Source organism: Neltuma alba, unplaced genomic scaffold (assembly GCF_004799145.2).
Source record: "Neltuma alba isolate B1F8T4 unplaced genomic scaffold, ASM479914v2 tig00010187_pilon, whole genome shotgun sequence".
Taxonomy (NCBI): Eukaryota; Viridiplantae; Streptophyta; class Magnoliopsida; order Fabales; family Fabaceae; genus Neltuma; species Neltuma alba.
Genome location: NW_021635127.1, coordinates 65,824 through 136,812, shown reverse-complemented (window position 1 = coordinate 136,812; position 70,989 = coordinate 65,824). Strand labels below are relative to the sequence as shown.

Genomic DNA, 70,989 nt, shown 5'->3' with positions numbered 1-70,989 from the left:
AAAAAGTCACATTATTCATAATTCATGAATAGTATGGAGTAGATTAGAGTTTTCATACCAACATATGAAATATTGAAATTTATAAATACACTTGTTCATATATGCTCTAAATAATGCGACAAGTTTATTAAAGTTTCATGTAATGCAAATGGGACTAAAATTTAACTTGTGTGTGTGTGTTCACATGAAAAATTAATAAAAAGAAAACAAATATCCCAGCCTTTAGGTCCTCAATCTCTAATAGTGGTTTCTTTTGTTGATTCATCATCTTGAGCTAAAGGCTGTCACATACTAAAGTCTCAAAGAAAGGAGCAATAAAATAGATTTAGCAACATAAGATTTAACAGAAGAAGAAAAATGGGGTGACTAGAGAACCAATTCTGGTATAATACCCATCTGGTTGTTTATGTAAGATATATTTAATTAATTTGATTAGATTAAGAAAGTTAGGTGAGTAAGTTAATTATAATAAATATGACTTTTTTTGCCTAAAATATCTTGATCATTTTTCTTAATCCTCTCTCTTTCTTTCCTACTTGATTATAGTTGAGCGAATAAGAATAATTTGAAAAAATTAATAAATATAAGAAATATGTGTTATATTTAGGACCAAGATTGACTTCACAATTAAGTCCTAAAAGATCGTAGGAGTATTAGTTTTGCTTATGTTTGTTGTAGGAAAAGAGGGATATCTATCACACCTCCTTCATTACCCCATTATATAACAATTGGAACCATTCAGAACCATTATACAAGTCTTAAGTATGAGAAAATTTCAAATTTTCAACTTAGGTTTTGAGTTACTATTCATGATTCACAGCATTTTAGCCAATTTTAAAAATTCATAACTAATTGTAGAAAAATCAAAACGAAGTGGTTCCAAGTTCTATAAAAATATCTTTGACATGCTCTTCAAAGAAAAATACTCATTGGTATCTAGATCTTATGCATCAATCCCAGATTTCGTTCAAATTGATATTGTTCATTTGATCATTTTCTAGTTTTTCAGGATTTATGCCCAACTTTGGAAGGGCATATCTTTCTGTACAAAACTCTAAATTTAGTGAATTACCACTTGTTTTAAAGCTAAAAATGAGATCTATGAGCATGTCAAATTTTAGATCCATATGCATCCAATTGCTCAAAATCACATTGGTCAAACTTTGCTATCAAAAAGTCAACTTTTATCCCTTTTCTCATACCATCCTTGCCTTTTCTTTTTCTTTTCTTTCATCTGGCTTTTCTCAACCATATGGCATGTACTCACACATAATATTTGGTCAATTACTCACATGTACTTATCCTTAAACATTGACATAATAATTCAATATGGTTTACAACCATACATAACAACATATAATTACAAAATACTGTTTCAATAACAGAAACTTCCTCATCCTTCAAGTAAATCCCTCTCCTTTCTCCTTGCCCTTAGTGACATCACCTGAGATTTCTATTACTATTTATATATTGAGGGGGGTGAGATTTCATTGAAATCTCAGTAGCAATGAATTACAGTCATCATATAAATTAAGCGAGTATAATGTGACATGTTATCAAACATCAGAACATCCTCAAATCACATAAAATCATATTTTGCATCATACCAAAAGAGGAACATCAACACTTTCACATTGATATGTTTCTATGCATTCGGCCAAAGCACAACCAAATATCAAAAAGTCAACCATTATCACCACATAATTTCTCAATTCAAGCAATCAACATAATCACATTAAACAAGCAAGATAAACAATCAAATTATAATTCAATGCTATCTCTTAATCCTTGATGCAATTTGGCCTCCTTAAGGGAATTATACTCTCCTTGAATTTCCTCCACAAAACCTATCAATTCAAGTGTAAACATATTCTAATTCATCAATAATTCAAGCATAAATACCAATGCTTGACATTATAATTATTCCCTCTTTGTTTCCATCAATCTCTTGGTCTATTCCTATACAATTTTTTATGTAGAATCTAAATATCTAATCAAAATCCCACTCCTTCCCTTTCATTTAAGCTTGGCCGAATAGGTCTATATTTTTCAAAAATTTCATTTTTGATTCCAATGATTTCAAACACTTCCTTTTAGTATATTCCTACACAAGAACACATTTTAAACTCATTGGAATCATCAAAACACATCAAAAGAAACTCCTACCTCAAGATAGCATAGTGACCAAATTGATGTGTCTTAAAGCCTCGGTTGATTTCCTTCCAAAAATCAATTCATACACCACTTAAACATGCTTATTCCACATCATATTTAAGGTTTCTATTCTTCCCTAAAGCATAAGCATGTTAACTGAATTTATGGCAACAAAACACCTCTAAAACCTCCAAAATAATTCAATTTCCTAACCAAAACAAGCTTTAATCTTAACCAAACCAAAGCTCAAACATACCTTCATGAATCCTTGATTAAATCTTGATTATTTCTTGTCCAAAAACACTTATCAAATTCAGTCCAGCTCCAACAATGAAATGGGCAGCACCTCCCCTTATTTTACCTATTTTTGGCTATTTTGAGGGGGTATTTATAGAGAAATAATCTGGCCTATCCCCTTGATCAATGGCCAAAATTTAGCCAGAAAAAGTGGCCATGTGGCTGCGATCAAAGCCTCAAATTCTCAGATCGTGCCAAGTGTCCTGTCTCCAAGATTGTCCTACTAATATTTATGCAAAAATTGAATTTTATTAATATTTAATGAAGGGTCCAGATTATTCATGAAATTAGGCTTAATTCAGGCTCAATTTAGGTACCACACATGGTTTAGGATGTCCCAAAAAGATAGCTCATAAACCAAATCAAAATCCTAAACCATTTCGAAACTTTATCGGTTACTATTCACTAGTAACATTCCATAATTTTTCTAGATATCAAAAAATTCATTTCTCTTCTTGATATTTATAAGAACATGATTTATAAATTTTTAGAATTTTTTTCCACCTCTAGATATTTATTTTAAATTTTTCCCGATTAGGCCTCTATCAGTATAATTGAGGGAAAATAAATTCTTTAAAATTAATTCCGAGACTCCCAAGACCTAAAAATAATTTTATAAATTCAAAAAAATATTTAAATTATTTTTTTTATTTTTTAGGAATTATTGAGGCCTCTAGCTATTTAAAATAATTATTTTTTCTCAATTTTTTGCTGTTTTCCCAAAAAGCCTCCATATTCGGGAAATTCTATAAAATTTCCTTTTTCCATAATTTTCACCTTTAGGGCCTTCATCGAGGTTTCAAAATCTCTAATTCACCAATTTTTTTATTTTTAGAAAATTTTCTAGAATTTTTCTCAATTTCCCATTTTGCCCTTCCTAGACCGATAATTACGAAAATATCAGCCTAGACCTTATCGGGGTTTCATATCAAAAGTTATTTTATCTCCCCGTCTAGTTTCTACACTGGCCCTCAACCAAATTTTTATCCCTCATGTCAATGGTAAATTCAGCAAGATGTGACATTTCCTCCCCCCTTAAATAAATTTCGTCCTTAAAATTTCCAGGTCAAACCTCTATTCTTATCTTTAATGAGAGGTTAACTGGGGAGCATCTCCCTACTTGTACTCCACTTGACCTCTTCAACTTCTCGTTATATCTCATTGCCAAATTCCAATCCTAGGATTCATACTCACATAGTTCTCTCTTTCTTACTTTTTGTCATTTATACGAGCATGGCCTTTATTTCTATGTATTTTATCATTACTACTCACATTCTTCCTGTACTTTAGGCCCATTCTCTCATAATAATGCTATAACAATATATCTATTTTCATGGTATTTTACTATACCATGGCATTTCAAGTTCTTTCAATACTGCCTTTACCAGGTGTTTTCGGTAAACTCTGCCTTTCTCTTCTTTACCTTAAGGGCCTATTATCTTTCTTTTACGTTCTCATTTCACTTATAACTTGCCTGAATACGTAACCTTTAGGACTTATAGTCTGTGGTTTCCTTAATCCTTGCTTTCCTCACTTTCCTTTGTTGACTAGAATAGAATTGAGCTCGGCCTATTCAAAAATAATAGCGTTTGTGAAAAAGTCAAGGGTACTCACTCTGTATTAAGCAACCAACCTGAGGAGGTTTCCTCATCTTAGACTCATCCATGGTCATCTCATTCTCCCACTCCAAAGAGATACTACCCTCATGGCTCAGTAACCTTCCTTTAGACTTGGTCTATTGTGATCTTGAGAGCTACCAGTGGACTTAGTTAGAGAATAAGTCGCCTGTCCTCAATTGGTGACTTAACCGATCATTCCCCAAAACTAATCACATATGCCAGTATTGCCTTCTTAAGCCCTACTCAAATCTTTCTGTCAACTCTAGGGTCATTTATCTTTCCGGTCTTTCCTTTCTTTTTCTCTTAACTTTTAGCTACCTCAGGCCATTTTTCCTTTCATTGCACCTTAATAATTTTCCAGGCTATTGGCTTATGTCCACGGCCTTCTGGGCTTGTCATCATATCCATGCCAATCTGCTATATCTTATGATTTTCTTTCTTATCTTACATAGAGAGGTCTCGTAAAATCATTTCTATCATCTTCTCAGGTATTTCCTCCTTTCATCACTCTTGACCTACTTCGCTCTCATTAGGGTAAGGTTAACTCCATCATAACTATTTCCCTTCCTTCCTTTTAGAGAATAGCTCGCTTTCAGTAGAGTGGCATCAACTCTGCATCGGAGAATCACCTCCCAATTTGAGAGATATCCTTACAACGTTTACTTGAGGTTTAAATTGCCATTCAGTCTCCTTACCAAGGTATAGACTCCTACTTCTATTGGGCCCACCACATACTTAGTCATTTCATTAGGGTCATACAATAAGGAGCCTTTAAATTCGACTTGTCTTTAGCACTACTTCCACCACACTTCTTATTTTGGGTTCCAGTGAAAGTTTATTAATTAATCTCTCTTGGGAACCTTCCCAGATGTCCCCTTATCGATAGTATTTTCTCTATCTCCACTATTACTTCTGCCTACACCAAGAGTTATCATATACCTTTAACAATCCTTTCTCAATGATTTCTCTATTTGGGCCTCACCAGTGAAATTCAATCTTACCTTTAGGCAAGAGACAAATTCCTTAGGAGGAGAAAGTTTAAGTTTCAAATTTGCGCAGTTAAGGAGAACACCATAAAATTAAAATCAATTCAGGCCAATTTTCAAACCAATATCATACGATGGTATGTATAGCGGATCAAAAATAGCACAATAATAAATACACTAGACAATATACTTTAAACACACTAGAGCTCACTGTTCTAGTGTTAGTGAAAATTACACAATAATATTTCCTAATAAAGTCCGTTTGCCAATCATACCCATTCGATATAAATCAATAACTAACGCCTGAATCAAATATTGCACCCTATGCAGTTATTCATATGGATCAAGTCTCAAGTCACCTTGGGCGACCCACTAACTTCCATCTACCCCTAAGGCAACACTCCCTCGTAAAGTGTCCCAGTTTTCTAAGATGAAGGTATAACTTCTGATCTGTTATGTATCACCAGTCTCCGTAGCTTCTCCCATAATTTTCATAAATCTATGCTTATCTAACAATCTTCACTTCTCCTCGGTGCATGCCCTTTTCGAGCTCTCACTAAAACTAAAAGCTCCCTCGGTCATCATCTTTGCTTGAGATTTATCAACCCTCAAGATTGTCTTGATATGATCATAACAACTCTTAACTACTCTTGGTGATTCGGCAGGCTTTCACCATTTTATTGAATTTCCAATTCATCTCGGGGATACCTTCTCAGTTCTAGTCTTAAGCCCGTAATCATCTTCTCAATGAACCACCGTTCATCCTTCGCTTACTTATAATAAGGAGTTTAGTTTCCTTCTCACCCCATATTGATCTCAAGGGAATACTTCTGGAAGAATTAACCCTTGAAGGTTCCCAAGTAACTGGGGTCACAGCAACCCAGCTGACTATTTTTGAGTTCTTCTATCTCCTATCTATTTCTCCTTTTTAACTCGTAAATTACCATATGCACGTTGGTCTTAGCAGAGCAATCCATCATTCTAAAGATTTCCTCTAGCCGGGTAGTCTAATCTCTGACCATTCGCCAATCCAGTGTGCCCTTAAATACTCGTGGATTACACTTACCAAAGTATATAATCCACTATTGCAACTTATTCACTTCCCTTGTAGACCTTGCCTATTAAAAAGTATGCGTGTTAAAAAAAAAAAAAAAGGGTAAAGGCATGCTAGTTACTTTCATTTACCCCGTTATGATTTATTTCTATTCATAGCCTTTTCATTTTATTTTGTGCACCTGGTTTTTGAGCTCTTTTATTTACTCATTTTGTCCGCCTCCTATATTCATCTATTTGGATATTTTATCATTATTTCTAACCTACGAAATTAACTATTACCATAGCCTTTTCACTTTATTTTGTGCACCTGGTTTCAGTACTGTCCATTTTTTAATACCCATATCTCCAAAGCAAGAAAACAATAACCAGAAATGACACATATTAGCAGATTTTATAATAAGATTATTTTTTTTCATCTGATCTTTTTATTAAAGAGAGGAAAAAATATAAAACTTGATTATACTCCCTTACCTCCAGTCCTAATTATAAGATATTATTTGTAGAAAGTAAATAAAGTCTTATAATTAAGATCGGAGGTAATATATATATATATGTAATTAAATATATCTCCAAATCTATGCTTGACGCACGTACGGGAGAATATATTTGGGAAAATGGCAATTAGGTCCCAGTCAAGAGAATTAAATATAAAAAGGTCCCTTGAAATCATAAAATTATTTTAAAGTCCCAAAATTTTTTTGCATTAAATTTTATTTGTTTACTTACGAAATTACCCTTCTTCTTTTTTTTTTTTAAGTTTGCATTGACAACTAAAAGAGCAGTGATTGACAACTCAGGGTGCAAGGATTGACAACTATCGCGACTGTTTTGATAACTTATAGTGTGATATACTGAGAAAATGTGTTGTCAAACCAGCTGCGATAGTTGTCAATCCTTGCACCCTGAGTTGTCAACCACTGCTCTTTTAGTTGTCAATACAAAGTTAAAAAAAAAAAAGGGTAATTTGGTAATTAAACAAATAAAATTTATTGCAAAAAGGTCCCTTGGGACTTCAGAATAATTTCATTATTTCAAAGGACCTTTTTGCATTTAATTCCCTTGAGTGGGACCTAATTGCAATTCTCCCAATATATTTTGCCTTTTTTTGAGGGAGATCAGGACATTGTGGGGCCAAAACGATAGTTGATAATATAAAATCCCTTTTAGTAACACAAAAGTTATTTAAACATTTATATTTGTCAACAAAATAATTTTTTGATACAAAAAAATAATTTTAATACATATATTTTCAAATTTTTAATATGTAATAAAATTTATTAATTTTCATTATATTATTAAATTTTATAATTTTAATTTTTTACTGCATAATGAAACTTATTTACTTAGATTTTTTTAAATAGCTAAACACTATATTAAATAAATATTTTTTCATCATATAATATAAATTACCTAATTTTGAGATACTGCAAAAATCATTTAAATTTATAATTTCAAAGTTTGAAATAAAAATTTTGTTAGAAACATTTATAAATATTTAATCTATTATATATTTATTTAAAGAATTAATCAAATTTTCATTCAAGGTTTTTATGTCTAAATTAAATAAATAAATTAATTGTCTATCCAAATATGATAAAAACACTAAACAAATAACTATTTGTAAAAATAAGAAATAAAAGTAAGCAAAAAATTGTAAATTCCTCAAAACCTTTTAGCCAAAATTTAGGGATTCTGTGTTATGAAGGGTAAATTAGTAAATAGAAATATCTAAATATAAATTTTAATTAAAAAATATCTTTTGAAAATATTCTCAATGTTTGGATTTAAGTGTATGTTTTCAAAATTAAAAAGAGGTTGGTATAATTAGAGTAAAATGTAAGGAAAGTCATTGTATTTTACTCAATAATTTTTCCCCATTCATTTTCTCAACACCAAAAGTGAAAGTCACCCCTCTAAAACTAAAAGGATCAGAACTCCTGTAGAAAATTTGCTAAGTAATGACAGCTATCTTGTTTTTTTTTTCCCCACCAACCCAATTTGTTTTCCTTCCCAACAATTTGTTTTTTTATGTAGTCATTGTAATAATAGTAATTCTAGCTAATAAACTTAATTAATAAGAATATTTTAGAAAAAAATACCTATTTAATACAAATAATTAATTTAACTAGTTTTCTTAATCTATTTAAATTAGTCAACGGATTCTTATATTAAAAATTGGAAGTAATATAAAATATCTATTAATAATTGTGAAGCTCGACCCATGGATAGGAATGTATTTTGCCTTGTGTAGGGAGACTTGGACATTGTGGGACTTTAACGAGAAAGACTTTACTTGACTCATAACTTTATAATGTAATAACCATAAAGCTTATGTTCAAATAAATTTTCCCCTTCATTTTTTCTTTACCACAAAAGTCAAAGTCTCCCCTCTAAAACTAAAAAGATCAAAGCTTTTGTGGAAAATTTGCTAAGTAATGGCAACTATCTTGTTTTCCCCCCACCAACCCAATCCGTTTTCACCCCCATTAATTTATTTTAATTTTTATAGACAAATATTTAAAACTTTGACATATCACTATAAATTAAACAACAAGCTTAAGTCACTACAAAAAACAAGCTATTAGCGATGGAAATTAGCGACGGAAATTCCGTCGCTAAATCGATTTGCGACGGAATTCCTTTGGTAAAGTATTAGCGACGGAATTAGCGACGGAAAATGTTCTGCCACAAACAGCCTCGTCACTAATTGGTTTAGCGACAGACATTGTGTTCCGTCGCTAATTTGGCAACGGATTTTCCGTTGCTAATTTTGTGACGGATTTGTGACAGATTTTTGGTTGCAAATTAGTGACGGAATTTTTCATCACTAAATGCGGTACTTTGTGACAGAATATTCCATCGCAAATTCTGTGGAAAATAAAGTAGGATTAGTGATAGAATATTCCGTTGCAAAATACCGCATTTAGTGACGGAAAATTCCGTTGCTAACTTGCTATATTTTGCGACGGAATTTTCCGTCGCTAACTCACACACATTTGCGATAGAATTTGCGACAGAAATTCCGTCGCAAATTAGGTACAAATTTTTCTTCTTCAATTTTTATGCTTATTTTTTGATTTGCAACAAAATTTTGTCAGTTATTTTTTTAAATGGGTTTTTTTTATAAATTGTTTAGAAAGAAATAAATTTCATGATAATAAGTAAAGTTTATAAACTACAAGTAGTTCAATTTTTTTTATAAGAAACAATTTGGAATTTAAAAATAATCCCATACAATAAAATGTCATAAATTTAAGAACATTAAGGTTAAAAACAAGATTCCATTTAACAGAGTTTGAATGATGCATTATAAATCAGAATATATATTCTGCATATTCAAAATTAAATAAATGAATAAAAACTAAATCAATAAGAACTAAATCTTCTTTAGAAATTAACAGAATTATAATCTAATCTAAATGAAAAATAAAGGAAAAATTAATTTGGAGGTCCTCGTAGTTATATTCAGTTTTGAATCAGATCCTTGAACTTTTTTTCCTTTTTATTGGATCCTTTAACTTTGTGCTGTTAACTCTGTTAGTCCCTACCGTTAAATAATGACATACACTGTTAAAATTTTCGTTACATCTACACCTTCGCTGTCATTCTCCCAACCTTCCCACCTCTTCCTAGTATCTCTGCTTTTGTCTTGTCAGCAGTTAGATTCTGACATCCTTCTCTCGCACAACTCTTGAAAAACAAACCAGGCTCCCAAAAAATATGCACTAAAATCCCACAAGAATCGTTCATCACCGATCTGTGAGTAAGAGTAAGACAACCCCCAACCTTCTCTCTCTTTCCCCTCTGGGCTCTGGCTCTGTATTGGCTCTTTGTATAATCTAAGAAAAATATTACTCTTCAAGAAACCCCATTTTGAAGTCTTCAAATGATCTCCCATGATCTCATTATCTCTATTTCCTCTTTTTATTTCTTTTTCCTAGCTCTTTCGGACTCCCACCTTCCCATCGTCAAGATTGTCTTGATAATGTACTTGTATAACACGGTGGCGGAGGAATACCAGTTGGGAAGTTTGTGTGAGGAAAATGGATAAGTGTGAGAGATGAAGAAATATATCAAATAAACAAATGGGGGATGCAGCTGAAATTTTGAGGTTTTCATGTGTTTAATGAACCAATTTCATACAGACTCGCATCATCAAAGACGTGAGCCTTCTTGCTATTGCAGAGACGGGATATGGTCGAAGAAGTGGGAGAAAACAGTGAGGTTGGGAATGGTGGGGAATGGGAAGATAACAAAAATTTTTAACAGTGTTTATCTTTATTTAACAGTAGGGACTAATGAATCTAACAGCACAAAATTAAAGGATTCAAAAAAGAAAAAAAGTACTTGATTCAAAATTGAACAAAATTGTAAGGACCTCAAATTAATTTTCCCAAAAATAAATAAGAAGTTAATGCAATCAATCAAACTGAAAACTAAGTAACAAATGCAATGTCACAACCATAATTTATGCATCATCTTCATCTTCATCCATATAAGAATCTTCCTCACTATCTTTTGTTTCTTCATCATCTTGAAGTTCCTCTTCTTCTTCTTGATCATCATCATCATCATCATCATCTTCTTCTTCTTCTTCTTCTTCTTCTTCATTATCATCATCATCATAAACCATGTTATCAATCAACATGTCTACTTCTTCATAGTGAATTTCAAAGTCTCTTTCATTATTTAATTCATCATTATGAACAATTATTGGTAGTATGACTTCTAATCCATTTGCTTCAAATGCTTCTACGTTTGTTTCATTCTAAGAAAGAGGTGTGCAATAATAATATGTAAGAATTGGAGAAGACAAGTAACATATATGGCAAACAAATACACACACACATATATATGAATAAGCAAAGTTAAATGCAACATTTGTATATGAAGAAACTAACAAGTTTTATTTAAGGACAACTCCTACCAAAGACAAGACTTGCTAAACAATCATTAACAGATAGCTTTGAAGTACAAAAAAAAAACTGAAAAAGATTCTGAAAAATGTAAGAGATAGGAATGTATTGAGACTACCTACCAACAACAATCAAACAACATATATCAAGCTAGATAAAAAAAACAAAACATTATACGTCAACCCAACTAACAGTTAAATGGTCACCTTACTTGAATAGTTCTACAACTTGTGTTTGGGTTGCCACTAGACCTCTAGTTAACTCTATCAAAGGAGCTGCTACATCTCAAATTATTATAATCCAACCCTGCACACACAATCAGGTCAACAAATTAAAACCAGAAAAAAAAAAAGCATTCACCAAGCAACCAAGCATTTCAATAATTGGTAAATATAATATAAATCAAGCATAAGCAACCAAGCATTTCAATAATTGGTAACTCTATACATAGACAATATATACGTAAATCATAAGTCCCTTAATATTCTAAGCAACCAAGCATCTCATGTAATGACAGATTTTACATGTATTTGCCCAATTATGGCATTGCAAGAGTGATGTAAATCTGTCTAATAGTTGTGGAATGCTCAATCAGTAGGAAACTGTTTTGCTATTTCAGGTAATAATGCTCATAATGTTTGAGGCTGAAATTATAGACATTTTGGATAAGATGCTTGCAATCTTTTTAAGTTGTAATCTGCTAAGGGATTAACATCTCAGCTCTTGTTTATTTCCATTGGAATGATCAATGCATATAGTTGGGGCTAGGCCTGTAGTAATAACTCAAAATCAGATTCTAATCTGATAGGATCTTTGACCATCCTAATGAAATGACATCCTAACAATATAAAATTAATAATACAATCAGGAAAAAATTAGAAATCATTAAAGCTAATAAACCATAATAAATTAAAGAGCTAAAGTTTTAGTGTTGAAACTGCATGCATATTGAAAGAATTTTGTAAAAGTATAAGTTTGGTGTTGGAATTCAATTGATACATGTTAGTATCGATATACTGGTCCCCATGAGGTTCTCAATGAAGATTCCCCTACTTTAAGTATTTTTAATTTCTTTTAAATCATGATGAGTTTGATACATCATCTGCTTGCTAGATTAATAGTATTCCAGTATGTTTTGGCCATATCCAGGCAATACTCTTCATTTATATTTTACACTAACAAGCTCATCATAAGTTACCAAATGCCTTGAAGCATTGCAACTATCAGAGTGAAATCTATATCAGCTTTACATGAGGGGGAATTTTTTTAGTTAGGTAATTGAATCTATAATGCAAATAAACAAACTAGGATGCTTTACACATGATTAACTTGCAACATTCTCATTTCATGAGTTTTACGTCAAGAGCAACCAAATGCTTGTGCCATCACCATTACACAACACTCATCCACCGATTATGATGAACGTAATATGGAAGCAACAACACAATCAGATGTTTGTACTTTGATAGCTCGAAGAATGAGCTTTCTTACATAGAAGCCAATTCCAATAATACAACAATAAATATAAAACGAATAACCAAAAAAAGCAAATGAAAGCAAAAAGGCCCAATTTACATAAGTTACGAATAAGGGTTGGGAATTACAGACATTTGTATACAACAATAAATATAAAACGAATATAAAACTCCAATAAAAAAGCATATATATCAAAGACCAGTATACATTAAAGCTTGCCTAAATGTGTACCTCATTTTCCATCTCCCAGAATGAACTGCAGAGAATCCAATCAACCAAATGAAGTGCTAATCCTCTGCAATGTCACTAGTCAAGGCAGTACTAAAAGGCAGTCACTTAGTACCAGTAGAAATATTTTCAACAAAACTAGAAGGGAGATATGAACCTTGAAATAAAAATTAACCCACAAATAAAATGAAATCTAAAAGGGAATCTAAACCAGAAGATGAAAACAAGAAATAGAATGCCAAGAAGCTACCCAGTGACGAATCTGAACGCTGACGATGAAAATAGAGGAGGCTGACAGAACGGAATAGAATCTAAACTTTGAAGAGGAGACCGAAGAATGTGAATGGACACAACAACGCGAATGGAAGGCCGACACTCTGAGTCTCAAAACCTACACATTCAGGCGCGATTTGATCTAAGGAGGAGAAATGGAAGAAGAGTAGGAGTGGAGGATTGGAGGTGCCTTTGTTGGACTAGCAGACGATGGTGAAGGGGTTTCATCAGAGAAATAAACCCTTAGGCATTGAGGAAACCCTTAGAAGTGGTATGGCTCCTCCTCTTGCGATTCTTGTAATTTTTTAAAAGAAGGAAATTAGAAAAAAAATCCTAAAGAGAGCAAATTTGTGATATTTGTGGAGGGAAAATGAATTTTGCCTTTGCAAATGGAGGGAACATGCGAATATGTTGGAGGAGCAAGATTTTTCACACACATATAGATATAAAATCTAATTAAATGTTTCTTTAGTAAAAAATTATAAAATAAAATTGTTATTATAGAAAATATACTTAGCATTAAAATGATAAATTAATTATTAAAATTATTCCTTTTAATTATAATACCTCTCTCTCACATATATTATCTCACTTTTAATTATATCACATCTCTCTCACACACACTTTATCTTTCAATACCTTCCCTCTCAACTTTCCCTCCTTTTTTTTACCAGCAATTTTTGCCATCTAAGCATGTAATTAGAGAAAATTAATACATACCTCAAAACCTAAATAGTAATAATAATATAGAAATACTGTCCAATAATGTTAAACTAATATCATACATATATATATATAGTGATATAAATATAAGATATATCAAGAAATAAGCATTAAAAAGAATATAATAAAGTTAAAACAAAAAACATAAATATAAGACACTTCAATAATAAAGATTTAAACAGCAGTTTATTCGAAATATTTTTATCAAATTTAATACAAATATATTTGAAATATTTGACAATAAAATATAGATATATTTAAATATGAAATTTACAAATTAAATATAATCTACAGGATTATAATGATAGGGGCAGAATCTCTAACTTATATGTTACCAGGATGAAATTTTTTTTCTTAAGTAAAGTTGTCAAGCTTTTTATAATATTCTAATCAAATATTTTTAGATCTAATAAGATTTTTCTTATTATAGTCTTAGATCTACTCTATAATCTCTAATTTTCTTTTCTAATTATCATTTCTCAATTTCAGGATGACTAAAAAGAAATTCAAAATATTTATAATTATTGTTTTAGAAATTCAAGATATTGATTCTCTTTTTATACTTTACCATCCCTTTATTTATCTTAGATATTCTTATATATAATTTCATTATCAAATGAGCATTTACTATTACTCCAAGTTGCAAACGAAAATTAGGATATACACACACACTATAGATTATATTTAATAACATGGGTCATCAGTTGAGTAATTCAATCAAATAATGAAGCTAACCCAACATACTCGCTTTTGGATCTAAACTAACCTTGCCAAAACTTCTTTTAAACTTTCTTTTTTTCGAACAGATCAAATATATGCAAATTGAGCTAAATTGACCTCGTTATTAGGTTTCCAGCTTAACTCTATAGTTTATGGCGCCCTTATTATTCATTCAATGAAAATAAGTCAATAAATAATATTTCAATATGTTGTTAAACAAGTTATCAATTAGGTAAAAGTTCAACATGTCTTTACGTTTTCCACATATCTCATCATATCTAAAGAAACTTTTCACATATGTTATCATATCTAAAGACACTTATTTGACACTAATGTTGAAAGAAAGAGCAGCAATCTGACAAAAAAATTAATCATATTGTAACAAGAAAATAAAATCATATTACGAATTATATTCATATTTTTAATTTAAGTTCACAACCTCAAAAAAATATAATCAATTTCAAAAAAGTGTCTAATAAGGATATCAATTTTCTTCTATTTCCCAACAGAAAATATGTATAAATAATTAAACTATTATATTTTATATATATGTATAGATATATAAATTGTTAAAATACATGTCTAAATAATTACACTATTATATTATATAAATTTTTCAAATTTTATAATCATAATGTAGAATTTTGTGAATTTCATGTTAGCGATGGATTTTGTGATAGAATTTTGCGACGGAAACAAATTCTGTCAAAAAATCTGTCAAAAAATAGGAGTAGAAATTAGTGACGGAATTTAGCGACAGAATTAGCGACGAAATTTTGTAACAGAAATATTTCGTCGCAAAATTCCGTCGCTAAGCCTATTTACTAACGGAATTTGCAATGGAATATTTTCCGTTGCTAATAGACTATTTTTTTGTAGTGAGTATCAACACTCGGTGACAACTCGAAATATGTACGTATCAATATTTCTGGTCCATCCGCATGCAATTAATTCATAGTGAGACATAGAGATACTATAACTGTAAACTTGTTATAAAATTTATATTTTACATTGATGGGATTGGTTTTGATACTTTAAAATAAGTTGGCTTAATGTAAACATCTCAAGAAATTGTTAGGAAATAGTTAGTGAGTTATTATGAATCCTTTCCTGTGATGCCTTTTCTTTGCTCAAATTTCCTTCATTAAGCTCTTTAAGGGTCTCCCTTATAAAACCAATAATTGGACAAAGGTATTTAGTTTCCTGATGACAAGAACTATTTTTTTCCAATGATTTTTTTTCTTTTTTCTTGAATACATGTTGTTTCGTTTCTGGCATTATGGTCTCTGAAATTTTTTATTCTCCGTAAATATTTTCTTATAGTAGTTGAATGGTGCTTTCCAAGAAACTGCATCAATTTGAAATTAGAGCGTAGATGATAGTTAATCCCGAAGCCTAGGATGGACACTTTCGTCTGACATGTGGAAATTAAATTAGAGTGAAAATGGTGGTTCGTTATTGAATATTCACCATGGAGATTTGGCCACTCATTTTGAGGGACCAGATTATACTCTTCTTTGCCATTTTTCCCACCAAGTTTTCTGAATAGAGTGAAAGTCAGAGTTGAGAAAAGTCTAGGGATGATTTTTATATTTGCCGAAGAGGACGGGTGTGATCGACAAGAAACCATCATTCATAAGGGTAATTTATTTAAAATGAAATTTTAATTTACAAGTTGAAAATAAAAAAAATTTAAAATGTTGTTTCGTTCAAAATAACTAAGACACAATACTTAAACGACAAATTTGGTGCATAATTAATAGTCCAAATATCTTTTTCTCTTTATCATCTGTGTAAGCCATTTATATCAACATAATCCGTGAAGATGTGAGGAGAGAATGGCCTAAAAATACATTAAAATAATGAAAAGGTATTTTAATAATTCTACTTCAATTTCTGTGAAAAAATATTTGTGTATGTCTGTGTGATAAAATGTTTGGTTAGAAAAGACAATATTTTTGTCGAAGCAAAATAATAATATCTTACAAGAGCACTGTATCCAACATCAGCAAAATTCTCAATATTATGAACTCCGAGAAAATATTGTCATTTATTTTCATTGAAATAATATCTTCTGATGACTTTTCTTCATTGGAAAAACATACAAGTTATTAGTTAGTTATATTATTTTCGAAACTCTCTATATATAAAAGCCTATATATAGTTATGTTATTTTTTCTAATATTTTATAAAATGTCAAATTATGTGATTTAACTTATAGATTGTATTTTTAAGGATGCGTATGTAGTGATTTAAGTGATTGAATGATTTGAAATCAAGTTATTTATCTCAAGCCGGCCAAAAAAAATATTTATCTCAAAATGTTTCTTCTCGTATAATGTACATGTCGTTAATTCTAGACGTAGCTAAATCTTTCCCAACCGTCTATTAAGCTGTACAGTGAATAAATAATCATGATTATTTATCTATGGTCTGCATATCGAACGCACCTCAACTCACAATATCCCCAGTTACCAGGGGATCTGGATATAACATATGAGCATATATATTTTAATTGTTCATTTAAAAGTTGAATAGTTTAAATTTTATTCTAAATTATTCTCAATATTTTAATGTCTTTTTGTTTTGACACCAAATGTACAAATAAGCATAATTTTCACAAATTATGATTTATTTAAAGTTAATGTACAATATATATGTGTGTGTGTATTTATATCCTATGTAAAGGTAAGATTACTGCAGCTTCGTCGTCACTTAGTTTAGTCTAATATAATTTATGATGGCCGTGAAGCTTCTTGGAAAATCAGTGATGGAATATACTTTGCCTTTTTTAATTTATTTGAGGGATATTTCTACATTGAGTGGGGCAAAAAGAGGAAGACTTTAATTGACTCGTAATTTTATAGAGTAATATAACAACCATAACAATGAACTCTATAAAAATTCTACCATCAACTATTTATACCTCTCAAAATCTCATGAGCTGAGAACAATAAACAAAAAGAAACCACGGTTATCCAAGAACTGTGTGTTAATCCACTCTAGTTGTTTCACTTTTGAACTTATATTGAAGCTATTTTGTTGTTGTGATGGGCTGTTTGTTCAAATTTTGTTATGCATTATTGACATTGCTGTTGTTGCTACATACAAGGCTCAGTTTGGCCACTGATGGTGAAGCATTGAAGAAGTGCATCGAGAAGGAGAGGAAAGCTCTTCTGTTGTTCAAACAAGGCATCTACACTGACTCTAGTATACTATCCACATGGAGGGACGGAGATAATGAAGATTGTTCCAACTGGAAAGGAGTTCATTGTGGCAACCAAATAGGTCACATTCAAATCCTTGATCTCCACGGTTCAGGTCCACTTTATATGGCTGGTATCAGTAATATTACGTTGTTGAGTGAGTTGCATGATCTAAAACATTTGGATCTCAGTGACAATAATTTCTATCAAAGTGACATCCCTCAATCCATAGAGTCATTCACCAACTTAAGGTATCTCAACCTCTCTGATTTTGTTTTAGTTGGGCATATTCCCAATCAACTGGGAAAGCTTTCAAACTTACAATATGTTGATCGAAGTAACAATTACTTGGATAGAGCTATCCCTTGGCAACTTGGAAATCCTTCCAAGTTGCAGTACATTAATCTTGGAGGAAATTATCTTGTTGGAGTGATTCCTTATCAACTCAGGAATCTGTCCATGTTGCACACATTGCAGCTTGGTTAAAATATGAATCTCACAGTAGACGACAAAAACAATGGTGATGCAAAGTGGATATCAAAGCTCTCTTTATTAACAAATCTTGATTGAGTTATGTGAGTGATGTTGGTGATTCTTAGATGTGGCTACACATGATTGGTAAACTTGTGCCGAAACAAACAGAATTGAGACTGAGAGGATGTGGCATTTCTAATGCCTATAACCTTTTGTCTGCTTCTCACAACTATTCTTATTCTCTTGTCACCCTTGATCTCTCTTATAATAACTTGAACCCATCGCTGTTTCAATGGCCCTTCAACTTCAGCTCCAATCTTCAACAACTTTATTTGAGAAATTGCAATCTTTCATCTCATAATCTCTACTTTCTATCTTCTCATTTTCATTTTTCTTCCCTCATTGTTCTTGATCTCTCTTATAATAACTTGACATCAGTAATGACGTTGAACTTTGGCTCAAATCTTCAAGCACTTTATTTAAGCAATTGTAGCCTTACATCAAATAATCTTATCTTGACATCTTTCAATCCCAACCTTCTCCTATCCATCTTGATCTGTCTCAAAATCAGTTGACATCATCAACCATATTCTATTGGATTTCTAACTTCACCTTTAATCTTCATAAAGTGCACCTCAGTGATAACTTCCTTGGCAATTTCATTCCGGATGGTTTTGGAAACATAATGAAGTCTCTTGAAGTTTTTGATCTCTCCTATAATCATATCTAAGGTGAAGTCCCAACATTACTAAGGAATATATGCACATTGAACAGCTTAACACTAAGCTACAATAACTTTAGTGGGGACCTTCCAAGGTTCATTTCTAATATATCATGGTGCCATAGACATTCATTAAGAATTTTGGATTTAGGAGGAAATCGACTAACAGGCATGTTACCTAATCTTTTGAGTTTTTCCTTTTTGCAAGTTTTGGATCTCTTTGCTGACCAACTAGAAGGAAAAATACCTAAAAGCATGGGATTGATATCTCAATTGGACATTCTGTATTTGCATGGGAATAATTTAGGAGGCGTAATCACCAAATCACATTTCAAAAATCTTTCTAACTTGTTGGCCTTATCATTGTCTCACAATCCACTGAGCTAGGAAATCAGCACCAGTTGGATTCCTCCTTTTCAGTTACAAGTTATGGGTATGGCTTCTTGCATGATAGGTCCTAATTTTCCAACTTGGCTTCGTAATCAACATCAATTACTATATTTGGATATCTCTGATAGCACGCTTTCAAGTACTATGCTAGAATGGTTTTGGCCACTGTTAAAAAACATGTATTACATGAGCATCTCATTCAACAATTTTTCTGGTGAAATCTCAAATTTACCACTGATGTTCAATTATCGGCCAAGAATTATTTTGAATTCAAATAACTTTAAAGGTGCAATTCCATCATTTCTTTGGTAAGCATCAAAACTTCATCTTTCTAAAAATAAATTCTCAAATTTGATTCCACTTGTCTGTGGGCAAATTGAGGATGGATGCATTGTCATTTTAGACCTATCAAACAATCAATTAAAAGGGCACATACCTAATTGTTGGAGCCAACTAAATGTGTCGGAGTTTGTTGATTTGAGCAACAATAATTTATTAGGAGAAATCCCATCATCTTGAGGACTCCTTGTGAATATGGAGGCTTTGATTTTGAGCAATAATAGTTTGACTAGAGAACTTCTTTTCTCTTTGGTGAATTGTTCTAAGTTATTATTGTTGGATGTGTCAAAGAATAAGTTGTTTGGTCCAATACCTTCATGGATTGGGAAAAGCCTTAGGTAGTTAAGAAGCTCTAAGCTTGTGGATGAACCATTTAAATGATAGTTTACCTTTGCATCTTTGTCACTCAATGCAGATTTGGCTTTTGGATCTCTCTCATAATATGTTATCAAATGAAACTCCATATTGTCTTCAAAAGTTTATTGTTATGGGGCAAAAGGACGCCAACCTAATTGATAGTGGCCATACATATACAATCAATTGGACAACCTGTCTCAGTCTCAATGAATCTTTTGAATTCTATATAAGCTTAGCATGGAAAGGTGAGGATCAGGTGTTTAAGATGCCAACATTTTTCCTTAAAGGCATTGATCTCTCTAGTAATGCTTTAACAGGAAAAATACCAAACCAACTCGTTTCTTTGTTGGGATTGGTTTCCCTAAATTTATCAAGAAACCAGCTAAGTGGAGAGATACCTATGAAGATTGGCAATTTGGAATCTCTAGAATTTCTAGATTTGTCAAATAATAAGTTATTAGGCCCAATTCCTCCAAGCCTTGTTCATATTGATTGTCTTGGTGTATTAGACTTGTCAAACAATAGTCTCTCTAGAAAAATCCTGATAGGAACATAGTTGCAAAGCTTTAATGCTTCATGTTATGAAGGAAACCTTGATCTTTGTGTATTGTCACTGAACAAAAAGTGCCTAGAAGATAACATGTCGCCACCTTAAGAAGCTAATTAGGATGAAGAAAAAGATGCCTCATTGTTCTCTCGAGAATTTTACTTGAGCATGGGATTGGGATTTCCTGTTGGATTCTGGGCCTTTATGGGGCTGTTGCTTTTCAACCAAACTTGGAGACAAGCCTACTACAGGTTTGTGAACGCAGTAACATGTGAAGTCTATGTCATGGTTGTGGTTTATGTGCTTAAATACCTCACCATCAGAGACTAGCCACAAGGTAATGATTTATATTTTTCCTCTTGCTGTTCTTATAATAACCATGTGATAGGAAACTACTAGAGTTGATATGTTAATATAGACAAGCATTTTTAACTTATTACTGATGCTCAAATAAAAATCGTACTTGGACATTGTATAAATGTTTTTAAGCTATAACATTTAGGTTTTTGACTAATTTATGGGAAAACTAAGATAACAAAAATCAAGTAATCTTATCTATAGAATTACTTGGGAATGCTTAACACGCTACTCTGTTCCTTACAGGATCTGTTCCTCCTACAATTTGGCATCGGATGAAGTCATGATCCAAGTAATGATGCTTAGAGAGCCTTGTATTCTTTGTTTTAGGAAGCTTACAGAAAACAAAAATATAAAGTGGCATAGATAAACATAGCTTATAGATTGTGTTTAGTAATCTAAGTCTATGTTTGGATTGATTTGTATGTTATAATAATTACCGGCTATAATGAAAATCCCTTGCTTTGTGCCCGGGGCCTGGACATGGGACATTTTAATTTGAATAGGCACAAATGATCTTGTGCTTTCTCTCTTTCTTTTCGGTTGTTTTATTTTTTATATTTTAAATTATATCCAAGAATAAACTTATACTGTATTTCATAGGAATTTTATGATACATTACTATAGTTATAGAAACAGAAAAATATTTCTGTGACGTAATTACTTTTTCTTAAAAGATTTCTAGGTTAACGCATATAAAGAGATTACATTTTTTTGTTAACAAATCGCATGAGAGCCCATCATCATTAAAAGAAAAGGACTGAAAATAATTTATGTATTACTTATTTTATACTGTTTTCCCTTTCCGCCGACCCAGAAGAATTTTAATAAAAGAACTCAAACAAAAAGCAACCAAAAAGTGTCTAATATTTTTAAATATAAATCCATGGCTTTTAAATATAAATCCAAGGATTGTGGTCCTTTCTAGGGCCGTTGCTCTTCGACTGAACTTGGAGACAAGCCTACTAGAGGTTGTGAACACAGCAACAGAGAAAGTCCATGTCATGGTTGTAGTTTATGGGTTCATTTGGATTAGCGATTGGAAAAATAACTTATTATCAATTTGACTTTTGAAAAAGTGAAGTTGGGTAAAAGTTAAATTAGATAAGCTGAATTGTATTTAGATTGGAACTCAGAAAAGTTAGTTTGGAAAAATGATATTAGTAAAAAGTTGTCTGGATTATGATTGAGTAAAAATAAATTTGGTTATAAAATGACCCAAATAGGTATGAGTTTTAATAAATAATGAAACATGATTAAAAAAATAATTTCACATAATATAATGAAATTAAAATAATTTAATATGAAGAAGTCAAATTTAATGAGTGAATTAAATTTTAAAAATTTAAAAAAATCATAAAAATATTTTAAATATAAAGTGAAACATGAAAAAAAAAAATGAATTGAGATAATATAATGAAGGAGTGAAATTTAATGAGTGAATTAAATTTGAAAAATTTAGAGAAATCATAAGAAATATTTTAAATATAAAGTGAAATATGATAAAAAAAATAAATTGACATAATATAATAAATTTAAAATTAATTTAATATGAAAAAGTGAAATTTAACAAATGAATTCAATAACAGTCGTAGAGTTTGGGGTCTTCGAATATTTTTTAATAAAAATGTACAGAAGTTTAAAAAATAGCATAACTCAATGATGCGGATACCTACAGTTAAGTAAACGTAAAAATGGGCTCTAATTTTATAATATACATATTGATTTTTTTAAAAAAAAATAATAGTGCACCTAAATTATAATACGGAAATAAAGGGTCAGTTAATTAAATTTCTCTTATTACTATTTGTAGGGATACAAATGTTTGATAAAGGTATTGCGGTGAAGGCATTTTATAGAGATTTATTAAAATCAAATTTGCTAGAGGAAGGTCAACTAGATTTATTTACTCTTTGGCCCCTAATTAACATCGTATTTGCCATCCAAAGCTCATAACAAAAACCGAAAATTGAAAAATAAAAAAGAACAATTCAGAACAAATAAAGTTTCATGGGCGTCGTCCTTTCAGTCATCTTCTTTATCTTTGCCTCTGCACTTTTCTTCCTCATCTTCCTCTGAATCAAACGTGTTTTTCTCCATCCATTCTTCCCTTTCTGCACTATTGCTTCTTTTTTCGTTCGTTCCTTATTAGCCTCTGCAATTCAGTTTTTTCTTTTTTATCACACCGATCATATGCTTTTTTGAATCAACAATCTAAAAAAATTTACAGTCGTTGAGAGAGGCAACACACCAAGATCAATCAATATGATAAAGAGAAATTGAAATCGGTCATTGACGATAATTTCTTAGCAATTCATAAGAAAAACCCACAAAATCAAGAAAACTAAAAAAAAGAAACGGGGGGAGGAATGAAATGCAATTAAAGTGAATTGAAAAATTTCGTATGTACCCATGTTCGTTCATTTTCCAGTGATCAGGATCATCTGGGTCCGACAGAATCGGCATCCAGTCTTCTTCGATTGCCACGTGGTCGTGTAATAGCTCTTGATATCGTTTCAAAACCATTTCCTTGATGGCGCTAGGGATTTCCTCGGCGATCCTCAAAAAATATTCAAAGACCCCAAACATTTTTATTAAAAAATATTCAAAGACCCTAAACAAAGCTCACGGCGACCAGCGATGGAGCTTCTGGCAAGGAGGTGACGAAGCTCGTTGGGCTGTAGAAGGGATGAGTCGTGGGAAATGATAGCTCTGGTCAAGAAAATACGAAAGTGGATGAGGGAATAATGGCAGCGAAAAAAATAAAAAAGAAATGATTTCTGGCACACCACAGTCCAGAACAAACTCTTCAAATAAGCTCCTAAGAAGAGCTTATTTTGAAACGCTTAGTTACGCAGCTTATGAACCACAAGCCCAATTACACACAAGCCCTCCCGAACATGATATAATTTTTCAACCAGGCTTTTGTCTAAAATAAGTAGTTTATGGGCCACTTTAAACACTGCCAAATAGGGGTGTTCAAAGCCGGCCCGTCCCGGTCGGCCCGTTCCGGTCCCGGTTTTATTAGGACGGGACGGATCCGTCCCGAAATTTTTCGGGACGGGACAAACCAGGACGGGACAAAAAAGGGACCGGGACGGGACGGGACACGGGACGGGGTCGTCCCGTCCCGGTCCCTTTTTTTAAAAAAAAATTAATTTTTTTAACTTTTTATATAATATCATTTTTTTCATATTTTTTTAAGATTTGAGACTATTGTATAGAACTATGGATATATTTATTTAGAGTTTTTATATTTGTTAATTATTTGAGATTATTGATGATTAGATTTTTTAGCAAGTTTTATTGTGTTAAAAGCTTTTGTTTAGAGTTTTTAATAACTATTATATGTAATATTTTGAGCTTTTGTTTAAGAGTGCCCAAACAAATAAAAAAGATGTTTTTATAAGATTTAAGCTCAAAAAAATATAATTAAAAAAATCAGATTTTTTTAAAAAAAATTTAAAAAAATTAAAAAAAATTAAAAAAATATATATTTCGGGACGTCCCGGTCCCGTCCCGGATCGTCCCGTCCCGACCGGGACCGGACAACCTCGGGACGGGCCGGGACACGGGACAGAAAATCTGTCCCGTTACTGTTCATCGGGACGGAACCGGGACGGCCTGTCTCGGTCCCGATCCGTCTCGTGAACACCCCTACTGCCAAACAGGCACTACGTGGTTAAATGGCCTCACCAGCCACGAGGTAATGATTTATATCTTTCCTCTTGCTGCTCTTGCTTCCATTCAACTCTTACTTATAATAACCATGTGATAGTAAATTACTAGAGTCTATATATCAATGTAGACACACATTTTGTTCAAATAAAAGTCATAATTGGACACTGTATGGGTATTTTTAAGCTATAATATTTCAGGCTTTCGACTAACTTATAGGAAAATTAACATAATAACAATCAAATAATCTTATCTATGGAATTACTAGGAAATGCTTAATATGCTACTCTGTTTTTTCACAGGGCCTGTTCTCTTGTAGATCGGTATTGGATGAAGTTATGATATAAGTAATGATGGTTTGTTGCACAAATTTTGAAATATATTGTACTTCTAATGATCTTCACTTCTAGCATTTAATTGAACTGGTGATGTCTTAGTAATTGCCTTTTAAGTCTTATCTGTTGTGTACTAATTGAGGATATAAAAGTCATTGCTTTTTAAGTCTTATCTGTTGTGTACTAATTGAGGATATACAAAGCTTGATGCTTGTATGATTGCCCTGTTTACGAAGTTAATATATGTCGGCATAATTCAAAATATGATTCCAGCATATCTACCATTATAAGTTTTGAAATGATTTTTTTTTGTTTTGAATTATCCGTATGAAAAGATTATCTGTTGGCTTTTTATTGATATGATTAACTGAAGCTATTGATGAAACAGTTCTGCTGATGATCAATGCTGGTCAAAAAAACAAAAAGTTCTGCTGATCAAGAACAAAATCTGAAGTCCATAATTTCATGAAGTAGAACTTATACATTGATTTGATTGAATTATTGCAAAGCATTGAAGATAGATATTTGTTATTGTTGAACAAATTGGCGCATTCAAAGGAAGGTCTTGTCCTGCAGTCATGGGCTGCGATTGAAGCTATATACAGTATTTAACAAATTTTGAGGAACGAAGATAGAGGACAATGAAGTTAAATATTTCGAAGGCGTTGTGTTTTAATGTGTAGATTATTCTGCATGAGCTCTCTTTTGTAATTAAGATACCTCTTTCTCGGAACCAATTTCGGTACTCATTATTTCGATGAGTATTCTAAACTCATCAGATCTAGACTGTTCATATTTTATTTGGATGGTCCGGATTTGATTTCTTCATTATTTTTATTTGTTCAAAATAATTATTTTAATATACATAGAATCTAAAATAAAAATAATCTTTTAACTATCATTCTTTCAAAAAATAGATTTTTTATTTAAAAATAATTAATTAAAGATTTTAAATCTGAACTATTTAAATCAAATATAAATGGTACAGATCTAATGAGCCTAGAGTGCTCATAAGATAATGAGTAGTGAAACTAGTTCCCTCTTCCTCTTCCTCTGCTTAAACCATGTATCTGGGGAGGAAAGTTGTAAAACTTGGGATCTAGATATGTTGGAGGGTCTTGTATTCTATGCTTTAGGAAGCTTAGAAAAGACGGAAATAAAAAGTGGTAAACATAAACCTACCTAATATATTGTTTTTAGTAATCTGTGTCTATGTTTGGGTTGCTTTGTGTGTTATAATTATAATAAAAATCCCTTGCTTTGTGCTTAGGACATATTAATTTGAACGAGGATAAATGATCTTGTGTTTTCTCTCTTTCTTTTCAGCTGTTTTATTTCTTATATTTTAAATTGTATTCAAGAATAAACTTATACTGTATTTCATAGGAGTTTTATGATACATTACAATAGTTGTAAAAACAAAAAACTATTTTTGTGACGTAATTACTTTTTTCTAGATTTCTAGCTAGGTTAAGACATATCAAGAGATTACCTTTTTTTTTTCTCTCTCTCTCTGTTTTTTTTCCCCCAATCGCACGAGAGCCTATCATCATTAAAGGAAAAGTGATGAAAATGAGTTATTTATTACTTATTTTATGCTGTTTTCCATTTTCGTCGACCCAGAAGAATTTTAATAAGAGAACTCAAGCAAGAAGCAACCAAAAAGTGTATAATATTTTTAAACATAAATCTGTGCATGGCTGTTAGTTACCGTACTTATATTTTTGAGAAAGTTTTCGACATATTTTAATTTGAGGTTTTGTTTAATTTAGTAAAATTAGAGTGAAGAAAAAGCTATTGGCTGGGGGGAAGCATTATAGTTTAATCTCTTGGTCAAACTTAAAAATATTATTCTCATCATTGTTCCCTTCCCGATGATGATAAATAGAAAAAAAACAAACATGAAAATGTATAATTTTCTTCAGGTTATCTGCTGCTGCATCATAAATGATTGTCGTTGTAAACATTTCACATTATTCATAAACACCACACCTTTCGACTCCAAATTAATATTTTTTATTCAATATGTCGGCATTTTATTATTGATGGAAGATTGAAATCTTATCTTACCTTATAGTCACAATTAAAAAAGAAAGAAAAAGAAAAGTTTGTTTACGAATGTTGAAAATTGAAGGGAGTTGAGAATAATTGAATGATTTAACCACCGCAACTGGTAAATGAAGACGTTATGGGCTTACTGGATCTTAGAAGGATAGTTCTGGTTTTCTAGCTAATGGTCTTCGGCCCAATGGGTGTCAATTAGGCAACCCAGTAACAATTCAGTCCTTTAGAATATCCAATATGTATCTGACAAAAAGAATAAGAATGTCCAATTATGTAATTTCCTGTAATTTATAAGCACTTGAGAACTCAGGCTTCCATTAGGGTCTCTTTCAAAATGCCAAAAGTTGAGTGATTCATTTATTTTGAGTCACAATTAGATTCTTTTCCCCCTCTCATTCGACGAATAAAAGAGATAATATCTTGGAAAATGCTTAAAATTAGACTGATTTTTCTACTAATATCTTATGTTGATGACATAGAACAGTCTAATGAGATCTGCAGAGAGAGATTATATTGAATCGAAAGAATAAAAAGAAATTACAGAGCATGAGAGAAGTGTTATGATAAGGGTGAAATGTTGTATAGACCTTATAGTTTATATGCATTTATATTGTTTCTTTTCCAAACACTTGCACAAAATTATTGTCAAAATTGAAGTAGATCAATATATAAATAAGAGTAGATTGAAAAATTAAACCATAATATGGCGGTCCGAATTGCTACAGAAACTCCACATCTTTTCCAATATGCAAATTTCGTCTTTGTACCGCGCGGAATAATCTTTAATTAGTCTGCATAAAAGTTTGACTAATTAACGCAGGTTTAGTACATCTTGTACGTTGACACAAAAAAGAAGAAGAAGAAGAAGCAAATCTATCACTTTTTCAGGTTTATAGATTTTAATTAGGCTTTCGTTGCTTAGCCCAAACGAAACTCCGACACCAATAAAGTCGCTTTTGTCTTTATAACGTGTAATAAACTCTTGATTAGTCCTATCAAACAAAACTGGGCCATTAACGACTTGTTTGGATTAACATTTTTAAAAATAAATTTTATTTAACTGACTTTTGCAAATTGAAATTGAGATAAAAGTTTATTAATATAGTGTATTCTATGTTTAAATAGGTTTTTGCCCAAAAACAAATCAGTTGAACATAAACTAATTTGAATGACACAAAAAAAAAAATCAGAAATCAGAAAAAATTGCTTCAATTTTATGATTTTTTCCCCCCAAAAATATTTTTTTTTAAAAAAAAAAAGCTATCTGAAGCCTACATTTTTCATTCAATTCACTTTTTTTTTTCTTGTTCCAAATGATTTTTAAGCATTCCTAGTTAGAGTCCAAACACACATTAAAATGTTCAATAATACTGTTATCCTGTGACAGAGAAGTAATTATATTCCAAATACCACAGCTTTCCAAGTCTATAGTCAAGTCAACTCATATAGCATAACGCAAAATTATTGATATTAACGATCTTCGGCTTTTTTAAGTTTATGGACATTGTCATTACTAATATTACTTCAATGGAAATGTGAGTCTCTTTTTGCAGCAAGCAAACAGGTCATGTTCAAATTCTTAATCTTGGTAGTTCAGACTCACTTATTTTGAGAGGCACAATTAATATTACTTTATTAACAAATCTCGCCTTGAGTGAAGTGAGTGATGTTAGCAACTCTAAGATGTGGCCGCAGTCGATGATGTGACATTTCTTATGACCATAACCTTCCTCTGTCTGCTTCTCCTTCCAACCATTCTTCTTCTGTTGTCACCCTTAATCTCTTTGTTAATAACTTGAACGCATCATCATTTTAATGGCCCTTCAACTTCTGTTCCAACCTTCAACAGTTCTGTCAACAAAATTGCAACTTTTCATCCCATAATCTTCACTTTTTATCTTCTCATTTTTATTTTTCTTCTCTCATGACCTTGATCTCTTCTATAATAACTTCACGTCAGTAATGACCTTTAACTTTGGCTTGAATCTTCAAGAGCTTTATTTGATAGCCTTTCATCAAATAATCTTATCTTTACATCTTTCAATCCTAACCTTTCCTCTCTTGTCCATTTTTATCTCTATGATAATCATTTAACATCATCAATCATATTCTATTAGATTTCCATCCTCACCTTTCGATCTGCACCTCAGTGATAACTTGTTTAGTGGTTCCATTCCATACATTTCAGTTGTCACAATTTGCGCACATTCTAATATATTAAAACCAGATCCATTATTAGAAAGAATTGAGGTTGTAAGGATATCAAATTAGTTAAGGGAAAATTGCAATCAAATTCCAAAGAAAAAATTTAATTACTAAAAAATCTCAATAATAACCTAAACAACTTATAATGACTAGTTTCAGAGTAGAAACTGATAACTTTTAACTTGTTATTAAAATTAGCTTGTTGGTAGTTATTTTGCTTTCTTGAAACTTTATTATAATTTTCCCATTAATTAATTATCTACATGGCGCCTCGATTTACCCGCGAGCCTTTTTGCCACTGATCCTGGGACCATGCGAGGGAACAAGATCGTCGATCATACGTGAAATTTTGATTCCCCTCTAATGCGACTTGGTTGTTTCTAGGTAATAATTTCCCTTGTCAAAAAATTTGGCCATTTTGTGGGAAGCATCTTAGAATAATACTACTCCAATCTTTAACGAATTAATTTGATATTCAATTTTATCTTAAATAAAAGACTCCGATCTACTTTGGTTATTATATATTTTTTTTAAAAAAAAGTAGTTTTTATAATAGTCGCACATATTAAATAATTCTAATTAATACATATGATTAGTAAGGATATTTTAGGAAAGAAAAAAAATTATTTATTGCAAATAACTAAAATTTTTTAATCTATTTAAATTAGTCAACTAACTTTTATATTGATTAGGACCGGAAGTTATTATTAAAGTACAATGATGAGAACTCTCACATATGAAAGTATCAAAATAATGGACTGGGGCTAGCTACGGTTATTAACGTCAAATTTCTTTTTTCCCCCCAACAATATGACGATTGATGACGCAGGCAAATGTCTTGCGCATATATCTTAATTGTAGTTATCTCTATATAGTTGATTCTTACTTATAGTCTCTAGCGAATAAGAATATATAACAATTGCAGATTGGCTTATGGATATTTTAATATAAAGCTGAAAAATATTGTAAGTAATAATTAGTAACTACGTTATAATTGTACCTCAAAGCATTGTAAAAGGTCTATCTTGTTCTCTAGAATAGTCATGCCTCTGTGTAAAGATATAAGGAACACGTATTGTAAGTGTCTGAAACTATTTTTGCATACGACCACGCGTTGGTACCTGTAAAGCCTGGCTGATGAAGTCTACTTGAACCAAGAAGAAAAGGTGAAGCAATAATGGAATATTAATTTTCACATAGCGCGTTTTAATGAACAAATTGCGTGTGTGCGTGTGTGTGTGTGTGAGAGATGATTTAAAAAATCATCAAAGACCAATGAAAAAAGAAAAGGGTTTTAAGCAGTTTTTAAAAGGTAAATTTAAACTACAATTTAATACATGTCGTTAGAGAAAATATAAATAAATAATTTGAAGTGCAAATATGTGATCGGCAAAAGAATTATGGACATTAACAAAACAATATTAACAATTAACAAATAACAACTAAAACAGAAAAATGTTTTATGTTCTCTCAAGGTATATAGACCATCAAGCATTTTTAGATACAAATTCAAATTAATTTTGATCAAGAAAATATAGATAAATACTATGAAGTACAAATACGAATATATTGCATGATTAATAAAAAAAATCTATAGATATTAACCCAAAAAAAAAACACCAAAGATGATGGGAAAATAGGAAGAAGTTGTGAGCTTATTGGGACTTGTTAGCACATCAACTGATCCACATCATCACAAGTCTAATGCCAAGCCCATGTTTGATGATAAGCCCAAGTCAGATGCCAAAGCCCAAACCTAACTCATCAGTGGATATTTTACTTTATCTCTTGTACAGCTAAGCCCTATAGATGATTCTAGAATAGCTCACACTTTATATATACGTTGAAACTGTTACTGTTCATCACAGAAAATGAAATACAAAGAGATGTTCTTTCTCTTCACCGCTGTGCTTTACTTTATCTTTTCTGTTCGTTCTCTGTATATTTAAAATGGTACCAGAGCCATAATAGTCAACAATGACGGATCCTTCAAAAAGTCCGATAACTACTTCTAAATCATCTTCCTCCGCCACCTCCGACCCCATCACCTCCCCTCTATCAACCACACCGTCTCTTCCTTCCAATGTCTCCCATTTCATAACAGTCAAGCTTACCCCAGAAAACTACCTTATTTGGAAAGCCCAAATGTTACCTTATCTCTACGGACAAAGATATTTCTGCTTCATTGATGGTTCTAACCCACCTCCCTTACAAAAACTTCCAGATGGCACCCCCAACCAAGCTTACATTAAATGGTTCGAACAGGACCAACTTATTCTCTCGCTCTTAATCTCCTCTTTGTCTGAAAAACTTATTGCACAGGTTATGAGACATAAGACTTCGAGAGCCATGTGGCATGCATTGGAGACAATGTATTCTCAACAATCTCAGGCAAAATATCTTCAACTTCACCAACAACTCACTCATCTTAAGAAGGGCGGAGAATCAATGTCAGAGTATTACCAGAGAGCCACTCTTATTGCAGATTCCCTTGCTGCCACCGGCAATGCTGTGTCTGATGTTGATTTTAACATATATCTTCTTGGAGGACTTGGAGCTGATTTTGACTCCATCGTAACTTCTCTCACCACTAGAAAGGATATCTTAACTCCAGAAGAAATTCTCAGTCACTTGCTTACTTATGAAGCTCGTCAGTCTCAACTCTTTGGCACCACAATCTCTCAAATCACAGCAAATGTTGCGGTTACTTCAGATGGACTTCTACCCACTCCTACTCGCCGCGGTGGCCGTGGTTTTCAAAGTTTTAGAGGACGTGGTGGCAGATTTTTCAACAACAATCGTGGTGGCATTGGCCGAAGCACTTTTGAACGTAGTAACAGAGGTGGCCGTACGCACTATAGAAATCGTGGTGGTGGGCGCAACAGCAACTTTTCTCAAAGCAACACCAATTTTTTCCAAACCTCTTCCGACACATGTCAGCTTTGTCGCACCCCTGGCCACACAGTAGTTACGTGTCCACATCGCTATGATCATACCTTCCAAGCACCACCAGCACACTCCTTTTCGGCCAACTATTCTGCTTTTACTCCTTCTCAATCTGCTGATCTTTGGTACCCAGATACAGGAGCCACAAACCACATGACTGCTGAACTCTCCAATCTCAACATTCATTCTAATCCTTATGATGGTCGTGACTCAGTCCTTATTGGTGATGGAGCATCTCTTCCTATTCATCACACTGGTTCTGGTCACTTTTCTTCTCCTTCTGGCAAATTTATTCTTGATAAACTTCTTCATGTTCCTGACCTCACTAAAAATCTCCTGTCTGTTGCTCAATTTTGTGTTGATAATAATGTCTTTTTTGAATTTCATTCTCATTGTTTCTTTGTGAAGGATGCCAAGACCAGAACAACTCTCTTCCAAGGACCCAGAATCAATAATCTCTATCCTATTCAAGGTCTCAAATCATCTTCTTCACCCGTTGTTGCTTGTTTTGGTGTTCGTACTCTCTTAGTCAGTGGCACAATCGCTTGGGTCATCCGGCCTACCGCACAGTCCAGCACATCATTTCTTCCAACTCTTTACCTGTCTCATCAACCCTTGTTCCAAGTCAATGTTCGGCCTGTAGACTTTCAAAGAGTCATCGTCTTCCTTCACCGTCTTCTTCTCATCGTTCCACTGCTCCTTTAGATTTAATTTTTTGTGATGTATGGGGTCCATCCCCAGTTGTGTCTACTGATGGGTTTCGTTATTACGTATGTTTGTTGATGACTTTTCAAGATATATATGGTGGTTTCCCATTAAAACAAAAAATGAAGTGCATTCTATCTTTCTTCAATTTCGCACTCTGGTTGAAAATTTATTAAACCGCAAGATTAAATCATTTCAATCTGATTGGGGTGGAGAGTTTCGACCTTTGCACAAACTTTTTTCTACACTTGGTATCCATCATCGCATTACTTGCCCACACACTCATACACAAAATGGCACTGTTGAAAGACGACATCGCTCCATTGTTGAAACCGGTCTCAGTTTATTATCTCATGCCAATATTCCTCAACATTACTGGACCTATGCCTTTTCTACAGCAACCTACCTTTTGAATCGCATTCCGACTCTCACACTCAACAAAACCAGTCCCTATGAAATGATTTTCAAAACCAAACCCAATTACTCTTTTCTTAAAGTTTTTGGGTCAGCTTGCTGGCCCAATCTTCGCCCATATACCAAACATAAACTTGAACCTCGATCCACATCATGTGTGTTCTTGGGTTACAGTCCAAACCATATGGGTTACCTTTGCTTAAGTCCAAAATCTGGACGCTTATATACATCTCGTGATGTTATTTTTGATGAAAATCAATTTCCCTTCCAAACTTTGATAACCCAATCCAAGCCCAACAATAATTCCACACTTCTTCCTCTTATTTCTCACGGCCGAAGTTCAAATCCAAGCCCATGTTTGACTAATACACCCACACCACCAGCACATGACACTTGTCTCACTAATTCACCCGCACCACCATCACGTGATACTCCCACCTTTGACCCAAGCGTTCACACTTCCTCGTCCTCATCTTCTCCAACACACTCTACCGCCACCTCTCCCTCTTCTTCTTCCTTAATTATTGCTTCTCACCAACCACCACCAAACCGCACTCATCCTATGGTGACTAGATCTAGAGCTCAAATCTCCAAACCGAAGATTTTCACGGATGGCACAATCCCATGGCCTCCACCCAAAGGTCTCACTGCCACTATTGCTTCACTAAACGTGCCCAACACTGTCTCAGAGGCACTTAAAGTTCCAGAATGGCGCAAGGCCATGACTGAGGAGTTTCAAGCTTTACTTGATACAAAAACATGGTCTCTGGTTCCCCGCACCAATTGTCAAAATGTTATTGGCAATAAATGGATTTTCCGAATCAAGTACTCTCCTTCAGGTGCTGTTGATCGATTTAAAGCTCGACTTGTGGCAAAAGGATTTCATCAACAAGAGGGACTCGATTATACTGAAACTTTCTCACCAGTCATTAAGCCTGTCACTATTCGACTTATCCTTTCTCTTGCTATTTCAAAAGGTTGGTTGCTTCGCCAGATTGATGTCCAAAACGCCTTTCTCCATGGCTCCTTAGATGAAGAGGTTTACATGGTTCAACCGCAAGGTTTTGTTCATCCTGACTACCCCAATCATGTGTGTAAGCTTCATCGCTCTCTTTATGGTCTAAAACAATCTCCCCGAGCCTGGTTTTGTTGCTTAAGTGCTCGACTTATCCAACTTGGCTTTGTTGCATCAAAATCTGATCCATCCTTATTTATTTTCAACTCATCTACATGTCAGATTTATGTACTTATTTACGTGGATGATATTATTTTGACTGGTTCATCTGGCTCTGCTATCTCTGAATTATTGCGACTACTTAGTTCTTCATTTCCAATTAAAGATCTGGGTGATTTGAACTATTTTCTTGGTGTTGAAGTACACAAAGTCTCTGATGGAATTATTCTTTCTCAAAGAAAGTATGTTCTGGATCTATTAAAGAAAGCCAATATGCTCCGGGCTCACCCTGTTGCCTCACCTATGGCTGTCAACTCAAAACTTGATTCTACTGGTCCAACATTCAAAGATCCTACTCTTTACAGAAGTACAGTAGGAAGCCTTCAGTACCTCTCATTCACACGCCCAGATCTTTCATATGCTGTCAACCGTGTGTGTCAATTCATGCATGATCCTAAAGATCATCATTGGACAGCAGTAAAACGAATTCTTCGTTACCTCTGTGGCACATCTCACTATGGTCTCCACATTAAAAGGTCTAACTCTCTACATTTATTTTCTGCTGCTGCGTCTTTTGTACCCCACCTACTTGAAGCTTATTCTGATGCTGATTGGGGAGGATGTCCTGTTGATTTACGCTCCACTGCTGGTTTTGTTGTTTTCTTTGGGCCCAATATTATTTCCTGGAGCTCTAAAAAGCAACCAACTGTTTCACGATCGAGCACTGAAGCAGAATACCGTTCACTAGCCAATGCTACAAGTGAACTCATTTGGGTTCAAAATTTACTTGGTGAATTGACCATCTCTCTTCCTACAGCTCCAATGCTTTATTGTGACAATTTGGGAGCCACTTACTTAGCAACAAATCCTGTTTTTCACTCTCGGGCCAAGCACATTGCCTTGGATTATCACTTTGTGCGTGAAAGAGTTGCTGCCAAGACTCTGCGAATTGCTATTGTATCTTCTCAAGATCAACTTGCTGATATACTCACAAAACCTCTTCTCACATCTAGATACACTCGCTTGAGATCGAGTCTAAATGTCAAACCTGTACCTTTAGACTCGCGGGGGAATGTTAGCACATCAACTGATCCACATCATCACAAGTCTAATGCCAAGCCCATGTTTGATGATAAGCCCAAGTCAGATGCCAAAGCCCAAACCTAACTCATCAGTGGATATTTTACTTTATCTCTTGTACAGCTAAGCCCTATAGATGATTCTAGAATAGCTCACACTTTATATATACGTTGAAACTGTTACTGTTCATCACAGAAAATGAAATACAAAGAGATGTTCTTTCTCTTCACCGCTGTGCTTTACTTTATCTTTTCTGTTCGTTCTCTGTATATTTAAAAGGACTGAAGGAGCATAACTATATATGGGCTTGGATTAGGGTCACATTAACGTCAACATAGCTTGAGAGGAATAACCCGGTACGCACTTTCTGTTTATATTTATATTCTGTCATTTGTAAATGATCAAAATGGGTTTCCATCATATTTGTAGTTAATATTCCTTTCCCTGTAATCTTCCTAATACTGATAACATAATTTATCAAAAACTTGTCTAAAGTTTTACATATAAGATTTATTTAATTATAACATATATTACCTGATCTTTATAAAATACTTATTCGGATCATTAGATCATATATCAATTCATAAATAAGGTAAATTAGTTTTAAAAAACTAACAAATATAAATAGTTTAAAGTAATTTAATATGCAAAGGCAAATATAGTTATGGAGACGGAAGATTCTTTACTTTATTGACATGGCAGGATCAGTAAGTCCAATGTCCTCTCACTCCTCCCAGCAAAGTCCAACAGACCTATACCTGATCCCCGCGGGGAAAACCCCTCCGATCAGTAGTAAAAATCAAATCACAGGCTGAAACATAAATATTGACAAGAGAGTGCCTCGTTTAGTTTATATTAGACCAAAAAAAAAAAAAAACCAATGCATGTAAACTGAGGAATGTGGTGTCATTAAGATGTAGAAAACTCCAATTTTTGAGAGGTCTTAATCAAGTGTTTTAAAACGCGCAAGTATGCATAATAAAAGCTGACACTTGAGAGCTACTAGCAGAGAAAAACGTGACAACAACCAGATCGAATTGGTACGAAATTCTCATAACAAAAGATGATATGCGATACTTCACCTGCAAAGACTTTGACAAACGCAAGGAGGATGGCAGGGGAGGTGATTTTGTTGCCTTTTGTTGATCTCCATTTGAAGAGTTCGCTGCCATTGTCCAAACCTCTAAAATTCAATTCCTGCATGAATTTGCGAGAAGTCAATTCCTTACGCTCGTTATATCTGAGTATTTCGACACCAACATCAAACGGATCGTGAAAATTTTACGAGTCAATCAACTGACTTAAAACAATTCAACGCAGAGTTATGGCTCAGACATAGTGAAGAGCGACTTCGGCGACAAGCAGAATAAGAGAAAGAGAAAGCTGGTGATAGACCTGATCTGGCGTTTAAGCAAAGGTCAACCAAAATCCCCAACCACTGTTGTGATCCAAACAACCATGACCAGCGATCCATTATATAGAATACTTGTTTGGTTTCTTGTTTTGAAAACAATTTTTTGTTTTTAAAAACAGAAAAACAACAAGACTTGTTTGGTAAGTTGTTTTTAGTTGATTGTTTTAAAAAACAAAAAACAATAACATGTTTTTAAAAACTAAAAAACCAAAACAACTTTTACATATTTCTTTTGGTGTTTTTTATTTTTTGTTTTGAAAAGTTTTGGGAAATCTTCTTCTCTTCTTACCTACTATCAACTACTTATTATTACCAATGATAATTATCACCTACCAAATGTGGTTTTCTATGGTTTTTTTTTTTTTTCAAACATGATTTTTTAAAATTATTATCCAAACAAATTCTTTTGTTTTTTGTTTCCAAAATTTGTTCTGAAAAACAATTTCATAAAATTGTTTTGAGAACAAGAAAACAAAGAACAAAAACAAACAAGCCCAAATGTCTCCCAACAAACGCTGAACTAATTTGAAAAAGCTACCCGAAAAATGAAGAATTAACTTAATTCGACTTCGGAGGCTTCGAATTCATGAAAAGGAGAAGACCATTACCATGAAAGTGGCAACGACAGACAGCAAAAAAAGGAATGAGATGTTACGTCGACAAATGACGACAATGGTGATCAATCTAGTGGTTCTACACATAAAAAGTAAGTTGGTTATTAGAATTTTATGCTAAATCAAGTGACCTCAAAAAACTAGATGCAGAGTCAATAATGGTTCAGGAATAGTGAAGAACAAATTAAGAAACAGGAAGAAGAAATTTCAAACCACCATTGGACCATCCTAGTGATAAATCTTTGATCGCCTTGGCCACAGTTGATTACCTATTTGGTTGGCTGCAGAAGACGAGTGCAGCGTTTTGGAAAAGATAATTTAAGGAGAAAAAGTGACGAGGATTGAGATCCAGAGAAGGGCAGATTGAGAAGCCATACCACGCTTAGGGACAGATTAAATTTAAGGATTGTAGAAAAGCTGATTCTGTTGGAGGGACAAAGGTTGCTTGAATTCGAGTCTCCGGTGTTTTATCGCTCTACAAAAACAGACTAACACGACTACATGTGCCGCCACTGCGCGGGTTGTGTTGAACGATACCTTGCTTACGGCTGCCACGTCATTTGGATAAGACCTTACTGTGCTAAATTAATAAATTATTTTATCGGCCCTTAATATAAGATATAGTTAACTAATTTGAATAAATTAAATAAATTAGTTAAATTAGTTATTTAAAATAAAAAGTGTTATTTTTTCTAAAATATCTTTGCTAGTTAAGTATATTGGTTACAACTACTATTATCATAAGAACTATCTAGGAAAAATAAATAAATATGAGAGACAAATTGTATTGAAGTGTTATATTTAATATCAAAATAAAATTCAAACGAGCTTTTATATTAAGAATTTTAGATGATATTAAATTCCGTACATATACCGTTGCAACTTTGAAATTATTAATTAATAATTAATTGGGAAAGTAAGACAGTGGACTTCATACTCCTATTTATAAAATCTCAAAACCTGAATTGGTTTGGTCTTTTTATAAAGTTTTGTTAAAAATTATTTTTCACCAATTTTATCTCTGATTAATTTTTTAATTCTCTTTCATTATTTATTTCATAACTGATATTTTTTAATTTTATTTTCTCCCTCATTAAATAAGGATATATTTTAAAAAAGTTTTGATTTTTACATATTTAATATTTTTAACTGTTTTTTTAAACCGCATAATTTAATTAATAACATCTTATAAAAAGTGCCTAAGGAAGTATTTTCAATTTTTTTACCAAAATTTCTTCCCACGAATGATTCTTGTTTAAAATTAGAGTGATATTTAATATTCTTGCACGGAGTTGAAAGGATGTAAAGTCCGCAGTACACCTGCGGAAAAAAAAGGTAGCGCAGATAATTGATTCTACTTTCGATTTAGATTTTCTTTTAATATATGTTTTTATTATTTCAAGAGGATTTAAATTATTGATAGCTACTTAAAAGAATCTGCCTGTATATTTGCATGGGTTAGCTCCAAATGACTCTAAATTGTTTTTGTTGACAAATTTAACATTCATCCTGCAATAATCTACGTATTATCTTTGTTTGTACAAAATGTTGTTAGTTTAGGAGCTGACATGTAATATGGGTAAACTTTTGAGTGAATAAGATTTGAGTGCAATAACAAGTACCTGTAGAAAATAATAAAACAGTACTAGAGCTTAATTGCGTCCTGCATTTTTTTGTTGTTGCCCTTTTAACTTTAGCAGTGAAAGTATGGATTTTATTGATTAATCTTTTATTAAAAATTTACCTTAATAGGAGGAGATTTAATCTTAGTGCCAATGATATCTTCTTCCACTCTGTTGAATAATTTTGTTTTTTGACATGGTCAATAATGACGTGCTCGAATGAAGAACATTAATATTAATACATATATAAAATAGATTTTAATGATCTACACACAATTGCCGTTGAATTGTTACCAGAAGCCTGCTTCCCTGTCTTAGGTACAACAGTCGTGTTAGCAGATCTATTCTAAAGAGTTGTAACATATTATTGTATCCGCAAATTTAGACTATAAGTTAATGCATAAAAATGATTATACTCTTGATAACAAACTCTTGCTAAGTAACGTGAAACTTCATGCAATTCCAAAGTCAGTGAGGAGCTTTTTCCAAAAATTTGAGGTACACAATGATATTGCAATTATGTACCTGAACTTGTCATTTGGGCAGAGCATGGATTTTACAAGTCATGTGATACAAATTAACCTCCCTTGAAGGATTCTCCCATTGGACTAGCTCTTTTATTGCGTCTTCAATCTCCACTGTCTTAAGCATATATGCATTTAAACAGAACCCCAAAGCGCTCAAACTCAGAACAACTTCACTCTTCAGCTCCCTCTCACCTTCTTCACCCCCATATATGGTATCAACGACTCTATGGCTCTTTCCACGTCATCTTCGCTCAAACCAGAAGCCAATCGGATTTTAGATTTTGGAGACTTCCCCAATTCAAGATCACAGTTTATGTTATTCTTCTCAAACTCTTTCTCGAGAAATCTGAGTGATTTGATCTTACAGATTTCCTCAAGACTTTTTACAGACGAACAAATTACTTCCCTTATATTTCCAATGTCGCGTTCTAGCGCAGCCTCTACGGTCTCTTTCCAGCAAGTTTCATTTCTCTGGAATTCATGCCGGAGGATCTTTAACGCTTGAGCTTCAAAATGCAAGAGATCCGTCAATTCTGATAGCAACTTCAAAAGCTTATTGTAGCAAGCACTATGAAAAGGCGTAAACCATAAGTTTGGTTCTTGGTTTGCTTCTGCAACAAATTTTTTCAATTCGTTAACCTGCTTTCTCAACTTCTCTATGCTATCTTCCAAGCTTGTTTTCCCCACAAGACTCAGAGATCCAAAGGACTCGTGAAGTGAGGCTAGACATTGAGCGAGTTCCATTTTTGGGCACGAAGAAGCTCGTTTGGGGACGAAGATGAGATCCACCAGAATATAACAAGATAGCTCGATGAAGGTCTCCATGATTCTAGCCGAAGCAAATTCACTTAGTGGCCCAAAAACTTTCCTGCCCAATACAAGTACAGCCCAAATGATTGCGGAAATCCCACCGGCTTTTCCATACATTCGGCTTTCTCGAAGGAAACTCGTGAAAATGAACCAAGGAAGAAGAGAGAGGAATCTTATAGGCAAGAACCTCTCGAACACGAAGTAACCTAATACTCCATACGGGATCCCTATCATAGTCCCTTGGAATTTAACGTTTGCTGCTGCCAGTGTTGCTTCTCTGGTTGATACGAAGCTTATGGCCATTGGGAGTCCAGACCAGATCCCATTCTCTTTGCTCTAAATCATACCCAACAACACTGCAAGGCCCAAAGAGAGGGAGCATTTGACTGCTGGAATAATCTTTGGGACTATTGATGTCCTTGCCCAATCAGCCCACTCTTTCTTAGACTTTTCAATTTTCTTGTCTTCAATGGGAGATCGGGATTTGGCCATCGATTTTTTATTAAGGAGTTGGGCGCAAAATAAGAAGAAAAAGCTGGGCAGGTCTTGGTGGGCTATTGGAATGGTTTGAAGGGATTGAAGCAAGTGTGTCATACTTTTTGTACTGGGTCCAGGAATGGTCAGGGAGCATCCATTCATGCTGTGTTTAGCATTCTTTATGGTTAAGCTAACGTGATCCTCAAGTCTGTTAAGGTTCTGTTGAAGATCCTTATCAAGAATTGTAACGGGGAATGAATTAATGGTCCTTAAAGCCATTTCCATGCCTCTCAATTTTGTATCTACCTCTTCAAGCCTATCTCTCGAGCTCAAGTCAAGGGGTCCCAAAAAGGAGGCCTCTCCCATTTCATGCTCTCCTATTAATTAAAGAGAAATAAAAATTAAAAATTTGAATAGAAAACATTTAATATTTATTATCAACGGACACATGCCAAATTCGCATATAACTATTTTTTATTCATAGCGAAGAGAAAGATGCACCTGGCAACGCGCCATGTTATGAAGGAGCTCTGTTCGGCCTTTTGCCAAAGAATTGGCACGAGATATCAATGCAACAGCAGCTATCTTGTCCTCTGCACATATTGCCTTCACAAGAATTTTCAGTCTCTCAAAGGTATTCTGAGCCAGCAGCTTCTTGTTCTGTTTCAACTGCCACCAAACACCAATATAGAATATCATTAATGTCAACATGCGATTATGTAAGGAATAAAAACGAACCAATTTTTGTTCTTTTGCCACGCTCGACTGTTAATATTGAGCCTTGTAGCTCACATGTACATGGATAGCAGACAGAGCACACGTAGCATTTATTCTATGGAGCATCTATTCTCCACAGTGGTATTGGTGGTGATGGTGCGCGAATTATGATCATGGGGCTTTTGGAACGCACACAAATGTGATAGTTTGAGAAGCTACAGTTCTCTTGTATGCGCCCTACTTTACAGAGTTTGATGCCAACTACGTTTAAGAGACAAGGAAAGATGGAAAGGTAGTGAGAGATAGAGTGTGTGAGAGAGAGATGTAATATGTAACTAAAATATAATTGAAAGTGAGATGGTTTGCGTGAGAGAAATGCATTATAATTGAAAGAGATAGCATAGTTAAGTTTATGAGGGAGAGATGATTATAGTTAAATTAGTTTGAGTGTACATAAATGAGTGATAATATTTGATAATGAAGATTTGCATGAGAAAGATGAGCGGAAAATAATATAATCAAAGGGGATAATATAATTAGATGGGTACAAATTTTAAATGAACAAATTTAAACTTGATTTCTTATTGTTATTAAAAGATCATGATCATGTGATCCCATTTAAAATAATTTGAAAAGGTAATAAAAAATGTTATAGCTTAGATAAATGAATCAATACAGTATAAATATATAAATGAATTCGAATAAACTATTCATTTTGCTCCTTCAAATATTATGACTTGTTGATTGATGGTGATTAACTCTAAGTAACTAAAATCACGCAGCTACTTAATAAAAAATTATCAAATACATAAAAAAAATTTCACCTTTTCTAATCTTAGTAAAATACTACATTCAGTCCTTAATATAAGAGTTTGTTTAACTTTTATTTTGCTTCTAAATATAAGACCTCAATTCACTTGGTCTTTTATATTTATTCTTTTTTTCCAAGATAGTCCTTGTAACAATAGTAGTTCTAGTCAATACACTTAATTAGCAAGGATATTTTATGAAAGATGACACATATTTATTACAAATAACTAACTTAACTAATTTCTTTAATCTACTCAAATTAGTCAACTAGTTCTTGTATTAAGGACCAGAAGTAGTAAAATACTACTATATCTCAAATATATCTCATTCAACCATAGATTATGTACTTTTTTTTGCCAACGATTTAAAATTTGGATATTTATTTTATTATATATATTTTTGCTGAATTTTATTTCATGTATTATATGGCCATAGTGAAGTTGATTTGAAATTTGATTACATAATTTATCATTTTAATGCTAAGTATGATTTTTTACAATAACAATTTTGTTTATTATTTATTTTTGACATATGCTGATAAATTAAATTATATAATCAAATTTCAAATCAACTTAATTGCTAGTCGCCGTTGAAAGCATATTTTTGGCGATGATTTAATTTTTAGTGCCAACACGTTTTAGTTATAGCGGCGATTTTACTTTCAGCGGCGAATTTTTTTTGTCACTGCTAACAAATATCAGTCATATTTGCTACTGCAATGACTTAGTGACAACTTTTTGTCACCGTCAGAAACCTTCCATGGTGACTTTTGTTATCGTTGAAAGTCAATTTTTTTGTAGTGTAGTGAATGATAAATTTTCTGGACGTTGATTCTATCTTCAAAATACTCTATAAAACACTAAGTTAAAGCAAATAGTCACAGAGAATTTACCTCCAGACATGCAAGACGTGGGAAGGGCATGAGCAATGCGAGAATACAAGCCAAGACTCCAATGGGGCAACTAGCAGCCAGGCGGAGAGGGTGCATGCCAGGATCGGTATGGGCACCATTAACATAAGCCATGACGTACACAATCAGTATCTCGCCCAGTGCTATGCGTGTGGCAATCAAATGAGTCCACTCAGCCGGCAAAGCCACCACCATAAATGCTGCCAGCGCCACCGCCAACAACGTAGTTTCCTTCGTCAGTCGGCTCGGCCCTATAAACCACAAGCTCAATATCGCAGGACCTATGCTTTCAATTGTGGCGTAAAGCGCAAGCCAGCAACCACGCAAGGTGTCACCCAAGGTGGCATCGTTTACAATGAGAATAAATGTGATGTACGAGAATGCAGGGAAGGCGATCGTCTGTTGGATTGAGAAAGGACCGAAAAAGGTGATGCCACCAACGATGGTGCAGGCCAAGGCGGTTCGGATTGCTGAGGTCAAACACCGTCGCCATAAAGCTTTGGAACCACCAATCGTAGGCATGCTTAAATGAAGAAGATTATATTAACAAAGCAGTATGAGGTGGTTTTGTTATAGTTTTTTTTTAGGTTAAGAGAGTGCTGAAAATTGGTAACGAGGTTAGGTTTTTATAAAGAGAAGGACATGGCAGAGAAGACAAGTGATCATTGGGACCCCCAAAAAATGCGAGTGGTTAATGTATTCGCCGCAGCCAGTGACGATGACTGTAGATAAATCAGTGGCCAGTGCCGACTTAGTTATTAGACTTGAAGGATAGAATGAAAATATTGGGAAAATTTACAAAGTTATTTTTAATCCGATAGTAGGTAAAGACTGCACGACTCCATTCGGTTTCAAGTTTATTAAAACTTTGCCTCCCTAAATCAAATATTATGCTTGGGATGACTTGGTTGGGGAATATAGTAAAGGGAAAGATGAGTTATTAGGAAAGTACCTTGTTCTCATCTCTGGCTCCAAATTATTGGCAAACTTTTGTCGCAACTAAGAGAACTTTGATTAACAGGATGTGGTATCACTACAAAAAAATTGATTTTTTTGTCACCGCAAAAAGTGATGCCTAACAAAAATTGGTTTTATTGACGCCACATCATCATCGCCGGTAGCCACGTCATCACCGACCAGATGACACGTCATCACTAGCCACCTCCACGTCATTGCCACCTCACCACTCTCATGCCATGTCACCCTGTCATCGCCACATCACCGCCTAAATATTTTCTCCTTAAATGTGTCTTCTTTAAGGTTTGAAATCGTGACCACCTCCTTACGTGTCCAATCTTCTTGCCATTAAGCTAAATTGAATTTTTTTATTATTATTGTAAAATAAAATATATATTATTAGATTATACTTTCAGCGGCGACATAAGAAAGTCACTGCTCAAAGTGAACCCTTCAGTGATAACATCACCACTGAAGGTCATATATTCAGCAACGACAAAAAAGGTTGCCGTAGTACACTCACACTAATTTAACTATAATCATCTCTCCCTCATAAACTTAACTATGCTATCTCTTTCAATTATAATGCATTCCTCTCACACACACTATCTCACTTTCAATTATATTTTAATTACATTTTACATCTCTCTCTCACACACTCTATCTCTCACTACCTTCCCATCTTTCCTTATCTCTCAAACGTACATCTCTCCTTCATGTATGCTTGCACTCCATTCCTCACACACATTCTTAATTCTATCTTACATATATAATTATAACATTTCTATCTCATGCACACCCCACCCATTCTACCTCCTCCTTTCTCTCTCACTCACTACATTTTCTCTCTCTAACTCTCCCTCTAACACAATAATACGTTAAAAAAAAAAAGCTTTGGTTATTTAGAGTTAATTATATCAATAAAGACAATTATGATATAAATATAATAACCTTTAATAAAAATAATAAAAGAAATTTGAAAAACACTTCAGCGACGATAATTTTGTCGGTGTAGAAAGTACTTTCAGTGGTGATTATCTTGTGTCGCTGCTAAAAGTTGACTTTCACCAGCAACAAAGCTTTCAGTGGCAACATTTTTGTCACCACCAAATATTGGACCTTTTAGCAGGGATCATATGCAATTGCCATAGAAAGTCCTACATTCGGCGAGGATTTTGATATCGCCACTAAAAAGTCCCACTTTTAGCGGTGACAAGTCATGCTTTCAGTGGTGACTTTTTTTGTCGCCGTTGAAAGTCGTCGCTGAAAGTGATTTTGTGTCTGTAGTGCATTACTTATGCCCATAACCTTCCTCCCAACTATTCTTTGTCTCTTGTCGTTCTTGATCTCTACTTTGACAACACGCGCGCATCATTATTTCAATGGCCCTTCCACTTTAGCTCCAACATTCAAGAGCTTTATCTAAGAAATTGCAGTCTTTCAGCTAATGATCCTTACCATCTATTTTCTCATTCTCATTTTTCTTTCCTCATTGTTCTTGATCTCTCTTTTAATGACTTGATGTCAATAATAAAATTTATATTTTATATTTATCTGAGTGGTTTTGATAGTTGAAAATAAGTTGGTTTAATTTGAACATCTCAAGAAATTGCTAGCAAATAGTTAGTGAGTTGTTATGAATCCTTTTCTGAAATACCTTTTCTTTGCTGGAATTTCCTTTGTTAAACTCTTTAAGGTTCTCCCTTGTGAAACCAATAATTGGACAAAGGTATTTAATTTCTTGATGACAAGAACTGTTTTTTTCAATGATTTTTTTTCTTTTTTCTTGAATGCATGTTGTTTCGTTTCTAGCATTAATGTCTCAGAAATTTTTTATTCTTCATAAATATTTTCTTATAGTAGTTGAATGGAGCTTTCCACGAAACTGCATCCTGAAGCCTAGGACGGATACTTTTGTCTAACGTGTGAAAATTAAATTAGAGTGAAAATGGTGGTTTGTTGTTGAATGTTCACCATGGAGATTTGGCCATTCATTTTGAGGGATCAGACTACACTCTTCTTTGCCATCTTTTCCTACAAGATTTCTGAATAAAGTGAAAGCCATAGTTGAGAAACGTCCAGGTATGATTTTAATTTACAAGTTGAAAATACAAAAAAAAAATTAAAATGTTGTTTTGTTCAAGATAACTAAGATACAATAGTTAAACGAGAAGTTGGGCGCATAATTAATAGTCCCAATATCTTTTTCTCTTTATCATCTGTGTAAGCCATTTATATCAACATAATCTCTGAAGATAAGGAGAGAATGGCCTAAAAATACATTAAAATAATGAAGAGATATTTTAATAACTCTGCTTCAATTTCTGTGCATAGCATGGGTCATATAAGTTCTTCAAAGAACAGATTAAAGGACCATGACATAAAACTATGGTCTTAAGAAAATCAAGATCCAACTTTAAAGTTTGATTTTATTCTCTTGAAAGAGCAAGTTTAATTACACATACTTTTTATTCATTATAAAAAGTAAGTGAGCCATAACATGCATAAAAAAGTTTATATGTTGTTTAGTAACATAACATGCATAAAAAATTAGAGTTTTAATTTTTAAAATTATTTTTTAAAGTTTATGTAAAAAATTGATCCCTTGGGCAACATTGATGTTTTGAATCCCTAGAAAAATTGTATAAAATGCATTATTCTATTCTCTTGAAAGAGCAAGTTTAATTACACATACTTTTTATTCATTATAAAAAGTAAGTGAGAAAATACAGGTTGGTCCATAAAATAAAATTTGGATAACTCAACTTAACATATGAGTGGTAAAGACTTCTGTGTCTTAAAAGCAGTTCAGAATTCGATTCTCAACCATTATATATTAAACAATTATTGTTGTCGAAATCTCTTAAGGATAATTAATTTTATAATTCTTATGTATTTTGGCCAAATAGAATTTAAATTTATAAAATGGTTTTTCGGCCTATTTTGAAATTATAGTTGCATACTGTTTTTTTAATAAAACTAAGAACATATTCTGAAAATAAAAAATTATTTTTTTGCCAATCGAAATTAATATATTGTGCAAAGCAAATAATGATGCACAGAAAAACAAATAGAAAGAAAAGTATTGTCATATGATTTTATGAGATGTTTCTTTTCTAATGCTAATTAAACTTGTAGAAAGTGGAGGTATTCTAACTCTCCCAAGCTACCAGGAACAATCCTTGGAGCCTATTGTTTTGCAAGTTTGTGCTCATGCAGTGAAAAAGAAAATGAATGTAAGATTAATATATCACTTTGCATCTACAATATCATTTTTGAGATAGAATATTTTGACAAGTAGAATATTATAGCTAAAAGTGTATTATTCATTGAACTATTAATGGACTTTAACTTCGTTTCTTAAACCTTCATAACCAAGAACTTCACCTAACAATTTAAGCTTAAAATCATAACAGTATGATTAGTCTAGAGTTCAAACTTCTATATTCTTAGCTAAGCTCCAAGTCTTAAAAACATTTCAAAGATTAGTACTCACAAGATTTGAAGGCTAACCAAATTATCCAGCTCCACTCCAAAGTAGGCCTGAGCAATCGGTTATTTAGTTCGGTTAGTGCATATAACTGAAATAACTGAATAACTGAACATAGCATAATTTCGACACCGAACCAAAACCAAACATAGTTTGGTAACCGAACCAAAATAACCGAAAATATTTCGGTTTGGTTAAGAGCCTAATTCGGTTATTGGGCCTTTTTAATAGTATGCCTATTATGGCCCAACTGAGCTAGGCCCATTAAGATCTTTTTTTTTTTTTGGTGAATCTCTATAAAAAATGTCTCTCCTTTATGTTTTTGCATAGCCCATTAAAATATTTGTCTCTACCCATTATTGTAGTGGGCCACTAAAGAGGGAGTTTGAAAAAAGAACCACACGTATGCTCTTCTAATGAATGTGAAAAAAAGAACCACATCTTTTTTCAGTGCTCCTCCATATGCCACTACCCAATTGCATCTCACAAATGCCAAGTTCCCCATTTCTGATTTTATGCATGTTACTTACATATCATAAAATAAAATAAATAATAATTAATCTCTTTCAAACATTAACCCATAAAAGCATACAGACTAATAACAAATACAAATCCAGACACAATTAAGATCCAAACAAACCAATCAAGTACCAACAACAAAATATGTGAAATTTAAAATTACAACAAATTCTAGCCAATCCTTGCACCCAAATTCCTTGCATGCAACTTGCCACCAACACTAAGTCATCAACAACTACAATTAAACAAAAAAAAAAAGAAGAAGAAAATTAGAGAGTGCACAATTTTAGAGCTAGAAAAAGAACAAGTTAAGCATAAGATTTGTTTACTCAAGTATTTTTTTTCTTGGCGTCTACAATATATCAACAGTTGCCTCCAATGCAATTTTTTGCAAATCTACACACAAAAAAATCAGAATTCATATGATATATGATATCAATAAATCAAGCATTATAATATAATGTTATGAAGTAAAAGTACAATATTACCAAGTTCTATCTTTTGAATATCATCATTCCCTTCTTCTACAATATATTGAATTGAGCGTCTAAGTCAATCTTGAGCACAAATTAAAGATTGCACAGCTTTAGGAGTTAAAGAACTCTTAAATGAATCTAGAACTTGTCCTCCAGTGCTAAATGTAGACTCTGATGCAACTGTGGAAATTGAGATAGCCAAAACATCTCTAGCCAATAGAGAAAAAATAGGAAATCTAGGACCTTTAGCTTCCACCAACCTAAAATATCAAAGTCTTCTTTAGTAAGCTCAATTTCTTCATTCAAATATCTATCAACCTCAGCTCTGCTAGTTCTCCTACCAAGACACTCATTTATGAACTCTTGTTTCTCAATATCAAGCAATTGTCTCACTTTTATAGCAGGGTCATCCTCTTCATGACAATCCTCTTGTGTGGTATGCACTGGCTCCCTTTCAGATTGGGTTGAGGGGGAAAAAATGTGTTTGTATTCATTATATAAAGAAATCAAAAGTTCTTTAATATGCATCCCCCAACTTGTACCAATTGCACTTGTGTGCATTTTACACAAGGCAAATTGCACCCAATCTAATTTATATCGGAGATCAAGAACAACAGCAATATAAAGAAGTTGGTTCATCTTCAAAGGATCTCTCCAATACTTGTCAAATTTCTCTTTCATTCTGTTTGCCATGGAAGCCAATTCCCAGACATCACATTTTGTCCACTCATCCAAAAAACGATATAGCTTATAACTTTCACGAAAAAAGTATTAGATGTTACAAATAAAGAGCCAGAAATCTGCACAGTAAGCTCATAAAACTGACCCAATATCATGATCATCCTCCTAATATTCTTCCAATCTTCAGACTCAGGCACCCCCTCTCCATTTTCAAAATCAAATCGAAAATAATGATATTTATCTTCAAACCTTTTAAAGGCTGCCTCAAATTTTTGAGCAGTCTCTAACGTTAAATTGGTAGAGTTCCACCTAGTTGGGACATCTAAGCATAAAATCTGTTTACTTTGAATTTTTTCATCCTTACAACTGTCTTTGAACTTTTTCATTCGAAGGGGTGATTGCCTAATAAAGCGGACAACTTCTCTAACTTTTTTCACTGAGCTTCCTATTTCCTTCAACTCATCAGTAACAATCAAATTAATTATGTGTGCAACACATCTCATATGTAAGAATTGACATTTCATAACTGAATGACCCCAGTTCATAATTTTTCCTTCTAAATAGAACTAGCATTGTCCACAGTAATTGTGAGCACCCTTTCAATTCCCCATTCAAGTAGACATTTTTCCATTTCTATTCCAATATCTTTTCCTTTATGACTAGAAATTGGAATGAAATTCAAAATCCTCTTTCTCAATGTCCATGCATCATCTATGAAATGAGCAGTAATGTACATGTAATTAATTCTTTGAATGGAAGTCCAAGTGTCATTAGTGAGGCAAACCCTTTGCCTTTTATGCAACAAATAGTCTTTAGATTTAACTTTTTCCTCAATATAAATCCCAAAACAGTCACGAGCAACAATCCATCTTGATGAAATTTTAAATTTTGGTTGAGCAATAGACATAAATTGCCTAAGCCCACTCCCATCAACAAACTTGAAAGGTAATTCATTAGTAATTATCATGCATGACAAAGCTTTTCTAATAGCATCTTGATCAAATTTCCAATTTGCAAGACCTATTTTGTCATCTTTTACATTAAAATTCAAAAGAGATTGTGCAAGTTCTTCGGGAGGGGGCTTCAGTTTACAAGAATTCATATGATTGTTCAATACAGTGGTTCCATTAGCTTTTGGATCACATGCAAGATCATTTCCGCAATAATTACACTTACCTCTAATTTCACCTCTTTCATTCACAAATTTGGTGAAATGCTCCCAAACTTTTGATCTTGGCTTGATGCTTTTTCTTTTTGTAGTTCCACTTGTTATAGGCATTGAAGGCTTTGTTGTTGAGTAGCACCATCATCCCCAGCTTGAGCATCACCCATTGCTTCACCATGAGAAGACATCTAATTAAATAAATAAATTAGTTACAACAGAATGACAGATTATATAAGAAAGAGGACAATTTATAATGAATAGATAATGAATAAATAGCTGCTATCTATAATCAATCTCCCTTCCTTTTAATTTACATTTTCTAACCGGATAGGAATTTTGGTTTTAGACATATGTGCAGTATAGGGGATCATGAATTCATGATATCGAACAAAAAAAAAATGAAAGTAGTATCATTTCTCGATTCTTCCCGTCTTTACTCTTCAGTAGATAGAATCATAGATATATTTCTACTTTAAAAAAAAAAAATAGCTCGGCTCGGATTCCTTGTTCACTTTGAGCCAAAGCAGGAAAAACCAAATCCAAATAAGTAGCCAACCTAGATGAATCTAGTCTCTCAGTGACTTCCATCCTATATGTTGGTGAGGTGGATACAGTCATACAAAGGCCATTATAATCCCTATATGTTCTAATCAAATCAAAGATGGCAGCTAAGAGAATAGTGGAGAGTGAATATTCCACAAAACAGATCAGTAATCATCGACTCACCTCTCACAAAACAAATAGACGCTGGACGGCCTGAGCACCGAAGGCTTCATAGAATCATAGGGGCAGTAGAGAGCTAGAGACGAAGCAGGGGCGATGTCAGATTACCTTCAGGTCTGAAGCCACAAACCAGACATGAGGCAATGACGACAGGTTGACGACGAACGGACGACAGATGAGCTCACTCTCAGAGAAGGCAAGAAGCTCAGTGAGAGAGAAGGAGAGGACGCGAGTGCCGCGATGTGCGATCTAGGGCAAGCCTTCGAGAGAGACACAGCATTGAGTTGAGACTGACTGACTGGGTCACTGAGAGTGAGAGAGAGCCGAGAGCATCTGTGAAGTCAAGTTTGACGGGCTATGCATTGCGTTTTGGTCTAGGAGTGAGGGAGGGAGTGACCGAAATATTTTTGTAAAAAGGGAGGGAAATTAAAAATAGTAAGAGAAAGATAAAAATTAAAAAAAAAAAAGGTTTAATTCGGTTATTCGATTATAACCAAAATTTCTTTATACACACCAAACCGAACCCTGAAAACCGAACAAAATAACCAAAAGAAAATAAAAACCGAATTAATCGAACCGAAAAAAACCAAACCGAAAAAACCGAATTAATTTCGGTTTAGTTCGGTTTTAGGTTTCGGTTCGGTTTTGCTCACTCCTACTCCAAAGGATTTTATCTAGTTTGAAACTCAGGTTCCTAAACTTTCAGAGCAGTTATCAAATATCCTCTGCATAAAGCCAAAGATCAAGTTCTTACTCTTGGGAGGCATTACAGTTTCTCAAAACGTTGCTAGCTACCCAAGTTCTGTATTTCACCAGCGAGGGATGTGTTGTGCAAATCTCTGATAAATAATTAACACCAAAAGGATAAATCAGGGGGGAAAAAGTATGAGCACACATATGACGCCAATGAAGTATTTACAGCTAGGGAATTCTATATTTTTGAATTACAACAACTCACCAAATGTACGAGTAATTGATTTGAAATTCACAATTGAAACATCCCCGGAAGAAAATTACGACTATTAGATCATTAATGAAATAACCGTAAGAACCATTATTTAGCAAACGAAATAACATGAGACCAACAAAGGAAATCCCACAATGAAGAACAACCCAAACCAGCGAATGTTTTCAAAATCACCTAAATGCCTCATAGAATTTTTATTCTTGATCATCATTATCATGATAGAAACTACCATAAACAAAAAAGTATGGGTGGGAGAGAACAATGAGGAACCTGAAGGAAGCAATCGGAGTTTCAAAGGAGAAGACCACCAATGATAACACGAGAGGGGGGTTTAGATCCTCTTAGAATCATTCTTTTATTTTTTTCTTCTCATAATCCCATCTCCATCGTGGGATCAAAAAATAGATGATTTGTGTTAATATTAAAATAATATTACTACCAGCATATTGGTAGGAGCTTTGGGGCCTAATTAAATAAGTAACGTCGTCGATCGCTCAGTTGTGGGTCCAGTTTGATTTGTGTTAATTAGCTGTCTCAGCTGCATGCACACCACGTACGATCGCAAACATCATCAAAATGAACAAGAAACAAAAACTAGTAAACGACTTGATTGGCTGGACTATTGGATTCATAAGAGGAGAATCTCTTTAATTAAAAGAAAATTAATCACCAATCAATAGCAATGATTGATTAAAGAATATTCAATCACACATTAAGGATTTGATTGATTGACTGAAAAAAAAATCAATCAAATATTAATTGTCGTTGTAAATCAGAATATTATCCTATAATAAATGAGTAAGATTGCATATTCCTAAAATGATGGTCACTCTACTTCTATAATTAGGAGGTATCTCAGCTCATTTCCCTATGCCCCAATCATCAAGTTTTCTGACTTCCTCCGTCATACCACTCTGTGTGAATACCGGAAGGTACACACTTTTTGTTTCTATTTATATTCCGTCATTTGTAAATGATCAGAATGGGCTTCCAATCTTCCATCATATTTGTGGTTAATATTCCTTTCCCTTTAATCTTCCTAACACTGGGAACATAATTTATCAATAACTTGTCAAAATAATATTACCTCTAGTCTTAAATATAAGATTTACTTAATTATAACATCTATTACTTGATCTCTCTAATTACTTACGTAGATTATTAGATTATACTACCTCCGGTTATAATTATAAAAGCTAGTTAACTAATTTGAGGAGATTAAGAAAATAAGTTAAGTTAATTATTCGCAATAAATAGGTGTTGTGTTTCCTAAAATATCCTTGCTAATTAAGTATATTGGTTAGAATTACTATTATTAAAAGAACTATCTCGGGAAGAAATGCATAAATATGATAGACAAAGTGGATTGAGGTATCGTATTTAGGATCAAAATAAAAGTCAAATAAAGTCTTATATTAAGGACCGGAGGTAGTAGATCAATTCGTAAGACAGGTAAATTAACTTTAAGAAAAATAATAAATTTAAACAATTTAAAATAATTTTTTAATTTTTAATTTTTTAAATTAATTAATTGAATCAAGTATCCGTTTGTATTCAGCACATGGTATCGTTGTTGGTCTTCTTTTCCAAGCCTCCAAGTAATTAATAGTACCCAGGAAATAAAAATAAAAAGTAATTAATAGTACATTAATGGTTGAGGCAAAACTGTTCGGTTCCAAATAAATAAAAACCATTCTTTTCAGACACAGGCTTTTTTAATTAAAAAAAATTTATTCGAGATAATATCTGAATAGTTTTCTGAGAGAAGATTCGAATCCTATTGGTAAAATAAGTCTTTTTTTTCATATGCATAGGAGGAAAAAAACTATCAAGAAAATTATTTAAACGTTGATATTCTTAACTTATCAACATACTCTTTTTTTCCTTCAAATTTTGCATTAAAAAAATTTAACGAGAACTCTCTGTCAAAATTTAATTCCCTTTCTTTTGATATCATTCTCACAGCCTGAGGTAGGGCATGGGAAGGCAACGACTACTTTAAACACATGACTGAAGATTATAAAATAAGTAATCCCAAGAATTAAGCTTTTTTTTTTTTTATCGTATATTATGGTGGATATCTCAGAACATGCTGATAAAAAACTTTGAAGAGTTCTACTGACAGCTTGTATTGTGTATTCCAACATAGGGCGCTGGTGAAATATTTTTATAAGAATGAGAATTAAAACGAAGTGAAATTTGATTTAAAAAAAGACATAAATATAGTTGTTATGTTACGGATAGAAATAGTCAATTTAAAAGACTCATTGTGGATGCCGATTTGATGCGGTGCTGCCTACTTGATGGAATGATGGGGCGGTGTTAGAAGTTGAAGTGAGTTGAGACTTGAGATTAATGGAATGATTTGACCGTTGTAAATATAGACGTTATGGGCTTGCCGGATTATATGCGGTTACTTCTTTTGTCCTATTATAAGGGTTAATAGTTAATTCTTTCTGGCCCAATGGATGTCAATTAGACAGCCCAGTAACAATTGACCTCTTAGTATGTCCAATTATATAATTTTCCGCACTTAATGTTAGGCCCAGCATATTCTCAAACTTTTGATTTCAGACCCAAGACCTATATAGTTGGAAAAATTACAATACGGTCCCTAAAAAAATAATTATTAAAAAGCCTCACTAACAATTTAAGCAGCTTTTAATGACAATTTTGATAATAGAAAATGATAACTTATGATACTTGTTTTGTAATTATCTTTTGTTTGGAGCCTCATTATAATTCTCCCTAAATAATTCCTCAATAAATGTACCAACAAAAAGTTGAGTGCTAATTTATTTTCACTAGATTCTTTTTGAAGCTCACTTGACGCATAAAAGAGATAATAACATGGAAACTGCTTAAAATTATACTGATTTTTTTATAATCTTCAGATCTTATGTCGATTATGTAGTCTAATGAAGTTTGTAGAGACTGGTGGAAAAAATAAAAAAATATTATAGACTATGAGAAGTGTTATGATAATGGTGAAATGTTATTTAAACCCTATGATTAATGTTCATTTATACTGATTTGACGCAAATTATTGTTAAAAGATCAATAAATAATAGTTTAAAATACCAAACCATAATCTGGTGGTCCAAAATGTCACAAAAACCCATCCAAGAGTGACGGATGGTGTTGGCGCTTGAGCAACCTGCCGTAGACCATACTTCATTTTTTTTTATTCATTTTAACATTATTTAAACATATATATGCACACAAACATGTCAATACCGAGCTTAAATTAAGAAACTCATTCAAACATTACAAGTAATATTGCCGTTGACAAACATAGTCCTTTTACATGTACATGAAAGTCTAAAACTAATTAATCAACGTAAGTTTAATACATCCTGTACGTTGGAGACCAAAAAAATGATAGAAACTCTATCACTTTTTCAAGTTTACACACTTTGTCTCTCATTGACTAATTAGCCCATATGAAACTCTATCACCAATAAATCTAATGTATTTTTCTAATACAAGATGGCTGACAAGATGATAAATTGATGACAAGTCTAGTACCTAAAGTCTACTTTGTGTTTATTACGCGTGACAAATTAATGCTCTTCATTAGTCCAAGTGAAACCGTACCATTAAAATGTTCAACGCTGTGACAATCATAATAACCTTTTTCTGCCATTGATAATAATAAAAACTTTTATAGTCATTCAATATAACGTTAATTTATTACAGGAGTTAAGTATACGCTAAATTGATAGCAACTGTTCATCTGCCTCTTTCAAATCCATGGACTTTGTCAAAATGTGAGTGATTTCATCTCAAACATTACTCAACTACTAATAAGTCTAAATATATGTTCTACATATACATATATATATATATAGATTTAGTCTAATACTACCTCCAGTGTTTGATATAAGAGCTAAATAACTAATTTGTGGATATTAAGAAAATTAGTTAGATCGGTTACATATAATAAATACGTGTTGTCGTTCCTAAAATATTTTTGTTCATTATGTGTATATAAAGAGCAATGTTTTATATTATACTCCCTCCGTCCTTTATTATAAGAGACATTTGATGTTTATGGTATGTTCCTATATATAAGAGACACTTAAAAGTTGTCTCTACTTTTTTGCATTGATTTCCTATTTTACCCATATTTATTATCTCCAACCCACATTCTTTCTCCCTCCCACTTCTCTTTCTTTTAATATTTTAATTATTCTCTCTCCTATTCTCTTTCCTTATTAATGAGGGCATGTTTGGAAAACAAATTATATTTTTTACACATTAATTGTTTTTAACTAATTTTAACTGTTTTTTTTATCAACGTATTTCGGTTATCTGTCTCTTATAATAAGGAACGGAGGGAGTAGAAACTAAAACCTATGATTTAATTTGAAAACAAAACTAAAAAGAACTAATAATGGTATGATTTTTTTATGTTCAAAACAAAATGGTATTGATTTTTTATTTTTAAAACAAAAGTTGTTGAACTAACGTGTTCTCTCCACATTTATTCTGACTTTTCTTCACCAAAAACGTCTACATATAGCCCCCCGCAATGAACCATATAAATTCCACAATCCATTTTTATGCCTCATATCCGATCACGAGCTTTTTAAAAAACAAAAAAAAAAGGAGGGAAAAGAAAACAAAGTTATCAAAGAATTTTGTGCCATAAACCTCTCTAGTTTTTTCACTTTTGAACTTGTATTGAAGCTATTTCATCAATACGATGGGCTTTATGTTGAAATATTTCTATGCATTATTGACAAGGCTGTTGTTGCATTCCAGTCTCAGTGTGACCATTAATGGTGAAGCAATGAAGAAGTGCATGGGGAGGGAGAGGAAGGCTCTTCTTTGTTCAAACAAGGCATCTACGCTGACTCTGCTACTATGTTGTCCACATGGAGGGACGGAGATGATGAAGATTGTTGCAACTGGGAAAGAGTTTATTGCAGCAAGGAAATAGGTCATGTTCAAATTCTTGATCTCCATGGTTCAGACTCACTTTATTTGACTGGTGTCACTAATATTACTTTATTGAATGATTTGCTTGATCTGAAACATTTGGATTTCAGTTACAATTATTTATATCCAATTGACATCCCTGAGTCCATAGAGTCATTCATGAACTAGAGATATCTCAACCTCTCTGACTCTTATTTTGTTGGGAGTATTCCCAATCATTTGGGAAAGCTATCAAATTTACAATATATTGATCTGATTTTCAATCACTTCGAAGGAGCTATCCCTTGACAAATCGGAAATCTTTCCAAGTTGCAGTACCTTCATCTTAGAGGAAATGATCTTGATGGAGTGATTCCTTATCAACTTGGGAATCTCTCCATGCTCAACACACTACAACTTGGTGCTTATGATTCTAACCTCACAGTAGCTAACAAAAACAATCGTGATGTAGACTGGATATCTATATAAGCTCTCTTCAATAACAAATCTTGGGTTGAATAATGTCAGTGATGCTGCCTATTCTCATCTCTGGCTCCAAATGATTGGCAAACTTTTGCCATAGCTGAGAGAACTGCGATTAACAGGATGTGTCATCATTTATGCCCATGACCTTCCTTCCAACTATTCTTCTTCTCTTGTCGTTCTTGATCTCTCCTTTAACAACTTGAGCTCATCACTATTTACGGGCCCTTCAACTTCAGCTCCAACCTTTAAGAGCTTTATCTAAGAAACTACAGTCTTTCAGCTAATGATCCTTCCTTTCTATTTTCTCATTTTCATTTTTCTTCCCTCACCGTTCTTGATCTCTCTTATAATGACTTGATATCAATAATGAAGTTGAACTTTGGCTCCACTCTTCAAGAGATTTATTTGATTAAATGATAGCCTTTCATCAAATAATCTTATTTTGACATCTTTCAATCCCAATCTTACTTCTCTTGTCCATCTTGACATGTCTTTTAATCATTTCACATCATCAACCATATTCCATTAGATGTCCAACTTCACCTTCAATCTTCATGAAGTGTACCTCAATAATAACTTGCTTGGCGGTTCCATTCCTTAGAGTTTTGGAAACACAATGAACTCTCTTAAAGTTCTTGATCTCCTCTAATTATCTCCAAGGTGAAGTCCCAACATCTAGGGAATATATGCATATTGAAGAGCTTAACACTTGGCTACAATAACTTGAGTGGGGACCTTCAAAGTTTCATTTCTAATACATCACAATGTGATGGACATCCATTACAAAGTTTGTATTTTCTAGGAAATCGATTGATGGGCATGTTACCTGATCTTTTGTCTTTTTTCTTTTTGCAAGATTTGGATCTCTCTCACCATGAATTAAAAAGAAAAATATCTGAAAGCTTAGGATCACAATCTTAATTGAAATATTCGCAGTTGAATGATAATGATTTGGGAGGTGTGCAATTATTGAATCTCATTTTAGAGATCTTTCTAATTTGTTGGTTCTATTATTGTCTCACAATCCGTTGGCCTTGAAAACTAGCAGTAGTTGGATTCCTCCTTTCCAATTACAAGATGCTCATGGCCTTTTCCATATTGGCTTCGTAATCAACATGAATTATACTCCTTGGATATTTCTAATGGTAGTCTTTCTGGTTTTATACCGGAATGGTTTTGGCAATTATTGAAAGATTTAGATTACATGAACATCTCATCCAACAATTTTTCTGGTCAAATCTCGAATGTACCATTGAAGTTCAATCATCGGCCAACCATTGTCCTAACTTCAAACAACTTTGAAGGTGCAATTCCATCCTTTTTTGGGCAAGCATCAAAACTTCATCTTTCCAAAAATAAGTTCTCAAATTTGATGCCACTTGTATGTAGCCAAACTGGAGGCATTCTCATTTTGGACATATCAAACAATCAATTAAAGGGGAATCTACCTAACTGTTGGAGCCAACTAAACTCATTACAATTTGTTGATTTGAGCAACAATAATTTGTGGGGAGAGATCCCATCCTCTATAGGTTGTCTTGTGAATATGGAAGCTTTGGTTTTAAGAAACAATAGCTTGACTAGAGAACTTCCTTTGTCTTTGGTGAATTGCTCCAATTTATTGTTATTAGATATGTCAATGAATAAGTTGTCCGGACCAATACCTTCATGGATTGGGATAACCCTTGGACAACTGAAAATTTTAAGCCTATGGACGAATCATTTATATGGAAGTCTACCTGTGCATCTTTGCCACTTGACGCACATTTGACTCTTGGATCTTTCTTGCAATAGCTTGTCCAATGAAATTCCATCATATCTTCAAAATTTTACTACCATGGCACAAGAGCTATCATTATTATACCATCAATACAACATGGTATTATAAGATCTTTGATAGTTTGGAATTCTACATAACATTGATGTGGAAAGGGGAGGATTACATGTTTATGAGGTCAGAATTCCTTCTTAAAAGTATTGATCTCTCTAGCAATGTTTTATCGGGAAAAATACCAAGAGAACTTGTATCTTTGTTGGGATTGGTTTCCTTGAATTTGTCAAGAAACCGATTGAGTGGAAAAATACCCAAGGAGATTGGAAATGTAAAATCACTTGGATTTCTTGATTTGTCAAAAAATAATTTATTAGGGCAAATTCCTCCAAGTCTTGCTCTTATTGATTGGCTCAGTGTGTTAGATTTGTCAAACAATAATCTCTATGGAAAAATCCCAATAAGAACACAGTTGCAGAGTTTTAATGCCTCATGTTATGAAGGAAATTTTGATCTTTGTGGATTGTCACTTAGCAAAAATCATGTAGAAGATAAGACATCTTCATATCAAGAAGATAATCACAATGAAGAAGATGACTCACTATTCTCTCAAGAATTATACTTGAGCTTGGGATTGGGATTTTTTGTTGGATTTTGGGCATTTGTAGGGCTCTTGCTCTTCAACCATGCCTGGAGACAAACTGATTATAAGTTTCTAAATAGAGTAACAAACAAAGTCCATGTCATGGTGGCAATTTATGTGGCTAGGTACCTTACCAGGAGAGACTAGTCAGAAAGTAACAATTTAATTTCTCTTGCTCTTTTTTATTCATTAAGTTCTTATTTATAAATTACCTGTGACAATAAAATAGTAAGAGTCAATATGGACAAACATTTTAACTAGCAATAAGGTCCAAGTAAAAATCTCAATTCATAGTTGTAAAAATATTTGAGTATGATATTTTAGCCTTTTGACTAATTTATTATGGGAAAACTAAGATAACAACAATCAAGTAATCATATTTATGGAATTACTTGGGAATTCTTAACAAGCTACTTGGTTTCTTGTAGGATCTGTTATTCTTTCGATTTGGCATTAGGATGAACTGATGTTCCAAAAAATGATGGTTTGTTGGAGAAATTTATCTCATGCTTTCAAACATACTAAGTCAGATCATTTGTACTACAAACTAAATATTATAATTAGAAGCAGAGGTAGCATTATGTTCATTACAAGAATTTCATATCAAATTGTGTACTGACAAGGAATAGATAGCTCGATGCTTGTGGTGTGGTTGCCCTGTTCCTTGTGCTAAACCCGTTAGATAGCCTTGCATTTAGTTTTAGCAAAACTAAAAGTGGTCGAGACATACAAACCTAGTTAATAGTTTTAGTAATATGATCTCTATATATTAGGATCTCTTTGGTATAAGGAAAACAGAAAAAATAGGGAAAAAATTTTAATCAGGTCGGTTTAAAAAAAATAACAAAGTGGGGTTAGAAGATTTTAATTAATTCTTATTACTCTTTTATATTACATCTTCTCTTCATTAAAATTTTAAAACTCTATTTTTTTCAATTTTTTAAATCAAGCTCATTAAAATTTTTTCTTTCTTCCCTTTCTCCCTATTTCCTTCATATCAAACGAGCCCTTAAGGGTTGCTTTCTATATTTTGATAATTAATTCTTGTTATAATATCATGGTCAAAAAAGATTCTCATTATAATAAAATTCCTCGCCACGTGTTTCGAGACAAATGATTGTTATTTGTGATAAATGATTGGGATGAATGATTGATGGAAAAAAAAAATTCCCCTATACATAGGATATTTTGATATGAATTTGGATCAATGAAAAACTAGTTTTGGTGTTTATTAGGGTGATTGTTATTTATGTGATTTTTCTCTACCCCTCAATTATTATTTATTATATCTAAGAATCAACAGACAGAATCTTATATAGTAAAGATCAAAATAGTCATAAAAAATGATATTTTTGCAAAATAATTAATAGTATCAAGAAATGATGTTTTGATGAAGTTCTTTAAGGATATTTTCCGGAAATAAATAACCATCACTATAAATGTACATAACTTAACTTCATGAAGCCATTCTAAGTTTTGAAAATTAGTTTTAATTTGTTTGGTGACAAAAATTAGTCTGATTTTTCTGAATATATTAATTAGTTTGATTTTTTTGGTGATAAAAGTTAGTTTGATTTTTTTAAATATATTTCGTAGTTTATAACTTTATACTCCCTCTGGTTCTCAATATAAGACCTATTTTGTAGTGTAAAATAGGTCTTATATTCAGAACTGGAAGAGTATAACAAAAAAAATAGTTAGAAAGTAAAAAAAAAAAAGGTTTAACAAAAAGAAGAATAAGTTAGATATTGATCCAACGGTAAGAGAGATTCGATGAAATTATTAAAATCCACACAACTCACGGTTCTATTTTGGCAAGAGGAAAGGGAAGCAAAGGTGGGGATTTTTTTTGGGAAAAATTTTTTAATGGGTCCTATTTAAAAAATTGATAAAATAAGATTAAAAATTTTTAATTTTTTTTAATTTTTTTATCTCACATATTTTTTTAGTAATTGGTAAAAAAATATTTTCTCTATTAAAATTTTATCACTCTATTTTTCTAATTTTTCACAACCCTAAAGTTGACAGTTGACTGACAAAAGGGTTTCATACCATTTACTTTATCTATAATTTCTATATGTTGCCGTGTCGATTCTTCTGCTTTCCTAAAAATTTGTGCTTAAATATTTTTTATTTCAATTTTTTTCTATAATGGGGGTTGAAGAATTCAAATAAGATTTGGGCTATTTCTTTTATTGTCTATTTTTTTTAAGTATATATATCTTTTTATTGAAGAGACTTTTTGCTGTTTTTTTTTTTAATGAAAAAAGGAAGTTTGTTCACCTTCTTCAAAACCAATTGGCTATTAAGGCCATCCCTGTTTCCATTGGCTACGACTATATATGCGGCCGCTTCATGTCACTATTATGCAAGTGGAAATAGGATTAGGATCGAGCGGGGAACCGGGTCCCGTGCATCGTGGATTCCTTACAAATAAAATACTCGTACATATAAAATCTAATTATTAAATTAATTTTAGTTCTAAATATAAGACCTATTTATTATATTTATTAATTTTTTTAAAATTACACTTATGAATACTCCCTCAACCATAATTAAGTAAGTGAGAGAGGGAGGATATTAAGAAAGATGATTATGATGTTTTAGAAAAAACATATTATATTTCTTATAACTAACTAACTCATCTAACTTTCTTAATCTAATCAAATTAGTTAAATAGATATTATATTATGAATCGGGGGAGTAACTTTTTATAAATTTTATATTTGATAAATTTTTTATTGAATGTATTAGACAGATTGATGTTGATCATGTTTAATGATTTTTGTATATATAGTTTACTGTATTTTAGTTTATGTTTTTTCCATACTGTATTTTAATATTATTCAATAATTTTTTAAATATTTTTTACTGTATGAAATAGAGAAAGCTATGGAATAATTAAAAAAGCTTTAAAGAGCAACGAGAAAAGAAAAAAAAAGTGTCGGGGTTATAGCCCAGCTCACCTCAAGTATCTTTCTTAGGATTTTATTAAGTGTGAACTTGTGAATTTGTTAGGCAGAAAAAAAAAGTTGTGAATTCAAACCATTATAAGAAATATGATGAATGCATGAGTTATGAAAAAAAAAAATGCGTGTTAAAAAATCAGGCAAAGGCATGCTGGTTATTTCCATTTCCCTCGTTATGATTTATTTCTATTCGTAGCCTCTTTATTTTATTTTGTGCACCTGGTTTTTTAGCTCTTTTATTTACTCATTTTGTCCGCCTCTTATATTCATCTATTTGGACATTTTATCATTATTTCTAACCTACTAAACTATTATCATAGTTGACGCGATCATTGTTCTTTATGTTTATTATGTATAGTATTTAATTAATTTGAAATGATATTCTTCACTATTAGTTTCGGTTAATTTTTCATATAAATTCGGCTACTTTTACATGTTACTGTGATGGAAAAATATCTTGATTTGTAAATGTAGATAGAGAAGGCTGCTCCGAAATAAATGTTACTCATTAATCATCCATATGTACTTTTGTCAGACATGGAGGCAAGATAGAACTACAAAGTGATTGTTTTTCTATACTATCCCTTTTTTAATGCCCATATCTCCGATGTAAGAAAACAATAACCAGAAATGATACGTATAAGCAGATTTTACAGTAAGATTTTTTTTTTCCGCCAAAGAGGACAGGTGTGATTGACAAGAAACCGTCAATTTAAAATGAAATTTTAATTTACAAGTTGAAAAAAATATAAAATGTCGTTTCCTTCAAAATAACTAAGATACAATAGTTAGACGAGAAGTTTGGTGTATAATTAATAGTCCAAATATCCTTTTCTCTTTATCATCTATGTAAGCAATTTATATCAACATAATCCATGAAGCTATGGGGAGAGAATGGCCTAAAAATACATTGAAATAATGAAAAGATATTTTAATAATTCTACTTCAATTTCTATGCATAGCATGGGTCATATAAGTTCTTGAAAGAACATATTAAAGGGCCATGAAATAAAACTATGGTCTTAAGAAAATCAAGATCCCACTTTAAAGTTTGATTTTACGAACTAGCATTCATATTATTTATTGAAACGGAGAAGCGAACTGCACCTAAAGTTTTTTTTTTTTAAGTAACGTAACATAAAAAATTAGATAAATGTTTTAATTTTTAAAACTAGTTTTTAAAGTTTATGTAAAAATTTGATCCTTTGGGAAACATTGATCTTTTGAATACCTAGAAAAATTGTATAAAATACATTATTCTATTCTCTTGAAAGAGCAAGTTTAATTATGTGAGAAAATACAGGCTGGTCCGTAAAATAAATTTTGTATAACTCAACATATGAGTGGTAGCGACTTTTGGGTCTTAAGGAAGCAGTTCGGAATTCGATTCTCAACCATTATATATGAAGTTGTAGAAGTCTTTTAAGGATAATTAATTTTGTTATTGGCAGAAAATACTTCTTATCCATAGAAAAATGTATTTTGGCCAAATATAATTTAAATTTATAAAATATTACTTTCAGCCTATTTTGAAATTATAGTCGCATACTTTTTTTAATAAAACTAAGGACATATTTTTGAAAATAAAAAATTATTTTTTTGCCAATTAAAAATAAGGATTTAACGTCATATAAGCACGGTTACGATGAAATAAGGACTTAAAAATAAAATAAAAATGAAGTCACCTCACTCGCTAAGAATATTAAGAACGCATCCAATTTAAGTAAACTAATATTGTAGACTATGAAAGTGGCAAAATGGTATTTCTTCTTTTAAATTAATTAGATTTAAGATCACATTTTCACCGTTTTGGGATGCCGCCAATAAATTAGGAGAGGGAATTTTTTTTTTGGCTTCTGAATTCAATGATGAATTTCAACTTTTAATTGGAAATAAAGATCAGCATGAATAACAAAATCCTCATATTATATCTTTCTGTGTGTGTTTGTGTGATAAAATGTTTGGTTACAAAAGACAATATTTTTGTCGAAGCAAGATAATACAAAATTCTCAATATTATGAACTCCGAGAAAACATTGTCATTTATTTTTGTTGAAATAATATCCTCTGATGATTTTTCCTCATCGGAAAAGTATACAAGTTATTAGCTAGTTATGTTATTTTCGAAACACACTGTATATAAAAGCCTATATCTAGTTATGTTATTTTATCTGGTAATGATCTAGTTATGTTATGATTAATACTACCTCCGGTGCTAATTATAAAACCCTGTTTGTAGACTACAAATAAAATCTTATAATTAGGACTAGAGTTAGTATCATATAACATTTTATAAAATATCAAATTATGTGACTTAACTCATAGATAGTATTTTTAAGGATGTGTATATAATTATGTAAGTGATTGAAGGATTTGAAATCAAATTATTTATCTCAACCCGGCCAAACAAAATATTTATATCTAAATATTTCTTCTCGGAGAATGTACATGTCGTTAATTCTAAACATAGATAAATCTTTCCCAACCATCTATTAAGCTGTGCAACGGATAGACAATAATGGTTATTTATCTATGGTTTATATATCAAATGTAGTTTAGCTCACAATATCCCCAGTTACAAGGGAATTTGGATATAATATAAGAGCAAATATATTTTAATTGTTCATTTAAAAGCTGAATAGTTTAAATTTTATTCTAATTTATTCTCAATATTTTAATGTCTTTTTGTTTTCACACCAAATTTACAGATAAACATAATTTTCATAAATTATAATTTATTTAAAGTGAGACTTTAATGTACAATATATATATATATATCCTACGTAAAGGTAAGATCATTGCAGCTTCGTGATCACTTATTTTAGTCTAATATAATCCAAGATGGCCGTGAAGCTTCTTAGAATATCAGTGAGGGAGTATACTTTACCTTTTTTTCATTTGAGGGAGATTTCTACATTGTGGGGGCAAAAGGAGGAAGACTTTCAATTGCGAGTGTTTTGTGTGCCAGAATGTTTTGTTAGAAAAGAGAGCATTTTTGTCCAAGCAAAATAATATCTTACAAGAGCACACTATCCGACACCAACAAAAATGCTCAATATTATGGACTCTGAAAACATCGTGCATTTATTTTTGAATTTTCTTTTTTTTTTAAAAAAAAAAAAGAGGTTGTTGAAATAACGTGTTCTCTCCACATCTACTCTGACTTCTCTTCATCAGAAAGTGCACCAGTGATCCATCAAAGTATGGCCTCACAATGAACTCTATAAAAATTCTACGTACGATCCACATTTTACACCTCATAACATCTCGCGAGTTGAGAAACCACGGTTATCTAAGAACTGTGTGTTTTAATCCTCTCTAGTTGTTTCACTTTTGAACTTGTATTGAAGCTATTTCGTCACTGTGATGGCCTATGTGTTCAATTCTTTTTATGCATTATTGACACTGCTGTTGTTGCTGCATACAAGACTCAGTTTGGCCACTGATGGTGAAGCATTGAAGAAGTGCATCGAGAAGGAGAGGAAAGCTCTTGTGTTGTTCAAACATGGCATCTATGTTGACCCTGCTCATATGCTGTCCACATAGAGGGATGGAGATGATGAAGATTGTTGCAACTGGAAAGGAGTTCATTGCAGCAACCAAACAGGTCATGTTCAAATTCTTGATCTTTGTAGTTCCGATTCACCCCTTTTGAGAGGTACAATTAATATTACTTTGTTGAATGAGTTGCATGAACTGAAGCATTTGGATCTCAATAGCAATTGTTTCTACCCAAGTGACATCTCTCAGTCCATAGAGTCATTCACCAACTTAAGGTATCTCAACCTCTCTTGTTCTAATTTTGTTGGGATTATTCCCAATGAATTGGGAAAGCTTTCAAAGTTGCAGTACCTTGATATGAGTTTCAATTACTTTGATAGAGCTATCCCTTGGCAAATGGGAAATCTTTCCAAGTTGCAATGTCTTGATATGAGTTTCAATTACTTTGATGGAGTTATCCCTTGACAAATGGGAAATCTTTCCAAGTTGCAGTACCTTCATCTTGGACAAAATAATCTTGTTGGAGTGATTCCTTATCAACTTGGGAATCTCTCCATGTTGCACACTTTGCGACTTGGTGGTTATTATTCTAACCTCACAGTAGCTGACAAAAACAATGATGAGGCAAAGTGGATATCAAAGCTCTCTTTATTAACAAATCTTGAGTTGAGTTATGTGAATGATGTTGGCAATTCTCAGGTGTGGCTGCACATGATTGGTAAACTTGTGCCAACACTAAAAGAATTGAGACTCAGGGGATGTGGCATTTCTTATGCCCATAGCCTTCCTCTGTCTGCTTCTCCTTCCAACTATTCTTCTTCTCTTGTCACCCTTGATCTCTCTTATAATAACTTGAACTCATCATTATTTCAATGGCCCTTCAACTTTAGCTCCAGCCTTTAACAGCTTTATCTAAGAAATTGCAGTCTTTCATCTCATAATCTCTATTATTTATCTTCCCATTTTCATTTTCCTTCTCTCCTTGTTCTTGATCTCTCTTATAATAAATTGATGTCAGTAATGACATTGAACTTCGGCTCCAATCTTCAAGAACTTTATTTGGCAAATTGTAGCCTTTCATCAAATAATCTTGTCTTCACATCTTTCAATCCTAATCTTACTTCTCTTGTCCTTCTTGATCTCTCTCATAATCATTTGAAATCATCAACCATATTCTATTGTATTTCCAACTTCACTTTCAATCTTCATGAACTGGACCTCAGTTACAATTCGCTCAGCGGTTCCATTCCAGATGGTTTTGGAAACATAATGAAGTCTCTTGAAGCTCTTGATCTCTCCTGTAATAATCTCCACAGTGAAGTCCCAACATCACTAGGAAATATATGCACATTGAAGAGCTTAACACTTGCCGACAATAACTTCAGTGGGGACCTCGCGGGATTCATTTCTAATATATCATGGTGCAATAGACATTCATTATAGAGTTTGGATTTAGCAAGAAATCGATTGACAGGCATGTTACTAAATCTTTTGGGTTTTTCCTTTTTGCAATATTTGTCTCTCTCCGATAACCAATTAGAAGGAAAAATACTTGAAAGCATTGGATTGATGTCTCAATTGGTAGGATTGCATTTGGGTGGGAACAATTTGGGAGGTGTAATCACCGAATCTCATTTCAAAAATCTTTCTAATTTGTTGAGCTTATCATTGTCTCGCAATCCATTGACCTTGAACATTAGCGCCAGTTGGATTCCCCCTTCTCAGCTACTACACATGATATGGCTTCTTGCAAGTTAGGTCCTAATTTTCCAAACTGGCTTTGTAATCAACATCATTTATCCACTTTGGATATTTCTGATGGCGGGCTTTTAGGATCTATCCCAGAATGGTTATGGCCACTTTTGAAAAATATATATCACATGAATATCTCATTCAACAACTTTTCTGGTGAAATCCCAAACTTGCCACTCAAGCTTTATCAAGGCCCACAAATAATTTTGACTTCAAACAACTTTAAAGGTGCACCTCCATTATTTCTTTCAAAAGCGTCAGAACTTTATCTTTCTAAAAATAAATTCTCAAATTTGATTCAACTTGTATGTGGCCAAACTGAAGGTGGGGGCATTGTCATTTTAGACCTCTCAAACAATCAACTAACAGGCCATCTACCTAAGTGTTGGAGCCAACAAAACACGTTAAAATTTGTTGACATGAGCAATAATAATTTGTCAGGAGAGATCCCATCCTCTGTAGGACGCCTTGTGAATATGGAGGCTATGGTTTTAAGAAACAATAGCTTGACTGGAGAACTTCCTTTGTCTTTGGCCAATTGCTCCAAGTTAGTATTATTGGATGTGTCAGAAAATAAGTTGTCAGGACGAATACCTTCATGGATTGGGGTAAGCCTTGAACAATTGCAAATCCTAAGTTTACGGATGAATCATTTAAATGGAAGTCTACCCGTACATCTTTGCCACTTAACACAAATTCGACTCTTAGATCTCTCTCGTAATAACTTGTCCAATGAAGTTCCATCATGCCTTGAAAATTTTGCTGTTATGGCACAAGAGCACATCAACTTAAGCACAAGCTATCATTATTATGTGATCAATAAAATAGGGCCTTATCAATACCTTGATGGTTTGGAATTCTATATAACATTGATGTGGAAAGGTGAGGATTACGAGTATATGAGGCCATAACTCTTTCTTAAAAGCATTGATCTCTCTAGCAATGCTCTATCAGGAGAAATACCAAGAGAACCTGTGTCTTTGTTAGGATTGGTTTCCCTAAATTTATCAAGAAACCAGCTAAGTGGAGAGATACCTATAAATATTGGGAATCTAGAATCACTAGAATTTCTCAATATGTCAAACAATAAATTATCAGGCCCAGTTCCTTTAAGCTTTGCTAATATTGATCGCCTCGGTGTGTTAGATTTGTCAAACAATCATCTCTATGGAAAAATCCCAATAGGAACACAGTTGCAGAGCTTTAATGCCTCATCTTATGAAGGAAACCTTGATCTTTGTGGATCGCCACTCAATAAAATGTGCCCAGAAGATAATATGCCTCCACCTCAAGAAGCCAATCACGATGAAGAAGAAGAGGCCTCATTGTTCTCTCAAGAATTTTACTTGAGTATGGGATTGGGATTCGTTGTTGGATTCTGGGCTATTGTAGGACCGTTGCTCTTCAACCAAACTTAGAGACAAGTCTATTATAGGTTTATGAACACAATAACAGACAAAATCCATAACATGGTCGTAGTTTATGTGGTTAAATACCTCACCATCAGAGACTAGCAACAAGGTAATTATTTATATTTTTCTCTTGCCGTTCTTCCTCCCATTCAACACTTATGATAACCATGTGATGGTAAATTACTACAGTCTGTGTTAATATAGACAAACATTTTAACATGGTAGTGATGTTCAAATAAAAATCAAACCTGGACGTTGTATGAGTATTAGGCTTTTGACTAACTTATGGGAAAACTAAGATAATAAAAATCAATATTATCTATGGAATTACTTGGGAGTGCTTGACATGCTACTCTGTTTTTTACAGGATCTGTTTGCCCTATAGTTTGGCATTGGATGTAGTCATAATCCAAGTAATGATGGTTTGTTGCACTGATTTATGTTATGATTTGAAATATATTGTACTTATGATAATGTTCTCTACTAGCATTTCATCGAACTGGTTATGTTCTGCTTATTGCCCTTTAAATATTTTCTGTTGCATGCTAACTGGGGATATATATATATATATAACTCCAGCATAACATTATAAGTTTCGAAATGATATTCCTTTTGAATTATCTATCTATTGGCTTTGTATTGATATGGCCATGTGGAGCTATTGGTCAAATAATTTTGCCGAGGAAGAAAATATGAGGTCCTTAATTTCATGAATTAGAACTTACATATTGGGTTGATTGAGTTTTGACAAGGCATTGAAGATTGATACCTTTGATCACTGAACAAATCGATGCGTACAAAGGAAGGTCTTGTCCAATAGTTTTAAAACTTTTTGAGGGACGAATATCCAGAACAATGAAGTTAAATATTTCAAAGCTATTATGTTTTGATGTGCAGATTGTTTTGCATGATTTCTCTTTTGTACTTGAGATACTCTTCCTCTACTTAAATCGCATAATATTGAAAAGAAAAGTTGTAAAACTTGGGATCTAGACATGTTAGACAGCCTTATATTTTTAGCTTTAGGAAGCTTACAGAAAACAACAATAAAAAGTAGCATAGATACACAGAGTCAATGTTTGGGCTGCTTTGTATGTTATAATAATTACCCCCTATGATAAATATCCCTTGCTTTGTGCTTGGGGACTAGACGTAGGACATATTGGTCTAAATGATCGTGCTCTCTCTCTGTCTCTCTTCACCTGTTTTATTT

General features: G+C 32.9%; 2 long non-coding RNA genes and 1 pseudogene across 5 annotated transcripts; all 3 read right to left on the bottom strand.

The window, feature by feature from the left end:
* Nucleotides 1–10,470: 10,470 nt before the first annotated feature.
* Nucleotides 10,471–13,220, bottom strand: LOC114754748 (uncharacterized). Of its 4 annotated transcripts, none has more exons than XR_003741243.1 (3): nucleotides 12,736–13,220; nucleotides 11,235–11,334; nucleotides 10,471–10,717 (listed from the first exon to the last, which is right to left on the bottom strand). It is a non-coding gene; the product is annotated as an uncharacterized LOC114754748 (long non-coding RNA). The 4 variants fall into 4 exon arrangements; XR_003741245.1 differs by having other exon boundaries at nucleotides 10,471–10,699; nucleotides 11,240–11,334; XR_003741244.1 differs by having other exon boundaries at nucleotides 10,471–10,696; nucleotides 11,240–11,334.
* A 26,391-nt stretch (nucleotides 13,221–39,611) lies between these two features.
* LOC114754718 (uncharacterized) lies at nucleotides 39,612–43,863 on the bottom strand (annotated as a pseudogene).
* Nucleotides 43,864–48,515: 4,652 nt separating this feature from the next.
* Nucleotides 48,516–48,864, bottom strand: LOC114754731 (uncharacterized). Its single transcript, XR_003741240.1, has 3 exons — nucleotides 48,796–48,864; nucleotides 48,637–48,703; nucleotides 48,516–48,542 (listed from the first exon to the last, which is right to left on the bottom strand). It is a non-coding gene; the product is annotated as an uncharacterized LOC114754731 (long non-coding RNA).
* Nucleotides 48,865–70,989: the final 22,125 nt, after the last annotated feature.